At 41.0% G+C, this 71064-nt stretch overlaps 6 protein-coding genes across 8 annotated transcripts in view; 5 read left to right on the top strand and 1 right to left on the bottom strand.

Annotated features, from left to right (window-relative positions):
• Positions 1–4270: 4270 nt before the first annotated feature.
• Positions 4271–10176, top strand: LOC117457672 (transmembrane protein 25). The gene is made up of 9 exons (XM_034097868.2): positions 4271–4655; positions 5283–5418; positions 5987–6331; positions 6414–6704; positions 7353–7484; positions 7580–7613; positions 8211–8326; positions 9258–9359; positions 9500–10176. The coding sequence occupies exons 2-9, from the start codon at positions 5346–5348 to the stop codon at positions 9571–9573; spliced, it is 1167 nt and encodes a 388-aa protein (XP_033953759.1). The 5' UTR covers positions 4271–4655; positions 5283–5345; the 3' UTR covers positions 9574–10176.
• A 1569-nt stretch (positions 10177–11745) lies between these two features.
• Positions 11746–14157, top strand: LOC117457664 (T-cell surface glycoprotein CD3 gamma chain-like). 2 transcript variants are annotated; one of them, XM_034097858.2, is made up of 6 exons: positions 11746–11823; positions 12156–12228; positions 12405–12572; positions 12715–12858; positions 13593–13657; positions 13767–14157. In XM_034097858.2, the coding sequence occupies exons 2-6, from the start codon at positions 12174–12176 to the stop codon at positions 13818–13820; spliced, it is 486 nt and encodes a 161-aa protein (XP_033953749.1). In that variant the 5' UTR covers positions 11746–11823; positions 12156–12173; the 3' UTR covers positions 13821–14157. The 2 variants fall into 2 exon arrangements, with proteins under 2 accessions (XP_033953749.1, XP_033953750.1); XM_034097859.2 differs by having other exon boundaries at positions 11756–11823; positions 12153–12228.
• Positions 14158–18361: 4204 nt separating this feature from the next.
• On the bottom strand, positions 18362–21928 carry LOC117457385 (T-cell surface glycoprotein CD3 epsilon chain-like). The gene is made up of 5 exons (XM_034097448.1): positions 21663–21928; positions 20960–21148; positions 20731–20874; positions 20467–20519; positions 18362–19806 (listed from the first exon to the last, which is right to left on the bottom strand). Exons 1-5 carry the CDS (start codon positions 21733–21735, stop codon positions 19747–19749), a joined length of 519 nt encoding a protein of 172 aa, XP_033953339.1. The 5' UTR covers positions 21736–21928; the 3' UTR covers positions 18362–19746.
• Positions 21929–23343: 1415 nt separating this feature from the next.
• LOC117457540 (myelin protein zero-like protein 2) lies at positions 23344–38174 on the top strand. The gene is made up of 4 exons (XM_034097684.2): positions 23344–23621; positions 35790–35959; positions 36202–36412; positions 37739–38174. The coding sequence occupies exons 1-4, from the start codon at positions 23567–23569 to the stop codon at positions 37912–37914; spliced, it is 612 nt and encodes a 203-aa protein (XP_033953575.1). The 5' UTR covers positions 23344–23566; the 3' UTR covers positions 37915–38174.
• A 7581-nt stretch (positions 38175–45755) lies between these two features.
• Positions 45756–59817, top strand: LOC117456935 (myelin protein zero-like protein 3). The gene is made up of 6 exons (XM_034096801.2): positions 45756–46086; positions 48922–49088; positions 54996–55209; positions 56952–57108; positions 58875–58941; positions 59165–59817. Exons 1-6 carry the CDS (start codon positions 45987–45989, stop codon positions 59243–59245), a joined length of 786 nt encoding a protein of 261 aa, XP_033952692.1. The 5' UTR covers positions 45756–45986; the 3' UTR covers positions 59246–59817.
• Positions 59818–65999: 6182 nt separating this feature from the next.
• The window catches only part of gap43 (growth associated protein 43), a 12783-nt gene continuing 7718 nt past the window's right edge, over positions 66000–71064 (top strand). The window contains exon 1 of one of the 2 annotated variants that reach the window (XM_034096781.2): positions 66000–66282. In XM_034096781.2, coding sequence (XP_033952672.1) covers positions 66253–66282 — 30 coding nt within the window. In that variant the 5' untranslated portion in view covers positions 66000–66252. The remainder of the gene's footprint in view (positions 66283–71064) is intronic. The other variant, XM_034096780.2, reaches the window with a different exon arrangement.

Here is a 71064-nt window from a genome sequence, read left to right on the forward strand (position 1 = left end):
CATAGGAAGGAATAGCTTGACTTGGACACAGCAGAGAAACACAGATAGAGGCTACAGCACACTGGGGACCACAGCAGAAGATTGAACCTCTCCCTTTTTTTAAATTTATTTTTATTGTTTGACTTCTATTTATCCTCCTATATACTGAGTCTATATTGGGCCAGCAAGAGACTGTGGGGCAAAGAATAAAGCTCCACTTGTACGTATTCATACTGGCCAGGTTTCACAATAGCTGGCTGCACGGTTGACTTTTCATAATGCTATACATCTGAGAGCTGTAGATGGAGTCATGCAGCGCCTGTGCTCTTCATTTGCACTTCCTGTTTACCAACAATCGCTCCCCTTCAGAGCAGACTGAATTAGCTATAGCGGTAAACCAGAACCTCTATTAAGTGAGTGCATACAGAAGTTAACAGTGACATAAACTCTTTTTCTAACGTGGCTCATTGGACAGAAGAAGGCCGTTTCCTTTCCATCTGGGTTTTCCCTAGTTTCTCTTTAAGATCCATCCTCCTGTTTTCATTGTTTGAGCCAGAAGTGAGATCTGGAAGAGAGGGCTGGAGAGGAAATATCTGAAATGGAAGACTTCGCGTCTCTTGTCCCACGGCAGGATAGAAACTACATGTAAGACCAGAGGCTCTGCGATGTCTATTGTGAGCAGAGCTGTTGTTTCAGATCTGAGTAGGGAAGGGAAAGAGCAGAGGCACACAGGAAGGGACGGCGTGAATGGAAAGTACTGCAGACGACAGAGGGGTAATAATGCTCCACACACATCTATCTTCTGCCTGATGACCCAACTCCCCCACTTTTCTTCTGTCTTAACTCTTCCTCCCCTTCCCCTGCGTCTTTTCTCTCCACCCCAGCCTCAGCAAGCCAGCTCTGCTCTACTTCTGTTTCTTAGGTTCATTGTTTTTTTTTTTCTATCGGTTCATTTTGTCCCTTTTTTATTTTTGTCGTTTTAGTTTTTTATGTTGAGTACAAAAATACTAAAGTGCAACAACAATGATTAAAAAGAATATCAACCAAACTGAGATGGATGGATAAATAAATATATATAAATAAAGAAATAATTTAAAAATGTCATGACTTGTGTGTCTTTGTGTAACCGGCTACAGGCAAGGAGTCGGCACATTGTAATTTGTAAAAACGCTTATAGGGCGGTTTCAAAACTTACTACGACTGCCATGTTTTTATCGATTGTAACGCTTTTCTTCTGATTATACACCGTTGAAACAGCCATTGATTTGTGTGCTATGACTCGCAACTAACATAATCTGACATTTTCTTTTCAGGTTTATTGATTTATTGTTCGCTCTTTTAAATGTTGTAAAACTTTTGGCAGCTCCTAGTGGTGTCCTACTATTTTCCATCACCGCAACATTTGTATAGGCTACCGAACCAAATGGAAATTGCTAAAATATCGGTTCCCCTCAAGGCTGCGTTCTTTCCCCTCTGCTCTTCTCCCTGTACACCAACGGCTGCACCTCCAGTCACCAGTCTGTCAAGCTCCTGAAGTTCACAGACTACACCACCCCAGGCCCGGTTCTACGGGGGTGCATAAGGGTGCATTGCACCCTCAGTTGAGTTGTTATGCACCCTCATTTGAAAAATTAAAAGTGAAAAAAAATATTACATTATATAATAACAATAATAACAATAGTAGTAATAATAATAATAAGAATATAGTTGAAATAAAAGACATTTTAATTGTGGTTAAATAACACTGTCTGCTGCATTTATTTGGTCAATTTAAACGGTAAGTAACGTTATTATGTCAGGTGCGCGTGACCTGTGCCCCTGCACGTTCGTCATTTGCAAAGTGCTTACACAGCAGTCAGTGATGGACATCAGAAAATGGTTAAAACAACCAGCCCTTATCGCCAGCAGCAACACTGCATCTACTGCAGGTAATAACAGTTCAGATCATGGGGAAATTACGTTACCCGCGGCCACTGTCGTGGACACTAACGTCCTCCCGCCCGCCTCGCCGGCTTTGCCCGCCTCGCCCTCTTCGTTGCCCCAAACACTGCCACCCCTCGGCGGCCCGCAAGTGCCAGAGGACCTCGGCAAAACAGAGCCTGCCCAGGTATATTAAAAAAAGTACCCAACTCGCCTGTACAGTGGGGTAAGGTGCTCATTTTGAAGCTCATGGTTTCACAACAGAGATTGGCTGGAATATTCCTGAAAAAAATATGCCATCTTCTGCTATGCATGTAGACATTTCGGTCTTCAAAGGGGAGTGATTTGTAAAATATCCATAAAGAAATAGTAAATCTGCTTACAGTTCTGTTTTATATGGGTGTTGAGATGTATCCATAGATCTCTTCATTTTGCTCTCAAAGTGCACCAGATTGATGCTTTTAACGTCAATATTTAGCATGCCCCCGGACCCCCCTAGAGGAGGTGAGGACCCCCTAGAGGGTGTTAGGTCCACTCCCCACTTATAAAAATAGCACTTTACCACTGCACCCTCTCTAATCTCAGATGCACCATTAGGCATTTTGTTCTGGAACCGGGCCTGCACCACCCTCATCGGACTCATCTCTGGTGGGGACGAGTCTGCCTACATGTGGGAGATGGACCACCTGGTGTGGGGACAACCACCTGGAGCTCAACGCTCTCAAGGCAGTGGAGATGGTTGTGGACTTCAGGAAAAACGCAGCCCCACCCGCCCCCATCACTCTGTGTGACTCCCCACACTGCTGTGGAGTCTTTCCGCTTCCTGGGCACCATCATCGCCCAGGACCCCAACGGGAGCAGAACATCTGCTCCCTCGTCAAAAAAGCACAGCCGAGGATGTTCTTCCTCAGGCAGCTGAAGAAATGTAACCTGCCAAAGACGATGATGGTGAACTTCTACACCTCCATCATCGAGTCCATCCTCACCTCCTCCATCACCATATGGTACGCCACAGCCACAGCCAAGGATAAGGGCAGGCCGCAGCGGGTCATCCGCTCTGCAGAGAAGGTGATCGGCTGCAATCTGCCATCCCTCCACGACCTGCACGCCTCTGAGGGCAGGGAAGATAGTTGCCGACCCCTCCCACCCTGGACACAAACTGTTCACCCCCCTCCCCTCTGGCCGGAGGCTGTGCTCCATCAGGACCAACACCTCTCGCCATCTGAAGAGTTTCTTCCGCGACCGGAACAAGGCCCTGCCCCCCCACTGACACTTTACCTCCGCCACAACGTAGTCTCTATATGCATTACATTAATGCACACAATGTTCGTACTGCTTGCTGCACATATTTCTTGTTTCATATTTCATATCCTATAATTCATTCATAGCATTCTATTTCCATGTAAATTACTGCTTTATGTTATTGCTATTTATATTTTATTACGGTGTCCTTAAAGATTTTTTGTTTTATATTTGATGTCTGCACCATGACATCAAGTCAAATTCCTCATATGTGTGAACCTCCTGGCAATAATCCTCCAAAACCTTCTTGTGGAAACCTGATTTCAAACCACTTAAAGCAATGATTTACTCATAAAATCCTGTTTTTTTGTTGTTGCATAGAACACCTGCAGCACAAGTGTGAGTCTCTTTATGCAAATCATGCAAAAGTTGTATTGAAAATGCATGCGTTTGAAAGTAATGAATATACGACTGGAAACAAGACTTTAATGAATCTGCAGAGTATTGTGAGAGTTTACAAACTGATCTTTTCATATCGTTTTGCTGTTCATCAAGACTTTTTAGGATTCTCTTTCTTCCAGAATTCAAGGTCACACGGGGTGAGTAATTTAAAACAAATGGTTATATTGTGGGTAAAGTGCTCCTTTAAGAACAGAGTTTCTTCAGGGGAGTATAGCAGTTTTTTGTTGACGGCATTGGATAAAACTAAAATGAGTATTTTCTGAAGAGAAACGTATACCTGCATTTTGCTGTGGCACACGGGAAAAGCAGTAAATACACTTGTTTCTTTTGGCTGCAGTGCTCTGCATGCTGCTGCTCATGTCTGTGCAGCTGCACTGCAGAGGGCTTTCAGTCTGAAGTAATGGATCTCAGACACTGTGAGCTGTAAGTGTCTGCGTTTGGATATCAGGGGTTACTTTGCCATGCCTGATGACAGGGACTAATGTGTATCCCTTTAACCTGACACTTAACTGTCCTCAATCCACCATAATGTTGTGTTGTAAATGATTACAGATTGATGTTTTGGACAGAGCTTCTCCTCTTGTCTTCTAGCTTGTGCATCCTCTCCTCTCCCACATCGTCTCTTTTCCCCTCCCAACTCAGTGCCCACTCTCCTCTGTCCCTCTCTCTCTTCATCCTCTGCTTCTTTCCCTTTCTCCCTTCCTTCATTCCCTCCCTCCTTCTTTCCATCTCCTAAGTTCCTTGCTCCTTCTCTCTCCTCCCCTCCTCCCTTCCCACTTTCTCTTCCTGACTGCCTACGTCAGACAGCCTCTGCCAGCTAGTGAACGCTGCAACTGGAGCTGTTGTGCCCTGCATAGAGCCGTGTGTGTGTGTGTGTGTGTGTGTGTGTGTGTGTGTAAGAGTGTATGCAAATGGGAAAGCTACTGAGTCAGGAAAGACTGCCTCTCATCTCTTCGCTGTTATCACCATCCGTCTCTCTCCCTCCTCTCCTCCTCCGCTGACATGGAGCTCCAGCAGGCTGAATCACAACAGCGTCTGCACAAAGGGCTGAGGTAATACTGTGCTTGTTTTGTAAAGGGCATTCTTTCTGCATTGAAGTGTGCACATCTGCATGAAATGCCTGCATGCAGCCTTACAAGTGCAGTATGTAGAGATCTACTATGTAATGTTTAGCCGCATGCATTGATTAGCATTGCAATCTCAGCTCCCTTAACCTGAGGTTAAAGACCTCTAACACCTTTAATAATGAAAAAGGGTATTCTTGGTTGTCTCCATACCTGAAGGATTATTTATGTTTTTATTAATGGCTCAGTTCCTGCTATCGTCTGAGGTGCACATATCACATGACCCAGATTGCAAGCAAGCACATTACTCATTCCCTGCACTCACTGCAATCAATGTCGATCCAAGCAGGGCTGTGGATGTTTTGTTTTGTAGTGATGATGAGGCTAGCCTGCAAAACAGAGCTAACCAAAAGATATATAACCAACTTACTTGTCTTTAGGTATACACACAAATCACAAACCAGCACCTTTGTCCTCATGCACCCTCAGTGGAACTACGCCATGTAGATAGTTTTTATGTTTTGAGATATTCGTCTCGGAGTGGTCATTCAGGATAATCGATGGAGCCCCATTATGGACAAGTAATGGCCCTCATGTTCTTTCTCCTCCTTGCAGGTAGTTGTGTGTGTGTGTGTGTGTGTGTGTGTGTGTGTGTGTGTGCTGCTCCGTTGGGCCAGAATGAAGTGTGTGAGAAGGTGGGCATCAGGCTCTGCTGTTGTGTTCCTTCACACACTGGCCTTATCATGGACAGGTAAGGCTTTTACTGACATGATGGCATGTTTTGGAATTCAACCAAAAATTACTCAAGGATACTTATTTTAGTGGTGATCGTGTTTGGTCATTGAGATAAAAACAGTTAGTTTGGCTCTGTTCTGGATAACCCCCCTGTAAACGTGTTTCTCTTTTACTTTTTGTGTAGATGAAAAGTGAAATAGTATGTAATCTAGATGCAATATTCCATTCAGGCAAATCCATGTCAGCTGTTTACCCATACTTCAAGACTTTGAGCTAAGCCAAGCTAACACTGGTTGTAGCTTAATATTTAACCTTCAGATCTGGGTGTGGTATCAATATGTCCATGTAACACTTTTCCAGTAATAACTATATTTTACCAACATTTCAACCTATTCCTTTAACTTGTCCTATTTGTCAGAGCAATCTTTTGCTATAAGTACAGTATGAAGTCATACATGACTTTTTACACCCTTTTCAGTCAGGCCAGATAAAAGTTAAAATGTGTAAATGTGTCATGTTTTTCCAACAACTCTCTATTTTATCCACATAATCCAAAATATCCAACACTTATCTGGTTCTCGCAGGTAAAATTGAGCCTGCCCTCAAAATTGACGGGCAGCACCAGGCGGCTGTTACCCTGCATGAAAACATGACTCACTGGTTCAACTGCCAATCAGACGGCTGGGATCCCCGAGCCCCTCCTCTGCTCACCTGGTACCTGAACGGGAAGCAGCAGAAGGAGCGACCCCCCACCCGTAGGCGCCTGGTGATGAAGCTGCAGGAGGATTCTGAGGTCATGAGACGGAGGACCCATCTCAACAGCACCTTCTCTCTGCGGGCCAAGAAGTGGGACCGAGAGCTGGTGTGTGTCGCATCGAACCCCAGGACAGGAGAGAGCTACAACGCCACGGTCACACTCAATGTCCAGTGTGAGTCTGTGGGAAATATTGTTGTAAGATCTTTTCTGATGATGCACTGAATAAAGTTGTTACTGTTACCTTCGTCTCCCAGTTCAGCCAGAGATCCTCAGACTGAATGCCCACTACAGTGAGAACTCAGACCCCGGGCTCTCCCTGGTACTCTTCGCCTTGGTACGGTCCAACCCGCCTGCCACCATCACCTTCATGGACCAGTCAGGCCAGCTGGTGGCTAACACCTCCGACTTCCTCATCCTGGACTCCAGAAGCTACCCCTGGCTGACCAATCACACGCTGAAGGTCACACTCGGGAGCCTCTCAGGGAATATCTCGCTGAACGTCAGCAACAGTGTGGGAACCGTGCAGAGCAACCTCACTCTGGCAGGTCAGTGATGGTATCAAAGGAAAGGGAAAGGAAACCAAGGTCTTATGCTATGCTATGGTTAAAGTCCCCTATGTGTATTGGGGTTACAGGTGGGGTCCCAAACTAGCAAGCCACATGAATGTCTGGGAGCAAATTCATTTTATATACTACACAAATATGGCCAGGATCCATAGAATATTGGGTTGCAGATTAACATTTTCAAAAGGGGGGTTCGTTTTAGCATGAAATACTTGAATTGACTGAAGGATAAGTTAAAAAAGAAAGTAGAAAGAAAGTGAGGTCAAATAAAACTATTTCTGCTAAACGGTTAGCAACGATTGAGAGTCAGACCTAAACATTTCAGATGTGTGTATCTCACACTGCACTGTAACTTTAATTCATGTACCTTTTGTTATTCATGTTTTTAAATGCCATTTTATAATATTTCTTAATGCTCTTAATGTCTTTCATTTTGTAAAGCACTTTGAATTGCCTTGTGTTGAAAGGTGCTATATAAATAAACTTGCCTTGCCTTGCCTAAGCTAACTGTTTCCTTAGCTGCAGCTTCATCATATATATTATTTATATTCTTTGTAAGAGAACAAATAACCCCCCATAGTCCCCAAAATGTCAAACTATTCCAGTCACGCTCTTTCCTTTTCTCTCCAGAGTTCCTGCAGTCTCGTGTGGAGGTGCCCATGCTGGGAATAGTGACGGGGGGAGCCATGGCCTTCATGGCGCTCCTCATCCTCAGTCTGATTGTTCTCTGCCTTATGCAAAAAAACAAGAGCAAATCCTTTGGTAAGATTGCTTTTGTTTTTTTAGAGGTTGACAAATGTGTGTCTGGAGCATTGTCCGTTGCTCTTGATGATGCGTTTCCTTGTATTGTGTTACAGATGAGCCAGTGGAGATTTTGATGACAAAGAAAAGGTAAATAAAGTAATCTGTCATTGGCTATGTGTGTGAACCAACATCAAATTATAAGAATGGAGAGCAAAGCAACTAGATGGATGGAAAACCACTAAATAGATATGTAATTGTAGACACTGTCTCTTTTTGACCCCCATTTAAATCCAACTTAATTGTAATTAAAACAAAATATGGGGTCTGACATTTGGCTTTTCTTCCATAAAGAAAAAGATGAAATAAGTGGCTGAATGTTCCTCTAACATTTTTTATTTAGGGGGGTAGTGCCTTGACTTTTGATTTGACTTGCCTCAACTAATGACCTGCAAAAGAAGAACATGACTTGTGACTTGCTTAAGATCAACGGCTTGAGTCCCATGTCTAGTCTATGGTCTGTACACTAAATATGAAACTACAGCCAGTGAGGGGTTAGCATAGTTTACAATAAGTTACACACTTATCCTCCCATCTCATCTCATGATTCCTTTGTCAGCATTATCAGTGTATTTGGAAGGGAAACACACATGAAAGCACATTTGTGCTCTAATAAATATTTGATGTCCATCCTGTAGACCAATATCACGTCTAATCCAAGTTGTATATCTCTCCTTCATATTTCAGCCACAGTGACTCTGCCAATCTGAAGGTAGAGAAAGAAGTTAAGACCAACATCCCCAGAGAGAACATGTCTCTGCCTTCCAACATGCAGCTCAACGACCTCAACACTTTGAGAAAAGGTACATATTACAGCTTTGTAAGTTAAAACTTCATCTCAGGCAGGAACAACTAATATATTTAAGTATCTGTATATGTAGAATACAACATATATAATAACATAATACCTTTTTAGAAACATTAAAATTGTTTTACTGTTCAAATAATAACAATCAGTGAACTCATGAGATGGTATGCTACAGCAGTATGTTTTTTATCAATTTCTCACAAGTCTGAAAGTTAGGGTCAAAAGGCTGAAAGCTTGCTCAATTAAAACGTCAGTCAATCAATTGCTACTACTTAATACACATAATCCATGTGTCTTTACAATCATTGCTTTGTTCTTCATCCTCTTACAATGCATGCAAAAAAAAAAGTAGACAACAACACAAACATTTCTGACAAACCCATTTCGGTGTGAATTGCGACACAATTCTTGTTATGAGGTATGTGGCAAAATGGAGCTTTCTTCTAGGGAACATTTTTGTTATAGCTCATAGAGTTTCTTAGTAATTGTATAGGATTTCAGCTACACATGAACAATGTTTTTTTTTGACAGGCAAGCATTCAATTCAACATGTATTCAACCATTCTTATGTTGCCTGCTATGCATCTGATTGTGACCTGGAACAACAAATGAGATTCAATGTTCAAAGGATGCAATAAGTCCAAACAACATTGTCTTGTTTTTAAAATGACCGCATGAGGATTATAGGTGTGAGGAAGAATACATTTGGTTCCACTAGTGGCTGGATAAAAGCTGTCACTGCTAAATGGTTTGACATTTTGTAAATTATACTTACTTGCCCAGAGTTAGATTAAGATATCGATACTAATCCCAAGAAAAGTAGTAGCAAACCTCTTATTTATCTTGCAGTAAGTTTCCCTAAAACTATCCCTCCAAACTCAGCGATGTATCTCTCGTGCATTTTGATGTGTCCTCCATCCTTGCAGCACTTATGGAAGCCCGAGAGGCCGCCCAGCAGAACGGTGTGGAAGGGAAGAAGAAAGAGGAAGAGGAGGAGGAAGATCTGTCTTTAACCTACGCCGCCAGAGGTCAGGGAAATACAGCTCAACACTACTGTTGCATTTTTCATCATTAATACTCCACATTCTGCATGGAGACACGGCGGTGAGTGCTTTTATTTTGTTGTGCTCACTCTGAATGCTTCCCCCCTTCTCTCCATGATTTCCAGGTTTTGCAAGATATCCGATGGTGGGCTACATCTATAAGGTGAACAGCACAAGCAGTGAGGAGATCTGGCTCTGACTGACCTCACACACACACACAGACGCACACACAGACGCACACACAGACGCACACACAGACGCACAAATACTTTACATGCATGCATAACTATGTCTAACGATGCAGCTGTCCAAGAGGAAACCCATAGCAACTGCCAGTCATTCAACCAATCATCAGAAACTATCTTTGTGTATCACATACCGTACCAACACAGTTACTCAAGTTTATCAAATAACTTGAATTTAAGGTTCACAAAACTAAACTGGATGTTGTTGTAATCTCTCTGAACCGAGAGCTCTGGTCCATACACTTCTGATGTGTTGTCTTAACATTGCAAAGTTTAAAAACTACATAAAATTATACATGCCCTGTATGTTTCAACATGTTTCCTCCTGTAACCACATGTCTATGATGTCCTCCTCCCCTCTGAATGCATTAATTGTTCTATGCTAACACCAGAATGTCCTGAGATAATATAATGTAGTGAGATTTTACAAACTGACCAATAATCTCTAAATAAGATGGAACATATTTATGGAGAATGTATTTGTATATGGACATGTAACATGTCATGTACTGTACTGTATATTTGTATGCATATGTATATGTGTATAAAAGAGGACGTCTAATAAAGATATTGTATGAAGTAAATGCTAGGCTTGGGGTTTTGCTGAGACTCACCAGGGGGCGCTCTAAGTTGCGTTACAAGCGGGAAAACATGGAGGACTTGTGATGAGGGTGATGTGTGTTTTTGATATGGTGCTAGAAATGAGTGTGTGTTGCGTGATAATGAAAGCATGGTTGCATTCGGTTAAGAACGAAAATTACACATTGCTTTCTTTTTTCTTTACAATAGCAGGTGCAAGAGAAAGAATATGCATGTCTTTGTGTGTGTGTGTGTGTGTGTGTGTGTGTGTGTGTGTGTGTGTGTGTGTGTGTGTGTGCGCGCCAGGTGTTAGCTCTAGGTCAGGTTGTTGTGGCTTTGCTTCTGACAGGAAGCAGCGTTGTGTTGTGGGAGCATCTCTTGGCTCTCTCTGCTGCTTCTTCTTCTATGCTGAACAGGGAACGTAGTCTGTCTCACGCAGCGGGACAAACAGGGATTTCAAATATTTATCTCAACACACATGTTTGTGTTTGTGTCTTTGTTTTAGCAGATGCAGCTGCTCCACAAACCTTCAGAAGCCAGTAGCAAGCAGAGTTTACTGATCTGTCATTTCAGTTTATACATGGCTGGCAGTGACTTTATTCTCCTCACTCAGGACGTGTTGTCGAAGCCGCTTTGAGAAGATGCTTAAATGTTTTAATTAATCACAAGTTTCCATAATTGTGATAACTTTAAATTCCCCAAACATAGAAAATGGTTTAAATGAATGAATTGAAATGAATTCAATATTCAGATAATTATTTTGACTGAAAGTTGCTGTAAAAGTCGTGCACTACTTGAGTGACACAAGTGCAAGGTCGTAAGTGTAAGCAAATAACAAAAATACATGTCTCATGTCCGATCATTTTATATTATATCATACGATTATTGAGACTGGTGCAATAATATATAGGTGGCAGTTTTTTGTTGCAGTTAGTCAATTCTGAGCTTTTTTAAGCTTGCCATATATTGTTTTTTGAGTAGTTTATTCTTTTATATTGTGCATTTTATGATAAAAGCTCATCACATTTTTTATTGTAAAAATTGTAGTTTGTAAATTGACTAGAAACTGCAGATTTCAAACATTTTTAATTGTATAAGCACGACAATGTTCCCTCTGAATTCTGGTGGAGTAGAAGAAATACTAACTTTTTGTTTTTCTCCTGCTAAACAAAATAGATTATGTATATTTCTTAATTTCTTAAGCTGGTGGTTTAAGCATTACTTGTTTATTTCCAACCCTGGTGGAAGTACTTGAGTAAATGTGTGCTGTTGCATATGCTGGAACTCATAGAGACATGGAGTCCTACAGATGTAGAAGTCAACAAAGACTGAGACGGAAAATAAACCGATCAAACTCACTTCCTACACACACACACACACACACACACACACACACACACATACACACACACACACACACACACACACACACACACACACACACACACACACACACACACACACACACACACACACACACACACACACACACACACACACACACACACACACACACACACACACACACACACACACACACACACACACACACACACACACACACACTTCGACAGACAGAAACTGGATGCTTCAGCAGCAGGGACACGGCACAACTTTATTTCAAGGTCTGTACCTTTTCTTTTCAAATGTCCTGTATTTGCTTTCTAATATTTCTAATAATGTATGTTTCAACTCATTTCCGGCTATGTCTATGTTAAAGGGAACACATTTTACAATGTAGTTCGGTAATATTAATTTAAGCCAAGTCAGAATTTGTATTATAGATTAACAAAAATAATCTCTTGCGGTAGCACCCTATATGTTTTTTTATCATCAGTTATTTGTTACAATAATTCGAATAAAATGGATGACAGAGATCAGAAAATGGCGCAGTTCCTGTTTTCTGTTGCATGCTTTCTCTCACTCACATCTAACTATTTCCTTCTGTCATCAGCAGAACTCAGAGGAACACACAATGCAAAGTCATTTAGTTGTACCTGCATGTTTGCTGCTGCTTTGGACGCTGACAGGTAGGCAATTTTTCAGATTATTTTAGATTAAAAAAAGTACAATTTTATTATTTAGAGTTTTTCATTAAAGTTAATTACCTCATGTGTTTTTCCAAATGTCTCCCACAGCCCCTGTCAGTTGTAATGAAGATAATAAATAAATACAAATTATATTAAAATCAGTTTTTCCTAAACAGCCGGTGCGATAAAAGTCGAAAGTCTCTCTGATGGGATTAAGGTTTCCTGTGGTGCCGCCGTTGATCTAACAAAAAATGACCAGAAAGTAGGAAATTCTTTGAAATACAAGGATGAGCACACCGGAGAGTATGAATGTAACAAAACAAAAATCTATGTGAAATTTCGGAGTAAGTACTTCATCACATTTTGTATGTTTTCTGTCCCCTTTTCTACTTGTAAGGCTGCTTCAGCTGTGTTTTTGCAGTATTTCTTGACATTAATCACTCTTCAATTTATCTTATTTTTTTTTCTCTTTGTGTGTTTGTCCAGCCTGTGACAACTGCGTGGAGTTTGACATGGGCACAATAATGGGATTAGCTATTGGAGACGTGGTGGCTACGATCGTGATAGGAGTGGCAGTCTATATCATTGCATCTAAGACTCAGATTGGTCCAACTACCTCTGTCAAGAAAAGTAAACTATCTCTGTCTGTCTGTCTGTCTGTCTGTCTGTCTGTCTGTCTGTCTGTCTGTCTGTCTGTCTGTCTGTCTGTCTGTCTGTCTGTCTGTCTGCCTGCCTGCCTGCCTGCCTGCCTGCCTGCCTGCCTGCCTGCCTGCCTGCCTGCCTGCCTGCCTGTCTGTCTGTCTGTCTGTCTGTCTGTCTGCCTGTCTGTCTGTGTGTGTGTGTGTGTGTGTGTGTGTGTGTGTGTGTGTGTGTGTGTGTGTGTGTGTGTGTGTGTGTGTGTGTGTGTGTGTGTGTGTGTGTGTGTGTCTGTCTGTCTGTCTGTCTGTCTGTCTGTCTGTCTGTCTGTCTGTCTGTCTGTCTGTCTGTCTGTCTGTCTGTCTGTCTGTCTGTCTGTCTGTCTGTCTGTCTGTCTGTCTGTCTGTCTGTCTGTCTGTCTGTCTGTCTGTCTGTCTGTCTGTCTGTCTGTCTGTCTGTCTGTCTGTCTGTGTGTGTGGGTGTGTATGTCTGTCTGTCTGTCTGTCTGTCTGTCTGTCTGTCTGTCTGTCAAAGTAAATGTCCTGAATTTACAAATGAATAACTTCAGTAACGGTACAAACAGATAGCAGTATATTGACTTTATATCACAAACATATCAATGTGTTAAATGACACAAATACACCTTATAACAAAACTTGATTTAGATGAACATCTGTTTGTCACTTGTTAATTGTTTATATTAATAGTATCAATACATTCATCCCCAGGCTCTGACAGACAGCATCTTGTTCCAAATGCTGCCAGAGGGGGGGCATCCCATGATCTTTACCAGGTAATCTGAAATGTACAAGGATGTCAATTAACATGTTATTGAATGAAATGATGAAAGACACCTTTGTCTTTGTCCCTTCTCATTCTTTACTCTGCCGTTCCTTCCTCAGGATCTGAAACCTCGCCAGAGGGACACGTATGATGAGCTGAACCACAGAAGATAGAAGGGGCTCTGGTCAACCTCCCCCCCCCATTAAAAGCTTACATCTGCAGAAGGGAAAAGTATTACCCTCATGTAATTTGCTCTGAATGATGCTGTTATAGCTTTCCACTCAACATTTATATTAACTACGCCTGTAAGATATTGCTCTTTATAGACCTGAATGGCACTGTATGTCTTAGTCAGGTGTTTCTCAGACTCTCTTCTTATTTTGATAAGATTTTAATTGAAATAGTTTGTCATTTTTTTACGTTTTCCTCTCTCCATACTGTAAGTACGGCTTGAAAATGTTCATTGAAACAAAAGTGACATTGCAAAATAAAAAAAAATTAAGAACAAAAGTGTGGTCTTGTCATGTTGGTGTTAGAAAGTAACAAAGTAAAGAGGCCTTATTATGCTTTTTGGGGCATTCCCTTTCTTGTACTGTGTTATATAGGTTTTTGTGCATGTTCATGGTCTACAAAGGCTACAATCTCAAAGTTCCCTCCTGAGGGGGTTTCTCTCCCACATACTCCCCCCCCCTGCCTGTAACACCTCGATTGGACGCCTATGTTTACTTCTGTAAAAAAGTGACATCCCTAATCAATGTTAACCAATCGGAGCAGACTGGGCTCTGAGAAAGAGGGGGAAAAGAGCTGCTGCAGTACTGGCACTATGAGAAAAAGAAAGACCTTTTTGAACATTAAGCATGGAGACGTGACACAGTGGAGGCGCTAAGTACACAAATGAACCTGTAAATGAGCACAATAGGGCCCCTTTAACCCTTGTATGGTATTCAGGTCTGTGGGACCCGTTTTCATTAATTAGCTAAAGAACAATGATATGATAAATTGTTTTTTCAAACCCACACTCATGGCCTTGGCTCATTTTCTATGAAGAACATATATCAGAACACATTTTCAATGACCCCCCCCCCCCCCCCCTACACATTTACATTACATACAGGGTGTTCGGGTCACTCCAACAGTGTGGACATTTTAGGTCCTGTGCACCTGTCTGGGCCTTGTGTGTGTTTGTGTTTGTGTGTTTGTGTGTTTGTGTGTTTGTGTGTGTGTGAGACTTTTGTGTTTCTGCCCCTGCCATTCCCGCACAAGGTTGCAACATTGTTGATGAATTCAAGCACTGACACCTGTCTGCTCTCACATTCCCGCATTATGTCTTGCGGCGGGAACCAATCTTTATTTTTTTCACACTCTACCCCAGCTGCAAATTTGGGGCAAGACACAATAAATAAAGCTTCGCCAGTTTGAGTCCTTATCACAGCTGATCAAGATGGCCAAAAGATTCTCTGCTCAGAGGGCCTTGCAAATGATTCTGGAAGAGAGAGAATCATTTGATGATGATGATGCTGATGATGATGATGATGATGATGATGATGATGATGATGATGATGATGATGATGATGAAGAAGAAGAAGAAGAGGAAGAGGTTTCAGAATGTGAAGATCACATTTCTGAGACTTCTGAGTCTGACAGTGACTTTGAAGAAGAGGATGAGATTGAGCATCAGCTAGTTACAAAAAAAAGACGAGCCACAGGACCAGCCGGTCTGCGGGCAAAAAAACAAGTAGCACTTTAATTCATTAATGTAATGTTTATATGTAAGAAATGTAAAAAGCAAATATTAAGTAAACATCTGTTGAGTACTTTAACCAGACCCACGAACACTGAGTAACAAAAATATGAACACCACACAAGGGTTAACTCAGGTGAGCTCTTCTACCATTATACAGGTTCAGTTAGGTACAATATTTATTTCGCCAAAAATGTACAGACGTTATCACCAAGCTTTTGAATGCCCTATATTTATTTGTCAAGTGTGACTTGTCGCTTTTGAGATTTACATTTTACCACACATGTTTAAGTTTAACACCATTGCTCTCACCATGTTTGGTTTGTGGGCCTCTTATAAAAAAGTCTACTTACAAGTAACACCGTGTCACGTTTCTGGTGTCAAGAAAGCTGTTCACACCTCCACAAAAATAAGGTCCCCTCTAAAACCCGTAAGACGGTTTTTTAAAATATTTTACACAGCTCAAATATGTCTAATCATCCAATGTTTCACCAATTTGGATTTGGAGAAAAGTGTTTGAAAAATATTATACTGCAACACTGCCTATGACAGTATAGTTCAAACTCAGCCTTGATCAGCTACAGTAAAATGTACCAGTATTCATCTAATATTGTGATACATAATTTCCTCCAAATTATTTTCATTTTCGATACTTTAAAGTTAAAATCCTCAAGATTTCCAAGAAGTCCAACCCAGTTTTACAATTTTTCATTGCTGCTTTTTCAGTGGTGTTGCCAGCTGTAAGCACAGGTGTCCGCAAATCAAAAATCTTATGGATTATAACTTTAAGTACATTTTGACGATAATCTGTACTTGTAAATAAGAAGGAGCTTTCATTTGTGTCTTTCTTACTTTTAATGTCTGAATTTTTTGTTGGTTTATTTGGTACTTTTACTTAAAGATTGGAATACTTCATGCACCACTTGCTACTGATGTTTTGTTTCATAGTGTTGTAGTCAAAACCACCTGAACTGAGACCAAGTCATGACCAAGACCGGAGTTTACCAAGACCAAGACAAGACCAAAACTTTAAGAGGTCAAGACCAAGTCAAGACCAAGACATTGAGAGGTCAAGACCAAGTCAAGACCAAGTCAAGACCAAGTCATGACCAAGACCGGAGTTTACTAAGACCAAGACAAGACCAAGACTTTAAGAGGTCAAGACCAAGTCAAGACCAAGTCAAGACCAAGACCGTAATTTAGCAAGACCAAGACAAGACCAAGACTTTAAGAGGTCAAGACCAAATCAAGACCAAGTCAAGACCAAGTCAAGACCAAGTCAAGACCAAGTCAAGACAAAGTCCGTCATTTAGCAAGACCAAGACAAGACCAAGACTTTAAGAGGTCAAGACCAAGTCAAGACCAATACTTTGAGAGGTCAAGACCAAGTCAAGACCAATACTTTGAGAGGTCAAGACCAAGTCAAGACCAAGACCGTCATTTAGCAAGACCAAGACAAGACCAAGACTTTAAGAGGTCAAGACCAAGTCAAGACCAAGGCTGGGCAAGACCGAATCAAGACCGGAACCAGACTAGTGTGAATCCAACACTACACAATACACTTACAATAAAATGTGAAAGATACCATAGTCAATTTTATCTCAAATATCCCGACATCATCATAAAAAGACTGTTTGAGTGTGTGTGAACAGGGTGGGGAGAGGTGAGGGGGTAACAGCCGTTATAGACCAGTTCCATGTTTACAAACATTGCGGCACATGAGCGCAAAGATTTGGTGTCTCTTGAGTGCTTTAAAGTAAGTCAGTTTAGTCACGTTACTGGTGGCATTTGAAACAGGGCGTTTTACACCCAATCACATCCCCAGCCACAGCCGTGCTCTTGACCTGTCTTGACATAACATCTCCAGTCCTATAGGTCAGAGAACGAGACAAGACCGACTACAAATGCAGTCGATTCCGAGACAAGACCAAGACCTTTAAAAAGTGCTACAACACTAGTGTTTCATAACTATCCTGTAAGGTCGAGAGTCTTCAGGTCTATTTCTGTTGTGACATTGAGAGATGGAAACAATTACATAACAAGAGTAAAGAGAAGAGCGGGTATGGTGAAAGAGACAACAAGGTTATAGAGGAAGAGGAGCAGAGATATCTGATCAAGAGGAAGCTCCCCTCCATGTCAGATAATCTTATAGCTTAAATTCTTTGATCGCTGCTCAGAGTTTTCTGCCTTGTTCTTGACACTGCTGTAACGAAGCTACATACTGCAGTTTCTTTCTATCTGAGGAAGAGACGAGAGATCAAACAACAAAGCTTAGACAGCTCTGCTCAGAAACGCATTCCCCCCCCCCCCCCCCACACACAACTTCAGACTCAATGCAAGTGCACACACTTTCAAACACACGTGCACACTTGTGTATGTTCGTACGTGGCTGTGAAGCAGATGTAGGTCTGTGTGTGGGAGCGGTTTGACTGAACTAAAGCAGCAACATAGAGGTACACCGACAACCCCCATTTCTTTGTTTCTCTCTCACACAAACACACAGCTGATGTTAGATTGAAGATAACTGAGCAGTGAGTGTGGGAGTGTTTCCACTAAACACCATACCTCAGAGCTGCATGTTGTATAATAAGCGTACCAAATCATTAGTCGTCTGCATTAATAAGAAATCATACATCATATTTCCGACTTTCATTTGCTCAGTCACTGCCGGGAAAAAGGCCAAATCATGACACAACATTTCCATTATGGGCACTATTGGTATGAAAATCCTGTTTATGCATTGAGACAAGTTTCAGACATATTTAAGATGTTTCCGAAGACAGTCAGGTATGTCACTCACATGAGAGGGACATGAAAACATATCGATAGTGATGGTGTGCATGTGGGTGGGCTACGGATATGAGCTGCGGTTTTTAGACCGTTTCGTGAATCGGATGTAGTTATTTCTGAAGAAGCATCCGAGAAATAGTTTTTGAACATTTGCACAGAAGGAAATGAGAACATAGTTGGGTGTGAATTATTTATTAGTGACACAGTACAGTGTAATTACAGTAGCAGGGACATTACAAAAAAGCAAAATGAGTTTGTGCACCAACGTTTTACATGTGTGACCAACATTATTTGCTAGTCAGAACATTTAATTGCATAAACATAGATTATATACAAGAACAACGTATATTACTATCTCTATATTTGAAATGACAATTTTGTTGTTGTTGTATTTTACAGTATTGTAAATAATATGTTTATATTAAAAGATAAGTAGGCCTACAATATAAAGACATATATTTACACTCAGGGGCTTCTTTATGTGGTACACAGGTATCTAAATAATGCAACCCAGTACACACTTCTATGTTTATTTTTTTGTTTGATTTTGTTTGTATTCTTTGTCCTTCCTGTTAAAAATCAAGAGGGGTTGGAATATTTGAAACACATCTGAATACAAGGCAGTCCAGTGCAGTATTACCAACTACCTCAATGCTGTAACATATCATTTAATTAACATAAGCATACAAAAACTAGGTATATAATGTATATTTAAAAGTCAGACCTGTTTACACGCTAACCTCTGAAGCTGCCTAACCAAGCAAATAGTTTTGGTTTTATTTTCCCTTTAGATTTCTGCTTCCGCACATTAGACATGATTGGAATTGTTGTTGCTCGCTTTCTTAAAAAGATACATTTATAACCAAAATCCAAAACATTTACTCAAGTGACGCTTCATTCAATTGCTATAGACGAAGGGGATAGACGTGAAGACTTTTCAGTAGTATTACATTTGATTGATTTAGTAGTATTTACAAAGTGTACAAGGTTGATGCTTACGTTTTATGCCTTTTTTTGTTTAGTAGTCAGTCAAGTCTGCATTTAAACTCACGTTTTACTCATGCACTCTCAATAGTCACACTTGGTGACAACAAGACAGTTAGAAGAGTTCATGGATTATTATGACAATAAATACATGGAAGAGTAGCATCAAAAAACTTTTGTTAAACTCTTTTTGTGTTTACATTTCGGTAATATCCTATTATTTCATAAATTCATTTTTATTTTACATGTTTGGTTGGTAATTGATCATATGAGGCAACATATATAAAGAAAGACGTACCAGGACGTATTTTTCTGCCTACCTTTTTACAAACTGTGAACACAACAAGTTAAATTATTTTCACCTAATGTACCATGATGGGGCAGAACACCTGGACATATTACAGTGACTGGCTATGCAATACTGGGAGTAAGTGGGACTATATCTGGCTATGATTTGGGTTCAGCGACCCCTTGAATCCAGGAGAGCGATAACCAGCGTTTGCCGGCTTCCGTAGCATGACAGATGTTCATGCATGTCTTTTGTGAATGTCTGCCTCAACCTGCCGCAGTCAGGTGACCTGTCTCTATCCCATCCGGTTCACCATAGAGTAATGGTCATCGGAGCGAGTTTGAGGGTTCAGAGGCTGCAAAACACAACATAACCAGCGTTAGCTCGATCACAGGGTCATGATATTCATAATAATGTGTAAAACACTTTTGATTTAGGATGGTAGGATCACAATGCAGAATACAACTGATAACCAGTAACACATGGCTTCCAGGGACAATAGTAAACTAAAGATAAATACATTTTCAATTTTGTTCAGTATATTCACTTACGATGTTTCGTAGGGTTACCTGCCGGACAATTTCTTGGCCTGAATTGTGACTTCCTGGACTATTATAAAAGCCACATTGTTGCGTTTTTAGATTTCATTTTTGTACAGATTAAACAAAGGAAATATTCTGTTAGCTTTACAGGTGCTGGTAGGCTAGCTGATTTCCTGCTCTGACTCTTTATGCTAAGCTACGCTAACCACCCATAGCACCCTATTATCTATTCTTTAATATTTTTCAAAATGAAAGGATTAAAAATAATGCCCGGTAAAATAAGCTCTAATTTATTTTTCAATGTTTCTTTTGCAATGACACTGGACTGAACACTGTCTGACGTCATATTTGTATGTATTATTAAAACATTGAAGACTTTGGCTGTGATCATTTGTTGTCCCTCTAGAGAAGACGCAAATGTTAAATGCACAAGTAAAATGCGTCTCAAAATCGAGTGCAAATACAAAACGTACCTCATAGTCAGGAGATGGGACAGCTGGAGCCCGGCCTCCTGTACGAGCAGGTGCTATACGAGGAGGACAGAAATAAATATATTTAAAATCAGACCCAGTACACACCTAAAATGAATTCTCTATAGTCGATTGTACATGCTTACAGACAAAGTATGCTTTATGAGGAAGTGAGGGAAACCGACACCAGATTTGATACTATGCTTATAATAACTGAAATAAGATTTTGCATTGTTCCTATTTCTCAGTGCTTGGGTGGATTCTTACCTTTGGACGTTTGAGGGGGTCCAGCTGAGCTTTTCTTCTTGGTGCACCTGTAGATAATGATCATCACAATTAACGTCCCCACCACGTCCGCAGCAATGGCCAGCCCAAACAGAGTTGCGTCCACCTCAAAGCAGTTTGTACAAGCTAGAGGACAAAGAGCAGCATTAAAGACAACTAACACAGATGGCACATCATGAGACATTTTTACTTTTTATTTTGTTTCACTCACTCTTTCCCCTCACGTAGAAATAATATGTTCCACCTTTGCAGTGGTATAAGCCTTTGGATGTATCACTATACTTGAGTGTCTTAAGCTGTATGTCTACTTCCTTGGATGGATCCTTAACGTTTCCTTTGTAAATATCCTCTCCTTCCGGACAGGTCATTGTGAATTCTTCTCTCCAGAATGTTACTCCTCCTTAAAACACAGACACAGATATTAAGTTGACTTCAGTGCACTTGCTTTAGTTTTTTTCTCATTTCATCTGGACCCTTCTTCCTCATTTGTTTTCACTTCAGGGTGAAATAATTATTATCAGAGTGCTGAGGTTGGTTTCTACTCAACTCACATTATATAAATATGAAGAATTTGGTCTTTTAGTGTGCATTCAATCCTGCTAATGTTTTATAAAAAGCTTGAAATGTCCTAAATAACAGCCCACACGAAAAGGACACAAATAAGCAAAACAGGCAACGAAGGAGCATAACACATAGCAACAGAAGTCAATCAAATCATCAGAAAGAAAGAAGTAGGATGTAAAACAAAGAAAAGTAGCAGCAGTTAAGGAAATACAGGAAATTGCAGAAGTTGCTCTTAACCGTCCTATTTATTGTCAGAATGTCTGTTGTTCCGAAATGCAGACCAATATATTTAAACTTTATAACTTTGAAATATTAAATAAAATTAAATATAATTTACAACTGATATTTACCTTTACCAGCCTCAACGGTAGCTATGAACAGGAGGAGGACTGCAAGCGCGGCCCGAACACACATGCTGCTCATCTTCTTCACACAACCTCTGTTTTTTTGGATTGTTTCTAGAGTTTCTGCTCTATTGGTCACATTTGTCGACGTATCCGCTACAATATATAAGAAACATCAAGATTCTCATGCAGTAACACCAAAAAGATTATAAAAAAGTAGACTTGGTTGTTCACCCTCTGTCTTCTACTTGTTCTGTTGCTGTCTCTCTATCTCTCCCTCTCGCTCTTGCTCGCTCGCTCTCTCTCTCTCTCTCTCTCTCTCACACACACACACGCACGCACGCGCACGCACACACACACACACACACACACACACACACACACACACACACACACACACACACACACACACACACACACACACACACACACACACACACACACACACACACACACACACACACACACAGGAAGTGTTTTTTCAAGATGAATTGGGACTTCAAAATGAAGTCAAACTTAATGAGCATATTGTATGGAAATAAACTATATTTTTTATTTCTGATTGTCTCTTAATCATGAGCTTTACTGAGTATTGTATACAGTCAGACTTTTATTTTTGTAATGCCAATTACTAACTGTTAAATAATATACAATACTCTTGGTTTTATCTCAGATCTTAATTTGTATTTTATATCAAACTTCATGACCCTATTTGCAAATTATAAATTTGATATGTAGCAGTTAAAAAATGTCAAATATCTGCAGGTCACAATTGTGGTATTAAACATTTGAGACTTTTTTTGTTTGACTATCAAAAACGTGTGGAGTTTACTTAACAATAAATGTACTTTATTGCAATTGTATGCACTGTTATGCTCCAGTCACTTGCCGTTAAGAACTGAGTACCAGGGTTCTGATCTTCTTGACAGGCTTCAGGGTAAAATCACAGACATCAAAGTGCAGCTCTGCCACCATGTGGTTCAAAAACATAACAAGCCAGTTGGTATTAAAACTTCTGTCCAACTTTCTGCTAGTTTCCAGGAGGGAGAATAACTTCTGAAATGAAGTTATCACTGTTTGTTTCACAGTGAAGGCAGTCCAACCAGTCTTCTTTCTTTTGTTTTACACGTGAAAAACCCTCCACTGTGTTATTTTATCAAACTGCTTAAGTGGAATTTCCCTGTAACCATATTGTATCTCTGACAAATTCAATAGATTTATTTAACTGACTTTTTAATTGAATTTGACGATTAGATAATAATTGTAATGAGTTCAATGTGATCCAGGAGTTGAGGAGAGCTAACCTCCCAATCATCCCACACATTTAAGTTATAATATGTAATTATATTATATGACATTATTATTATCAAGAGGAATTCAATGCCTCATTCAATGCCTCAAATGTCTTACTTACAGAATATGAGATGATACATTGGATGTTTTAGATTCTCTATAATACGGATGTGTTAACGCAACAGATGTGGTATGGAACGTTAAGGCTTTTACGCAGCAGCAGAACAGGTTTGGTGACAGTCAAGAATGTGCGGGTCTTAAGTATAAGTTAACGTGTGCGTGTGTGTGTCAGAGTCAGAGAGAGAGAGAGAGAGAGAGAGAGAGAGAGAGAGAGAGATAAGATGGTAGAGAGGAAAGTGAATGACTTTGTTACTCCGCCCGAAAATGTGGTGGGAGGGTGCTGAAATGAGATGTATGAGCGCAGCGGCGAGTTGGGACGCGTCTTTGGAGAGAATAGGTGGAGGAGAGGACACTGGGTAACTACACGTTGTTATCCCTCTCTTAAGGGGATCCACAGACTTATCCACCGGGTTTCCAGGCATTGAGTCGGCGGAGGAGTCTCAGTGGGTTTGTTGACTTGCGGTCTCGTTGTCATCGGACAGCCTGCCGTCCATCCAATGTGCGTAAAAGGGCTCTGTTTGCTCACCGTCCTGTCTGGACTCGCAGCTTCAGGTGAGTCTGTTAACCGAGGAGTTGTTGTTCCACACTATATTTCTATTGATAATACAAAGTGTGTGTGAATCCAGGTGTATGTATATATAGTTTTTACCAATAACACATTGTTTCGATGCCTTGTCTTGCGTCTACACAAATATACCAACAGATTAGAAGAACTACATATTTTCTATAAAACGAACTATCTGTTTGGCTTGTGTTTTTTGGCATCAGGTTTTTCCAAAAGTTTGCTTGTGTTTTTTTCTTCACATTCCTGATCTTTAGACGTAACAGGATGGCCGTTTCGAGATTCACTGAACAATCAAGTTTCAAAGTAAAAGAGAAAACCCTGATTGTCTGTCCGCGGGGACCCTTTACCTCCATATCCGCGCGCCTGTTGTGCGTCATTGGGAAGTGGAGAGCTTGACACGGTGGCAGAGTGGAACCGTGTGGGTCTTTGAAGAATTCCTTAAGGCTATAAAGCAGCAATCAGCGGGGGTCGTTTCTGGCGACATAATGACTTTACAGTATTTACCGGCATCAAATCCTGGCTGCATTGTGTTTTGGTTTTCTGCTACCTCAATCCTTTCCTTCCTATTAATGTGCATCCGCTTACGTTCACAGATACTGTAAAGTGGCCCGCTGGACGCAGATAAGTCCACCTGCTTCCCGCACAAGGGGGTACAGGAAACGCCATTTAAATCACAATTTACAAGACACACCCCCGTGGAAAATACACACTCGATGCCCGATTGGTTTAGCTGCTCACATCTTAATGCTCCAATGGCACGGCTAATGGAAACAGTTTTAATATCACCAACTGGCTTATCAGTGGCAATTCATTCAGCAGATCCGGTTGTTTAACCTTGAAGTCATCTGCGTCCATCGAGGTTAAGTGGATTATATTGATTGATCCTATCCATCCACTGCCAAAGCACCATGTAGGGATTTACTATAGTAGCCAGCTGCTCATGTTTACAAGGAGCATGTGCCTGCAGATCAGTCAAAACAGTCCCAGGTTGACAGACAGAGCAGGAGGATGTCTGAATATACGGTGTGGATGTAGAGGAATAGCTAATCAAATACAGCATGTGGGGAAAGCATGTTGGAACTGATTACAGCTCGGCAGAATCTCACTTCTCATATCTGTTATGCTGCAATCACGTCTGCCTTTGGCTATTGTGTTGGTAAAACAGTAAGGCATGATAAAACAAGCCAGCAGTCTTACTCATCTTGTTTTCCTGAGAAATCTAAGGTGTACAATTGCAATCTCATCCTGCTGTGGTTAAAATCCTATTGCTCTAAAAGATAAACACACAACTCCTTTGTGTATTTTGTATTTTGGCAGGAGTTTAGAAAAATCCTGTCTATAATTTGTTTCAAGTTGCTTTTGCGAACAATGTTTTTGATTTTCACAACACCAGAATCAAAATTCTTTCTAGAGCAGACATGATAATTACTAGACTTTGATTAGGTGTCAAATCTGAATTGTGTGTGTCTTTTGAGTGTCATGGAGGCGGAGGGACATCACAGTCGACCACCACAATAGTTTGAATAAAAGCAGGACAGCTAATCCCACCAAAAAAGTACTGAAATCATTGCTGTTAGGGCCCCAAGAAAACACTGGTTTGTGCTTTGTGTGGTGTCGACTGACAGTTTAGCAGTGTGGTACAGTATGTGCCCTTTTTTAAACTTCACCTTGTTCTCTTGTTTGCCTTTAAAATGTTTATAATGAAATAGTGGTGTTTGACCTGTAAGCATAAGCCTTCCATACTTCCTTGGCAAAATCCCAGGAAAATGCCACTAGCAATAAACAGAATCTGCATGTTGTTATTTTTCAGCTCTATGTAAAAGACAAGGTCAGTACCTATGGCTAATTAGAAAACTTGGCAAAAACTCCAAAAAAAATGTTGAGGATAAATCTGTCCTTTTTGTTTGAGTGCTTTTCTTTAATTCCTTTTATTCTCCTCCAAGATTTCCTCCTTTCAATAAGAAGTCTGAAAAGCTCACTGGTTGGCGTGTGCAAACCTGTCCTAATTTACAGGTTCAGCAAACACACATGCGCATACACACCAGGTGCTAACACTGGTTATTTAGGCTTTGCTTCAGGTCTGTCAGGTTTACAGTAGATGAGCAGCCTCTTGTGTCTGTTTACCGGGATATAGCAGTTAGATCTCTGCCACAGTGTCTTTAATCTCGCCACCATTAAAGATCAGTACTACAAAGCATGCCTGAGGTTTTTGATGCGCTTTGCTGTATTGACACACCTTGGAGGACGTCTGGCCTTTGTGTCGGTTTGAAGGGATTGCCTTGGGGTGTGTAGAGTTGACAATGACACATTCGTAAGCACAAATGTGCAATCCCTGACACAGCAGGCTTAGGGTGCATCTGTGAAGTGTTTGACAGTGAAGGCAAAGCTCTCCCTGTGTAATGTTTAAACCATACAACTGTGCTCAGCTTCGAGTGCAAACAGGGATTGAAACACATTTCTCACTGAATGGCAAGTGTCTGCAGGTTCACTCAAGGTTTTAGTGGACACATCTTCATCTGAATTTGTGCAAATGGAAAAACTGCCCATTGGTGAACATGGTGTTCTGTTTAGTCACATTCTTACACACTCTGTTGGCTTGGCAATCGTTCTCAAGATTGTTTAAAGCTACCGTAAACAAGAAGATCTTCCAGCTGAAGGAACACCTCCATTAAGTTTATGCAATACGTAATAAATCAACAGTTTCCACGGAATATCAGCAGTTTTTCTGAGTAATCTGAACTGCAGAAAGGCGAGGGCTTCTTGAAACCTTTGCCATCAGTCAATTAACTTTTGATTAAATACAGAGATAGCATGACACAACCTTTTTTCACTCCCAGGGCGTGAACAATCAACCTTCCAGTCGTTGTCATCTTGATAAAGTCGCACAAGCACCCTTTAGTATCTGTATGAGATGAACCAGGGTTTTCAAGTAACTCCTATCTAAACACATCAGTGTCATTATTAGATCAAATCAATAGACATTATATTTTTTAAGTCTGTTAAAAAGGCAAGGGGTGAAGGTGGATGGATCAAACAAAACACAGGCCGTAAATGTCTAATTTAAAATCAAAAGCTAAATAATTATTACTAATGTCACTCTATCCATAGCTCATTTGAGCATTTTTTTCTTCTTCTCCTAACCAGTTGACTTAACAACTGTAAGGTGTTCTGCTTCAGGTTAAATTGTAAAAGACTGATTTTGCGTAACCCATCAGCTTCATAATAATAATGGCTGGGGCTTCTGCCAAAGCAGCAAAATGTAACAAGGGGAGATGTTGCATAATGATAGCATTTCCTTGAGTGGGAAGTTACTTTGTTATTAAATATCTTGTTTAGAATCTGACTTTCGCACTGACTTCAGGGTATCCAGCAATTGTTATTTTATAACCCTGACTTATACACAATGGTTCTGTATTGAAAGGATAGCAGAGGAAGCTACTTATCCGGGTTTGCTCACTAATTATCTGACTGAAGGAGAGTGTACGTAAAGAAGAGAAGAGGTAGGGCAGATGGAAAATAGGATGGAAGGGCTTGGTCACATTCGTACTCATATATTTCTATAAAAAGAATGTGAGACTAACACATACAAGAGTGCTTTATTGGTTTCGGTGGGAGTTAAGGCTAGCTTTTGTATATTTATAAAAATAGCAGGGATTGTCCAGTCAGTTTCTGTCTTTGCTTATTTACAGTAGCTATATGGGAAAGAAGCACAACGTTTACGACATGGCAGAGTAGTGTTATATGAGAAGTAGACTGATCGTTTTTGTAAAGTTAATGGTTTGCCCCTTTAAAGCCGAAAGCAAAGAGTACTCCTCCACGGTGTAGTTTCTGATGTACATATACTGTTGTCTTTTGCTAATTTATTCATGTACTCAGGAGCAGAGATGGAAGTCACACTGGGACTGGATTTAGTCTGACTCATTCCACTGCAGGATACTAAACACACGGCTAGACAAGCTTGGTAGTAAATATGTGAAATTAAAGTTGTCTTTTGAGGATTGGACTCGTCTTTCCAACAGAAGCCTGTGGGTGTGTTGAATTGAGAAGCGTACACTTTGGACCCCCCCCAGGAGTTTGTAATCCCAGTGAGAAGTTGTCTAGTCAGCTGTGAAGTGGGAGTGGAAGGGGTTTGATGGATTAAACTCTTATCCTCACTCATCCGTTACACATTTCCTCTGGACGCCACCGCCTGATGAATTACAATTGGCCTGGAGGCAGCAGGAGGGGGGGGAAAGGGAAAGGAAGAAACAGTTGGAAAAAGCGATTGATTTTCGGTCTACGTTTGGACTGACCTTTAGAGTGTATTCAGACACATTTTTGTAGTTTTATAAAGTTTGGTTCATTTTACAAGTCCATGCATGAACCGTGCACATTTTTGTAATTTTCATACAAAGAGATGCCGGTATTTTTGAATTTATGAGCAAAGAGTTATACCCCTTGAATTAATGAAAGCTTTGAGATGTGTTGGGTGTCATCTTTCTGGAACTGATACTTTTAATACTTCAGCTTCATTTGGATTTTGCAAGAATGGTCTCCATCTGTGAAATAAAGTATAGCGCCATATGCATAATTTCAAACTCCTTCATTAAAGGAGACCGATCATGCTATATTTGAATAATATATTGTAGGGCCATACCTATATAAGGTATATTTATACAGATCATGCATTTTAGCCATGCCTCATTTTGCTCTATTTTCCTCTCCTCCACCCGGGGGGGGTGGCGAGTTACGAGCCTCATGTTACCATGCTGTTACCATGCCACGGCAACCTCTCATTCCCCTGATTGGTGCAGAGTTGGCCATATAGGCGGAGCTCCTCGTCACTGACGTCACACTATTTTCAAATCTGTATCAGTCTGTATCAAATCCGTTCCAGCCCCGTTTTTAGAGATTTGGGTATAGAAGAAAAGAGAGAGGGTTGTGTTTTCTGACACTTGGTGAGTTCCCTGACACAGCGGGGACACATATTCATGTATAAAAGACATACAAAGGTGCATTTTGCATGATGGGTCCCCTTTAAGGAAAGTCTGTTCGGAGTGAACAAAAGAATATCATATATTGAAAAACTTGACCTTACAGATTAGGACTGAAACTAGTTTTAAAGGAAGAGAAAGAAAGGTCGTACACATGCTCTGGAATGTGCAGGTGTTTGCTCTCATCATACGCAACAAGATCTGGAATGTAGAAGCGTGAATATTACACCTGTATGTGATAGTTGCCAGTTTCAGTGTCATTCTGAAAAAAACATGTTCAGGCAGGTGTAGCATGTGGTTGAGGTCCAGTCCAGGCCAGTCAAGTTCTTGTGGGGGAAACCTTTACTGTATGAACCTGTCATTGTTCACATATGCATCGTCATTTTGAAACAGGAAAAGACCCTGCCCTAAACTGTTGACACAAGCACATTATTGTACAAATGCGTTTCCATGCTGTTGCAAAGATATTTCCTTTAAAACCATGAAAACAACCCCGGAGCAAAAGCGACAAAGTATACGATAACATACCGTGCCATACATTGTATTTTCTTTTGTTGGCATGACTGCACGTTTATGACTGAGTCAAATAAATGGAAAACTGCATGGAGAAAATGTACAGTATGTTATACACAGTGTTTATATCAGGGGTTCCCTCTTATTACACCACTCAACACTTGCACTGTACCTCAACTTTGTATCACTCTCCTCTGCGGACACACGGTTACCTGAACCCGCTATTCCCAGCCCTCAGATCAGCCCTGCATGAAAGACAGGCCTTGTGAATAAAAAAGAAACCTGGGCTTGTGAAACCTCTCACAAAGGAGAGAAGAGGTTCTTTGTAATCCACTGAGATCTTTGTGTGTTTGCTCCTGTCCTAAGTGTTTCCTCCAAAACCGGCGTAACAGGGAGTCAGGTTTCCTCCGGTGGTCCCTTTCTTTCTGAGCCATAATGAGGAGAGGAAAGGCACAAACACACACCGTCTGGATATAATGTAATGAAACCAATTTCCTGATTCAGAGAGTCGTGTCAACTGCTTAATGTTTCCAGTCATTCCTACCCTCTCTTAAAGTCCAAGAAGACTCAACATCCTCTATGCCAGGGGTGGGGAACCTTTTTCCTCTCAAGGGCCATTTCAATTTTTACAATATCCTCAGAGGGCCGTACAAATTATTGACCTCTCCTTAAAAAAACTAAAATCACAGCCCATTCATTTCATTCTGTGCAAAGAAAAAGCAACCTCTTACTCCAGATATCTCACCATGACTTGCGTATGCAGGCACGTGCACTGTGTGGCGTGACCACCAACACAGAAAGATATGGACACAAGATGTGTCCAAAATGTATTTAGTTTCCTATCCATGTGAACATGATTTAAGTGCACCATTAATCTGGTGCACTTTGAGAGCAAAATTAGGAGATCTATGGATACATCTCTCAACACCCATATGAAACAGAACTGGAAGCAGATTTAATTTTCTTTATGAATATTTGACAAATCACTCCCCTTTCAAACTTTATTCTTCTTTATTAATAACAACTTTTTTTTACTGTCATATAGTATTTTATACCTGTTTACTTTATTCTCTTATTTTTTATAACTATAATGATCATATAAAGATGTGCCTTTACCTCACTGGTTGTAGAAAAAAAATCTTCTTATATTCGTTAGCATAGCTAGCTAACCAGATGCTAATAACAACAACGTTATTGACTGTATGATCAGTATGACAGATGAACAGAAGGCCACTGGGCTTTCAACTAAAGACACATCCACGCAGAAACTGTGGCATGTGTACAGCTCCTTATGGGTACCGTCTGCAATTTCTGAAGTGCTCGAGTGGCGTTCTGGTGCTCTCCGTCAGAACTGCACCCCTGTCAGTCGAGACATATACCACGTGATGACACGTTAGGCTCGTGTTGTGTTCAAGGACCCTGACCTTCGCCAGGAAAAACAGGTACTCGCTTGTTTAATTTTTTTGCGGTCTAGATTTCTTACAATTTTTTCTTTTTTGCGTGTGTTTATAAATTACCTCGAGGGCCGTACCAAATTGTACAAGCTTTTGTCTACCTTTGTTTTGAATCAAGGAACCACTATTCAAACAAGATTCAAAGCCACCATTATCATAAACATAGGCATAGTGACAGAAAAGGGTGGGGCTTTTTTGACAGTTCATTCTGATTAACATTACATTCAATACTCATGCATTCACTAGAGTCTATAACCCACTGAAAGAGTCAGTCTAAAGACACCATAAAGCATGGTAGAGGTTATGCAGTTGTAAACCTGCCTTCACTCTTTGACATTGGATGAAATATTATATGGGCAGGTCAAACACTACTTGATATTTCTTTCTTTTGAAAGCTTTTTTACAATCTTGGGCTGATTGCCAAGCCAAGCAGACCTAATCTCACTCAAGTGGGTCCTGCTGATTATTATACAGTAGATGAAAGTATGTGCCCTCTTTGGCTTCAGACATCCACTGGACCCGTGCAGATTGTACCAAGTAGTGTTGACAGGCGGAATCACCTGCATTACAGGTTCGGCAAGTTCCTTGTACTGTGATATATTGGACATATTGACAGATATTATGGACTAATGCCAACACCGGTAAATCTAATGGAACATTTGTGTGTGGACTTGTGCCAACAGCAGAGAGATCCATGAGAAAAGCCAAACACCACACATACAAACAAACACCTACACACACGATACACACACGCATAACATTGAGAGGTAATACTTTATGACATTTTCCAGTTATACTGATGCCATATCTGTTCATAAATAACAACATCTGGAATTTATATCTAAACAAGCGCACAAACACACACACGAGGTGAAATCCCATGTGCAAAACTCTTTAATGCAGTATTACGTAAGGAAGGAGAGGGTTAGCACAAAGACTCTAATCTAGTCTTTTTAATTACAAATGAAGAGGGTAATTATAATATCCTTCACATGTTTCATTCATTGACATAACTCATGTCTCTTAAACATTTGAATGTCGTAGTTGTACATTGTTTGGAAGTATTCTTCACAAAATAACATGCCAGACAATGTCAGCATAGAAATTGAAACATTACATTACATTACATTACATTGCATTTAGCTGACGCTTTTATCCAAAGCGACTTACAATAAGTACATTCGACCAGGAAGACACAACCTTGAGGAAAACAGAATCATATAAGAACATCAGGTTTCAAAGAGCCAATCGTTTCAAGTGCTGCTCAACTGGCTAAGCCAGTCCTTTATTAGTATATAAGTGCTCTGTTAGCAGTTCTTTGTTAGTCATTCTATCGCTCGAAGTGGAGTCGAAAGAGATGAGTTTTCAGTCTGCGCCGGAAGGTGTATAAGCTTTCTGCGGTCCTGATTTCAATGGGGAGCTCATTCCACCATTTTGGAGCCAGGATAGCAAACCCACGTGTTTTTGCTGATGGGAACTTGGGTCCCCCTCGCAGCGAGGGTGCAGCGAGTCGTTTGGTTGATGCAGAGCGTAGTGCACGTGCTGGGGTGTACGGTTTAACCATGTCCTGGATGTAGGAAGGGCCAGATCCATTCGCAGCATGGTACGCAAGTACCAGTGTCTTGAAGTGGATTCTAGCAGTTACCGGAAGCCAGTGGAGGGAGCGGAGGAGCGGCGTGGTGTGGGAACATTTTGGAAGGTTGAAGACCAGACGAGCCGCTGCATTCTGGATGAGCTGCAGAGGTCGGATGGCACATGCAGGTAGACCAGCCAGGAGGGAGTTGCAGTAGTCTAGGCGTGAGGTGACGAGAGCCTGGACCAGAACCTGCGTCGATTTCTGGGTCAGCTGTGGGCGTATCTTCCTGATGTTGAAAAGCGTGTATCTGCAGCAGCGGGTTGTAGCAGCGATGTTTGCAGTAAACGACAAGTTGTTATCTAGGATAACACCCAGATTCCTTGCAGTCTGAGTCGGGGAAACAACAGAGGGGCCGATGTTGATAGTTAGGTCAAGAGAGGGACAATCTTTTCCCGGAAGGAAAACATAATCCCAAACATAATTGGGATAAATGTATATATTTGTCTGCACTTTGGCCCTTCCGTCCGACATAGCTCCATCTTAGGGACGCTTAAACGGGGCTACCCCGCTGCAGTGCAATGTGCCATTAGTAAGCCGTGAAGGCCCTCTCTCTGTGTCCCTGGATGCTGGGTGTGGTCAGCGCTGGCTGGGCAGGATGTTCAGACATAAACAAGTGAGCTACTTTGACTTTGTAGAGAGACATGTTGGATTAGAGGAATGGACAGACAAACAATAAACCACAACTGTTATCTTATCTCCTTCGGACAGACTGCAATTATGTAGAAAAATAAATGTTCCATCATCTTGTTATCCTCTATCTCCGTCCATAAAGCACTTACTCCTTCATCTACTAAATCACTCTGCTCTTGTTCATCACTTAGGCTCACTCTTTCATTTCTGCGTGTTTATCCCTCTTCTATACTTCCTTAACTGAGTAAAAGTGTGCACTTCACTCATGTAAAATGCATGCATCCTCCTCTGCAATTAGAGCTTGCTAATGAACAATGAAACAGTGATCATGTACTTTTAGCCTTAGGGACACATTAGTACTGTAATTGAGGCACTGTACATACCCCTAAGTGTTCTGTCATTCTGTTAATACGCATCCTGCCTTTAAATAAACCTAATTAATCTTAATTCTTAATCAGCTCAGCTCGCATCAAAGGACGTCGTAGTCGAGAGCGTTTTACTCCTTTGTTGTTGAAAGGAGATTAGCGACGCTTATTTAAATTCATGTACTGTAAATAGATTGCTTAAGAGAAGAAATTGGAAAATGAGGTGTTATGGCCTGGAGGACCTGCTTCCTCTCTGTGAAGAATGATGAATAATTTCAGCATCAGTTTTTTTATTGCTCAGATAATCTTCTGTGCACGATACCCTCTGAAATAAGGTGGTAGAAATAGATGGATTTGATCTTTTTGTACCTATTTGAAGACGAATAATGTTTTTTAAAGAGGTTTCCCGCCCTCTAATCTAACCCAGCTTCAGCTATAGCTTGTGGCTCTATGAGCGGTGCTATCGCCAAAATGCTAATGTCAACATGTAGTTGTTTTTGCAAGTACATTAAAAGTGCCCTGTCTTAATTCAGCATTTAAGATGCTATATATATCTAATAAGAGATAAAAGATGATGGGAATTTCATTGGTTTTTGGTCATTAAGTTCAGTATGTCAACCTCGTGGTACTAAATAAAAAGTCAGAAGATTACCAAAGTCAGTACGTTATCTGCGGTTATTACTGGCTGTATTAATGCAGACAGCATTGGTGTTATCTGCCTAATGATTATTCTAAACACAGGCAGTTTAATCCTCTGGCTGCAGTATTTCCATACACGATGCCATGTGGCTCAGGAAGAAAGAGAAAGGTTCAGAGAAAGCGTGCTCCCTTTAAAGTCTGTACGTCAAAGCATTATTATACATTTAGAACTGTTATTAATGTATGTGTGTGCTTTATTTTATAAATCCTTTCTACATTTGTATTTTTCTTTATATTTCAATAAAAACACAATTACATGTCTGGTGAACAAACACACCAGACCGTTTGCAAAGACGGACATCCCTTACTGTGTGTACGCTGAGTGTATTGTTCACTCCTCCTAGGTTTCATCGAGCTCATTTAAAACACATTAGGCTGTTGGAGTGCTGGCCTGGCGATGAGAGAGAAGCCTGTCGGCTTGTAATGCTGTGCGGGGGCCGCCTGGTAGCCACACTCTCTCATCCCAGCCATCAGGAAACCCTCTCCACCCTGATAAGGAACAGAACATGCTGTTCCATGTGCAAAGCTCCTGCTGACATTTTCCCAGCTAGCTACTGCATAAATGGTCCCTGTGATTCTAATGCAAGCTACATGTCTCAATTTACCGTCCTTCTTATTTCTATGCCTATAGACTTACAGTATTCTACCATTCATCAGGCAAACCTACCTAAAATCACATTTTAAGCCTGATCCACCCTTAAGTGTTAAAAATATAAAAAAATCCTAAAATGTAACTTAATCATATTAATCACTGTGAAACTGCTGCAAGTATGCTAGACAGCTGGAGGTCACATCTCCCCTATTGTACATCAGACTACAGCGTAACCCTTTATGATGTTGCTAATTGCATCCGCAATGGGATGATGTTTGCGCTCAGGTGATCCATCGGGCCACGTGCAGCTTTTCTATCAGATTGAAGAGTCTCTGATGGGGTTTGGCTCGTTCTGCAGGGTCCTTGAATGAGCTAATGACGTTAGGACAGGTCTCGGCTACCATGTGCTGTGCAGACGGATATTCTGCTGTGTGTGTGGGCATAGACTTTAATATGGCCAGACATGGCTCCTCATATTATTAAAGGTAGCCTATATGGAGCTCTCTCTATAAATAGACCAGGTGATTTTGGAACCAGACAGCCTGCACAGACGCTTCCACAGGTTAGACTTACCTCAAAATACAAGACCCTGCAATCTCCTGGAGATAGACGCACGAGAGGCTGGTTCCTGATGAGACTAGTTCCCAGACAGGAACTAAGCATTAAGCATGTCTCTTTCCTAGACAGTAGTGTATGCTGGTGCAGTGTATGTGTGTGTCAGCACTAACTCCATCCGGGGGAGCTCCATCCATCATTATGTGGAAGAGTCAAATCGTTGCCAATAGGCCTCTCCACTCTTCCAGTCCATTCATTTTCCATCTAATAGGTCCACTGTAAAGATTGATATAGTCCACATCCATATAACATACAGCAGACCTTCAATTTCAGCCCTGGCTCAGCTGCTGTAGTGTAGGTGAAGTGGCCATTATTCATTAAATGTCACAGATTTGGTCTACTGATATGAAATCATTTTGGATTTTTCAGGATGTAATGAAGCAGGTGTTTGAAAGGAGTTCACTTACTGACTCACCACAGGATCTAATTTTGCACTTTCAACATTCGGACCAATCTGTGAGATATCAGTGTCTGATTAAGTTGTAGTGACAGCAGCACTGCGTAGGCAGAGGTAGGGTCGCTGGGTTCATTGTATGCAGGAATTTTCTGATGAGAGTGAATTTATTCTATTGAGTTTTTTTGTTCCACAAACCATTTATCTATGTATTGATTTTCTCTGCGCTGCATTCTGCTTCTGAAGTAAACTTTGCTGCTGTGCCATATGTTTGTGTGTTGCAGGCATGCTGCAGGTCAGCGGGATGCATGTATACACATCTGGGGATGTGGAGGCAGTTAACGGGACGGATGTCCGTTTAAAATGCACATTTCAGAGTAGCGCCTCCATCAACCCCGATTCCATTGTCATCTCCTGGAGCTTCAGACCCCTGAAACCAGGCAGAGAACAGTCGGTGAGTGTATGTATGTTTGTGTTTGTGTGAAAAAGTCAGATTGAACTTTCGTCGTTGTGTCAGGGAACATCCACCCCCTCAGCTAACTGAAAGAGGAATCTGTGAGTCATCCGAGTCTCTAGCGTCCAAGCCAGCCTGTGTGTGCTATGTGTGTATGAATATTGAGAAAAGATAAGAAAGCTGCAGGTCTGGGATTACATCCTTCTCTCTCTGTCTCTCTACTAATCAATTTCCGTTTGTAGGTGTTCCACTACCAGCAGAAACCATATCCTCCGTTAGAAGGCATTTTCAGGAAGCGTGTCAGCTGGGCCGGTGATGTCATGGGCCGAGACGCCTCCATCATTCTTCAACAGGTCAAGTTCACCTACAATGGTACTTACATCTGCCAGGTTAAGAATCCGCCGGATGTCCACGGCACGGTTGGAGAGATTCGATTTCGTGTCGTCACCACAGGTCAGCACTTTTTTCAGAAACATTTTTTTTTACATGAAAAACATAAATATAATGGTGTGTCTGAAAACATAATTTCAGCTCTCACGGATTTAAGCCAACAAAGAGACGACAGCACAATACCCAGAGATTTATAACTATTGACCAGATAACAATATTATACATTGTCCTTTCTTATGTATCAATATTGATGCAGACAACAACATGTGAACAAGACAAAGTCTACGGTCTAACAACTGTGTGAAGCTAGTGTGTAGGCCAAGTGATGCTGTGAGCTAAATGAAAATGCTAAAATTGACATTGTAATATGCTCAACATGTCAATGATATCATGCTGATGTTTAGCAGTTATATCATGTTCACCATTGTTCAGAGTTTTAGAATGCTATGTTTCCAAATTAGGGCTAAGCCCAACGTGCAGCTGAGGCTAAAGGAATGTAATTATCTCGCTAATAGTGAGTCATGAACCAAATAATTCAAGGAACTTTTGTTATTTTGACCTTATGATGGCACTATAGGAAAAGACAGCAGAGTTGTTGCAAATAATCCTCTGGGGGGGACATGACTCTTTTTACCGTTTGGTTACAAGTCATCCAATAGTCGATGAGTCATTTTGTTCACAACCCCTGTCCTCATACGGTAGGATAGATACTTGGAGAAACAAGTATATTTAGTACCAAAAATCAACTTTGACCTGTTGCCGGCCCTGAAGGGATAATCAAGTTCTATTTATATAGCACATTTTTAAAACGATTTTTGGTCGAGCCAAAGTGCTGTACATACAATAAAAATACTTTACAATAAAGACACTTTACAACAAATACAACAGCACAGTTTGTACAGAATATCAGTATGAGAAAATGACACCCTCTGTCCTTAGACCCTCACATCGTACAAGGAAAAACGTCTAGAGAAAAACCCACAGTTTAAAGGGGAAAATGGCAGAAACCTCAGGGAGAGCAACATGGCTAAGGGCTCAACTCATGGCTAGGATTCATCCTCTGGGGACCCTCAATGTTTGTGCAAAATTGATTGGCAATCCCTTCAATTATGTTTTTATATTTTACCATCATGTATCCCATGGTGGAACTAAAGTTAAGGTCAGGTGGTCACCAAAGTCACAATTCTTGAATGTCTGCCCACTGAAAGACAGAGTGACTCACCATCCTAAGAGCCACAACATTAAGTCTGACATGAAAATACACTTTTGGGTTAGCAACAGCTTACACACCGTTACAATGCACAATACCTCTATGCAGTGTTGTTCCTTTCTGCCTTATCAAACAAGAATGACTCAGTTTTTACTCCTGTTATTCCTTCTCACCCCCAGCTTCTTTTTCCGAGCTTCTCCTTCTGGCGTTAGCCATCGGGGGCGGTATCGCGGCTGTGGTCATCCTCCTCATCATCTTTGTGTCCTGCAGGCGGTGCAAGACGAAAACACTGAGACAGCTGGAAGGGAACGAGGAGGCTCCTCGCAAAGAGAGAAAAGACCCCACTGTGTGGTAAGACCATGAGAAAGACAGAGGGAGAGGATGAGGGGATAGAGAGAGGAACAGAAGAATCATCCACTTCCTCTCTCACTCTCCATCTAAATCTAGGGATCAGGTTGTGTGGTGCTCCTTCTTAGGGCCTGGGGCTCTTTTCCCACTGGACGTTTCACTTCCTTCTTCCTCTGCAACCCCAGTCTTTGGATCCTAAACCTGGACTAGGTTATGAACAGTTTTAAAAAACCAGAGATATATTGAGAATGTGCCTTTGTGTAGGAAGCACTAGCTTTAGCCAGACCTGTGTAGCTTTTATGATATCACCATGATTTCATTTCTGAAAAGAAACACATTCTTTATCATGTTTTTCCACTCAGCTAAATGGGCTTCCTAACACATTTCCTGTTTAGAGTAAATGTTTTGATGATGTAGAGGTCGAACAATGGTCTATTCCTGCTGTTAACTTCCCTACTAATACATTTCAAACCCCAACATATTATGCCTTACAAGCTGCATGTTTGATATATTGTTTCAAGAAACAATAGAAACTGTGCAACAATGAATGAGCAGCTTTCTTACCTCAAGTGACATTTAGTTTTTATTACAAGATTTTGAGAAACCTTTTGAAACGTCATACATTTCTAAGATTTGTATCAGTTAATCCGATCCACTTGACTGCGGTTTTCTGAATCAACAGAAGGATGCAGGTCTACATTGTGTTTCACTGTAGTTACATTGCTCTGTTTTCTGTGATCTGTTGTGTTTTTGCCCTGATGAATGATCATGGTGTTATCAAATAACCAAAGCCTAATGAAAAGCCCTTGTTGGAAACAGACATTTCACAAAGTGCCTTTATAACAAATTGTACCAGAACATAGTCAAATCCAATATCAATTTTTTATTTTGTCAAGTGGCAAATGTTTTTTATTGGGCAGAAACCTCTCTTGTGGCCAATTGTCTGTTTTAAACATGAGCTGATATGAGTCTTTTTGTCAAACCTTTTTTTGTTCTGGGCATGTGGGACTTCTTTGTTTCTCTTGGGTTTTCAGATCTCTCTGTAATAGGCATCCCAACTATCACTATCAAAACTGTGTTACTCTTTTGAAACTCACTGGATTCAACCAGACTTTAAATGCCAAGCTCCTCAAAGAAAAATGTTCAACTTTGCTCTCATCTTGGTCGATCAGATTTATTCAGACTTCAAACCGAGTCCTCCATTGAAAAACTTGGCAAAGGAAGGAAATAGTTTTACTCCAATCAGATGCAGATGGGTAAACAAAGATTTCGATCCAGACTTTTCTTCGAAATGAGAACAACCTAACCCTGTGTGACCCCTAACCCATCGTCCCTGGTGCTGTGTTTGTGTTGTCTTTGTCCTGTCCCCGTTCTGTGACTTATGCACATGCATTGCCATAAATCATTCATATGTCATGCATGAATTAATATCTTGCTCTGTGTATGTGTGTGCGTCTGCTCTGTTGCTCCCCCTGGTGCATGTCTCCCTCTTTCCGCTGTATCTGCGTTTATGCACCAGCCATCCAGGTAGGGCCCTCCACCTCTACCTATCAGAGACGTCCATGGAGATTGACAGTTCAGATGGCATGATTTCAGACGCCAGCACCAAAGACCCCAGCTCCTCAGAGAGTGAGGGCCCAAGCTCAGACGAAGAGGAAGATGATGACGACTCCGACTGAGGATGTGGGGAAAACAGTGCGACAGAAACACTTCAACTATCCAGGAGGCTCGCTGGTTGGATGCCCAGATTGCACCCGTGGATTACGTACCATGGTTCTGCTGATTGGAGAATAGATGGAGAGAGCGCTTCTGCTCAGTCAAAAATGAGCCAGTTGTTCAAGAATGGAAGGAAAATGGAGAGAAAGTTATGTTTGAAAGTTTCTGAATAAAAATAAAGAAATTAGAGCGATAAAGATCAAAGCTTTGAAAGAGGATCAAAAGTAGAGTAGCTTCACTTTTAAGAGAGCCCAGAAATCATGAAGCTGGCTTGGCAACTGTCCTGAAGGGAAAACAGGCCAACGACTCCCTGTTGTTTCAGACATGGCTGGTGCTAAGTTTAGGTAGTCACTAGCAAAATAATCTGCAGCATGCAACTGGAGGAAGTAAGAATGACGTTTTTCTGCCACGATGAGTCACATAAAGACCTTTACATTTTTGAAGGTGCCATTTTGCACACTATTTTTGGATATGACTTTTAAGTCTTTGGAGACCAGTGTGAATAATTTAGTGCCATCTAGTGGTGAGGTTGTCGATTGCATCCAATTGATACCCCTCTGCTCACAAATCCGTTTCCAAGCGTTTCAGAAAAACTACGTTCTTGTAAGGGAAAGTAAAAATGCAAAAGGCCCTCTCTAGAGTCAGTGTTTAGTTTGTTGAAAACTGGCAGTGCAACATATGAAGCACTCATTCTCATTCTTCACCATCAAAATCATGGTTATAAATATTTAATAAATCCCTCCATATCCTACACAATGGCCCCTTTAAAAGACAATATAAAATAGTCACAAAACACAATAGGTCTTGCATTAAAGTCTGTTAACCACACCCATCCTGCCAGTTCCAGATAACTTGTTAAAAGTAGTTTTATCTGCCAACAGTAGGCCTATTAGACTACTTGGATAAAAGAGCATAACTGTGATGTTGCTTTCAGGTCTGAAGGCCAAATACTTGATCAGATAACATAGCACCTGTTCTTGGTGTTTATGCGAGTGCACAGTCAGATCTGAAAACCCTTTGATTGTAAAGTGTCCTTGAGAGCCTGTTTTTTCTCCTTACATCTGTGAATGCATCACATCTACTAACAAATTAAAGTAACGTCTTGTATTTCTTTCTTTTTATGACAAAATGTTATGTTGTTATACTGAGCAATGTTTTTAATTTTTTTAGATAATGCCATAAGTATTTTATAATGTTTAAATGTCACTGTATGTGTGTTATAGAGCTTTATATATAAAAACGATTTTCTAATTAAAATGCCTTTACATTTTTTATTGGGTCAAGTAAAATGTTACCACTCAAAGGTGATCCTGGCTGACTCTAGCTGGCTCATGGGACAAATAATAGCACATAACGTAGATAGATTTGATATAACTCATCCATTATGTAAGAGAGGAATCTTATGATCCATCATTTATTATGCAGCATTATCTTTGATGCACTGCATTCAGTTGTGAGTGTTTTATAGTCGGTCTTTCTGCAGAGCCCTTCCCTTGTTTACCTGTAAGCACTAATGCAGTGAATCATTTAATTAGTTTCAGGTCCAAAATGCTTCTGTGACTGCAGTCTGGGTTTGCTCGTGTGTTGGTTGGGATTGTTCATGACTATGAATATGTTAGCCTATGTCTTTGTGTGAGTGTGAGTGTTTGTGTGCATTGATCAAAGTCTATTCCTGTGGGTGCAGCTTTAGTTAATGACTGACAGACCTAAAGTGTGTGTGTGTGTGTGTGTGTGTGTGTGTGTGTGTGTGTGTGTGTGTGTGTGTGTGTGTGTGTGTGTGTGTGTGTGTGTGTGTGAGAGAGAGTAGGAGCAGCGCATGGTTGACTAACGTTTGAAAAAAGAGAGACAGGGTGGGCGGAAAACCAAGTCTGTTTACCCAAGCTAAATAATTACATTTTGTCGTAGAGAAAGGCCACTAATATTGAACAGATAAAACAACAGTCGGGTCTCGAGATAATCTTGTTTGTATCAACAAAGTGGCTGTTAATTACTCTGGCAGAGCCTAGACATTGGCCTCTAATTAATGTGGCACCCTAGTAATCAATTGTGGTGTGAGGACATAAATATGTGAAGGGCTTATTTTGTGAGGGATTATTCAAGTCTCTTAAGTTTAAAAACATTATGACACAGTAACATACAGTATATGGAAAACTGATACTTATGTGACAAATAAATGTGAAGCACTGCCTAGAAATAGAATAATCTAATCGTCAGATCTTTGCATGATGAATGCAGTACAACACACAGAACACTGGGGGTTTCCAAAATGAAAAGGTGGCAAAGTAGAAAATAAAGAGAAAATAAACATTTAACACAGTTTAGCAATCATCTGGAACACCAGGCAGATATTACCTCTTGTTCCCAACACATCACATTCCTTCTGCTTATACAATGGCCTGAAAACTTTTAATTTGGACATACTTTTTAGCATCAATATCCATCTATCTTGCTGTTAAATCTAATGATAATACTAGGCTTTGCGAACCATGCTCTGGGCAAGGTGTTCTCAACCATTCCTTGCGCATGACTCACTTAATAAGCCATTCTCTACCACAAACAAGTTTATTACTGCAACTCACATTAATCATTTTTTTGAAGAATAGACTATGCTGGGTTTGTTTTATAAAGGAAGTAAAGCTTGTGAGCAGTCTTCACTAATGAGGAAATGAAGTCTGTCTTACTCCCTCTCGGACTCAGTTGCTGTCTTGCTTCATCTCTCTCTCTTTTCAGTCTGCATTCCACACCTTAGGATGGGTTGTACCTGGCACAGTGTTGTGGAGATAAATACCATGACACATACTAACACACACTCACTTGTTTGCTCACACACAGGCTTGGCATGACAGGTTGCTACCAAACTAATTACTTTACACACATGTACAGTAAGTAAAGGATGGAATGTCACACTGTGACTTGTCAGATGTCCTCCCATCCACCCACCCACACACACACACACACACACACACACACACACACACACACACACACACACACACACACACACACACACACACACACACACACACACACACACACACACACACACACACACACACACACACACACACACACACACACACACACACACACACACACACACACACACACACACACACACACACACACACACACACACACACACACACACACACACACACACACACACACACACACACACACACACACACACACACACACACACACACACACACACACACACACACACACACACACACACACCTATACGCATGATCCATAACATCTAAAGGTATTTGCCCTAGTGTATTGAATAGATTAGGGCCTCCTATAGACAGTGGCTCAAGTGTTAGGCTGTCATACTTGTCTGTGACAGCCATGAGAAAAGTGTATTTGTATGTGAAACCTTTAAAATACCCCCTGTGTATTGGAGAGTTGAAGATACAACTGTTCATCAACTATTCAGTGCAAAGTGTGCATTTAAATTATTAAAAAGACTCTTATACTCTATTTTTTGGCTGAAGGATAATGGTTACATTCACCTTCTGGCCCCAACAATTTAAACAACCTGTATTAGTCCCCTCCAGTGTTGACAACAGAAGAACAGGGCTGTTGTTGACCAGATAAAGTGGGGTGAGCCTTCATTGTGACTGAGATGATTTCAGCTGAAACTGAGACCTCTCTACTGTAACCAGACAGAGAGCCCCTGTATTCACACACACAATACATAACACAATGTATGTGGGTGTGTGAAAGTCCCCAGGTAAGAGGCATTAGATGTTGTCTTCCAATATGGGATGGGTAGTCTCTATCAAACTCCAGCAGATTATATAGTTACACACAATACAACACTGCTAAATGCAGAATTTGTGAACACTCCCGTGTAAGATAAGTCCTTTGACTCAGCATGTTTTCAAAAAAGGAAGTGGTATCCCTTCCTGAGTGTGGGAAATGTTGAATAATATTGTGAACAGATACATTACACACACTGTGCTGTGTGAATGGATGCAGGGAGGAGCAAGCCTGTGCCAACTCCCTTTAAATTCCCAGTATCCAAAGAGATTTGCAATAAATGTTGCCGAACATAAACACAAAGTACAGCCAGGTAAGAGCATGAAGCAACAAAGCTTTGCACATTGCTTCACCCTTCTATTAAACAATTGCTGAATGTCTGTAAGAGGTAATAAAACATGGATTTGACCATCATTTCCTCTTTATTATGCCTGTTTCCATCTGTTCGTGCCCTTTCTCACAGTAATGATGTACATGGTCTGCAGTAAATTAGAAGTTAGTCAGGCAGTTATTCACATAAAGTTATTAATATCCATTTTGTGGGAACCCATTTTTCTTTCACATTCCCTTATTGCAGAGCCTTTGGAAATGTGTTGGTAATCAAGTTAGGGTGCAATGTTTACCATGAACATTATGCATTTTTCTAATACTCATCAACTATACGTGAAACTATGTTGCTATCCAATTAGATTTTTTTCAGAGAATACAGTATTATTTGCTGAGAAAAAGTGTTTTCTTATGGTGCCATGCTTTTGTGAATCAAACTCGCCATATGGTTTTTCATTCTGGTGGACACTGAATCAGATTGTCACACATAGCCTACACCAGGACTATTGGAATGGGGGCCGGTTGATGAAAATTATCCAAAGCAAGGGGCCGGGAAAAAGATGGCTTGAAATTATGAGCAATCATATTAAGAGCTTCAGATACAGTAAATACTACAAGTGCATATATTGTGTTTAATTCAATCAAACAACATAGCCCCAAGGCCTTTATAGATCTAAATGGCCAGTTCAGAACTCAGTAGGCCTACATGTGAAGCTAATTTAACCATCAACATCATTTAATTTGATTTAATTTAGGTGAAATGATCTAATAATTCACGCAGACATGCAATAAATGACAGGAGTTGTCACTACAGAAGCTAGTAGGTGGGTTCGAAACCCGAGCCCACCGAAGTTTTCAGGCAATGTCTTCCCCTCTATCTCTCAATTTAACACCCTCTCTGGAATAAAGGCACTCTGGCCCAAAAAAATAAAATCTTGAAAAAAATAAAATCAAAATGTGATTACTTTTTAACATTATACTCAAAGGGCCAGTAACTATCACCCCGGGGCCGGATTTGGCCCGCGGACCGCCAATTGAATAGCCCTGGCCTACACAGTGCATTTGAGGGCGCAGGGTAGCTGATGATTCTCAGCCTATATTCTCTGATGTGCCCTGCAATTAAATTAGGTTACACAAGACAACTACAGCTTCTCTGTTGTCAGGATGGAGGAAACACTCCTGGCAGACCATATGGAAGTAAAGATGTAAGTACAAATCCAGACCAAAAAAAGGCAAATTCAACTTCAAAAGGACTCTATAAACATGAATTGGAGAGAAAAAGCATTACACCAGAGTAAAACTGAACCGGCAAAGGCTAGAAAAACAAATAACTTCTCCCATTAGAGATAATCACAACAGTAAAGACAGGAGATTGGACTGGGATAGAGGAGTAATATGCCTAAAAATAGCAGGAGGGTCCCACAAGAGCATCAGTGGTTTTACGGAATAGCTGGCCTGGGAGATAAGACTGAAGACTGGGCCTCAACTCAAAGGGTTATAAGAGAGAATTGAGCAGAGAATATGGTTCAGGTTTCACTATAATTACATTTTTGGTTTGACAGCATATACATTTCAAAGATTGTGTTTAATCTACAGTCCCATGCTATGCTCTCATTCTCATGATCATCATCATTTTGTTAGGCAAACTAACCAACTCACAAATATTATTTTCAGAATTTGTTTAATTTCTTCATTCAAAAATCAAACACAACTTTAATTAACCCCACCCCCAATACCCAATTTAAATCAAACATACAGTTCCTCGAAAATCCAATTGCATGTAGGGACTTTACATTTCCTGAAGGGCTTAGTTAGTACTTTTTTGTTGTTCTTTTTTATTATTACCCCCCCCCCCCCACTGGCTCCTTTGGGATTTATCATATTCACTATATATTTGTCAGGTGACATAGGTTAAGATAAGAACTTTTTTTTCAAAAAGGAAACGTGTTTCTACACACATTGATTTGACACATTTATGGCTGTTCCCTTTAAGCGTATTAAGTAGTCGAAAGATTATTCACCAACACATTGGTCAGTCACTTCGAAAATTGTATTACGACATGTCAACTGTTATCCTCCCTCAGATTAAGCATACAAATAGGCTTGGTGTTGTTTCACTCCCGATTATTCACTTCCTGATACACCTGTTTGTCAGGTACGTGAGCTCGTAGTGTGCAGCCGCGACGGAGACACTGACTCATGTCAAGATAGATAATGGACGGAATTTGTCCGAGGGTTTGACGCAACTTGGACTTTCTTTTCATCGTCATGCAAGTGAACCCGTTTTCACATATTAAAATGCGTCGACCTCGCCACGGGAATTCCGCTCTGAACGTTATTTTGTTGCTGTATTTGGTCGTTTTTTACGGTGAGTAAACAGGCCAGGGCTCCGCTTTCATGTCGCTGTGTTTCAACACTAGTTACAACACAGAGAAGCTCTTGTCTTTTTGTCTACGTTTGGCTTAGTGTTTGTTCTGCTAGTGGCTGTTTTATTTGTCGAAATAAGGCATTTGTACTGTTTGACTACCCTGTAACCTTAACACACTTAATAGTTGCTTACACGTTTAATTTGAAGGCCTAAGTTAACACAACTTGTCAGCTCCGTAAACACTATCAAACAACACACAGCCTGACAACGCTTTATTTGTAGGTGGTTATGGCCATTCCGCTGCTTGAGTCATGAATACATCAGACACACCCAAAAGCTAAACAATGTTAATTTTAAATGGACACAGAGCAGATTGATTTACCAGGAACTTGTCGTTTATATTAGCTTATCATGAAGTTGCAATATTGATCTCTTCCTCAAATTTCAAGTCATAAACGTTTGTCTGTTTTTCTGGGGGAAGTGGATCCAAATTGCCCATTTAAATCTTAATTCTAAATGTTAGGATAGCTGCCACTATAAATACAGAAACAGGCCATTGTAAAAACCAGGCTCAGAGGGATCCTGACAACTAAATGCAGTAAATTAAGAGCATTGTCTTTGTGCCATTTATATTACAAACATGGTTCTAAACTTTGGGTATAGTTGTTAGGTCACTCCTAACTTATCTCATGTTTTTCAGGGAATACAAATGGAAGAAATACTGCTAAAGCTGCGGTGTAACTTTATCAGAATATAGGCTACACACATGTCGCAGCAGTTTGGTGTCATTATGGTTTCTTCTGATATCTGCATTGCTTGTACGTTTGGCTACATTTGTGCCCAGAGCACAGTGTCTGCCAGCTCAGGAAATACTCATGTTGCCAGTTCTTCCTGCCAAGGCCACAACTACTGTAGGGATGTATCACAACATTATCTCTTCCTTTTGACTTTTTACATTTGTTCTCTTTTAAATGTCCAGGCGTCTTGCAGAAACTAGGTGCCATCATCATCATCATCACAAATACTGATGAGCTACCACCTTTCTATCCCATCACTGATTTTGAGATGAATTCTATCTCCTCTTTGATTCCATAGTGGTTCAGCTTTCAAGGATAATCTGCTGGATTTTCACTTTTATGAAGAGATAGCTATGTTCCTGTGGCCAACCCTTTGTAGGGTTTGATATCTTGCAGATTATTTAGTATAAGATGAATTTTGTCCCTATCAAGGCGTTTGCAGCATCAGATGTAAACAGTGGTGTCAGTCTAAGATCAGACACGTCAGCTGATGGATGCTCCTTGGAGAAAAGGCAAAATGATTTAAAATATAGCCCCGTTTTATTTATTATGCCCCCAAAACAACTGTGTATTAATGTTACAAAAGGAGTGTTGCCATGCAAATATAAAGCCAGGTTTTCCATGATATATTCTTGATAAAGGCCAAAGGAACAGTGATGGTTTTTTAATGGTTATTTGTTTTCATTCAGCTAGCAGTGTGGCTATAGAGATGGCATCATGAGTTGGCCCAGACTGAAATGTCTCAACAAATGTTGGATGGATTGCTGTAGAAATTGCTACATAATATTAGAAGAGAGAATACATTTGAATTACTTTGTTGATTCACCAAATGTTTCTCCAGCTACAACGGCAGGTCAGTTTTCATTGATTCAGTGAAAAGCGTAATACCTACTAGGAAGATTGGCATTCTATTTAGTACACACACATTCATCGATTTCAGAGGGGAACCAAATGATGTGCTCCACTGGCTTTGCCTTTAATGCCGTTATATGGGTGACCAGTTCTGGGTTTGAGTGTGGTTTTGGATGAATTGCAATTACCTTTGCTACACATTGTGAAGTTTCCATGATGATACATTTAAGTGATGATCTCCTGATTATGTATAGTGCTGCCATTGGTGTGACACACATTATCTGCTAAAAATCAGCATGTCAATATGCTGACATTTAGCTCTAAGCACAGCAGATACGAACATATCCGCTTGCATGGCTGTTAACCACGGTGTTTCCAAATGTTAAACTGGACTAATGGGTCATGGCATAAATAACTGATATATATTCATCAACATGTGCACTTCGGCCATCAATACTGCCATTTATGAGGTAGAGGAGGAGGATTTAATTTGTACTAGAAAAGCTATCCTGGCATGTTCAGATTCAACATTAGAGTTTTTATGCAATATACAAATGAACCCAACACTTAACCATGACAACAACTGATTAATGACTCAACATTGCAAAACATTTCAAGGTTTCCCTGAAAAGAAGCTGTCAGTGTTTAGCTTTGTGTTCATGGAGAAAGTTGAGAGTATAATTTGTTGCAGACATTGCTTTGGCTGCAGGTAATTGCAACTGCTTTTTGTTATATTTCTTTAATGTTGGCATTTGACCTTTGGAACTGTTGCATGGTTATTTTCAACCTTTGCATGATGTGATGACAATGAAACGCATACAGCCACAGGGTATAGCTTTATTTAAACGATGTAGACGGATGTGTAGCAAATCTGACAACAAGAGAGGCTGGTGAGAATCTGTTTCAGTTTCAGTTCAGTGTCCACCACAATTTCTGTATAGTTGTAGATGCTGTCAGGATTTGTATTTGCTATTTAGACTATGGTACAGCAAGTGAGTAAATGTCACACACAATGTTTCCTCCTTTCTCTGTCTTTTGCGCTTCCAATCCCCTTCTTCTCATTTTTTTTGGAATCCTCAGAATCGGCCATTTTAAAGTATATTCTCTTTTAATGTTGTCATGTTTGTCCACTGTGTCACTCTAACATCATATGTGTCTTCTCCTTTTTCTGACATTCCACCTCCAGCCCCTTCTCTAGTCTCCTCCATCTCAGTGAGTACACCAGCAGAGCTCCATGCATCTAAAGGGGATACCGTCACGTTGTCCTGCACTTTCACCTCCACCAGTAGGCCCACCAGTAAGATGACTGTGGACTGGTCTTATAGGCCCCAGAGTGGAGGGCCGCCACTGACAGTGAGCATATTTTAATTTTATAAATCTATATATTTTTCTTCCTTTCTGTGGCTATACTGGATACAATACTGTCTTAAAAAGAGCTGAAACGATTAGTCCATTTTTTTTTTAAGGAAATCGATAATATGATTATAGTCAATCTATTGTTTTGTTCATTTTAAGCAAAACAATTAAAACTGGTTCCATTCTGTTAAATTGCATAACAGCAAAGAAAAGGCAGCAAATTACACTAGATGAATTAAACACATAAAGAGAAACTGATCGTGTACAGTTTTTAAAAACCTTAACTTGAGGCACAAAGGGAAATTGTGTTAAAAAGAAAACCAATTATACCACTTTCTTCCACCTTGATAAATGGAATTTCCGTTTTAAATACTTTCATCATGTCCCATTTTGTAATCTCTACATGTAATGCAACAGACTGTCATGTAACTTAAAAGCTTCATGAAGTAATGCACAGTAAGAGATTAACCATATTGTTGGTATTGATTGTTTAAACTTGTCACAGTGAACAAAAATGTTCTGACAATTTATTTGACTATATAATGAAACAATTCATCAAGATAAGAGACACATTGGAGACTGTTCAACAATGAAAACAATTGTTAGTTTCAGCCCATGTATACTGTATACTATTTGATCACAGACAGTGTTCATTGTACTTGTATGTGTCTTCAAAATGCGCTTTCTGTACAAACATGACTTGTTTGGATATCTGACTGCTTAATTTGCATTCTTGACCAGCTGTATTTGAGTGAACATTGATTTGCGACCTTCATGTACACCTGCATCCTGCAGAAAACTCTGGTTAGGCTCTGTTTCTATGTAAATACCGTATGTACCAATTTTTGTTTGATTTATCAAGATCACTGTCGAGGTCCAAGTCTTATCTTTCCACACATATTCTGTCTCTTTTAACTGCCTCTCAGCTGGTCAGCTACCATAATACCTCCAACTTCCTATGTGTTGGTCTCGTGGTCTTGTTCGAAATGCTTTCAGATGTATCCATCACAACCCATAATTGCACTCAGTCCTCTAACCCTGCACCCTGTGACCAATCCACTACAAATCCACCACATCATTTAAGGAGTTCCATTGTAACTTGAAGATTGCCATCTAGTGTGGTTCTATGTAATTGCATTTGGACCATGGGAATCCATAGTGTGGTAGCTGCAACCCTATATGCCATCATTTCCTATAGGAGCACTCAGAATTAAGTGGAGGCTAATGTTTTGTGGCTCAGCTGATATGGAGTGCTGTTGGTTTAGTCATTAAGATGCTGTTGGCTGGCCTAAAAGTGTGTAGGAGGGGGAGAAGAAGAAAAAAGTACATAGTACACATTGAGAGGTTGTTGTAGTGTGTTTGTGTTTGGCAGTCAGCACGATGCACAGGTAGTGGTTAAAAGCTGTTCCAACTGCTACGTAATACAAACCCATATTTTCTTGGACCAAGCCCAACAAGTTTGTTCACTTTATCACAGATACATATTGTGTGGCATTATTCTGACATGGCCCATAGAAGGAACCAAGTCTGGAAGTTTTTCATTTATATTCCTTGGCCTTCATTTACTTTCCATCCAATTTCATTAGGCTTTTTGGCTGCTTGATTGGCCTGTGTGTCCCCAGTCGTATATCACACTGGGAAAGACCATGAATAAGCATGTTAAAGGCGCCATCAGAAAATATAATTTTGCTGCCAAAGCTTTAGTGTCAATCTGAACTGCAGTGCTTCAGTGACTTGCATAATTACCTCAGACCTGATGAGAATTAATTTAGTAGATTGGAGAAGAGAGGTTGAATGTTCAGTCAAATAATTGTGAAAGCTTATGGTAATTAGAGGAGTTGAATTCTGCTGAATAATGCTACAAATAGATCAGTTAAGATGATCTGTAACTTCACTTAGGAACTGTTTCTATATCTGTCAAGTCAGTGGAGTCGTCTGTCCAAATCATCATATAGATTTGTAGAATAATTGGGCTCAGTTTAATAGTCCAATATCCTTGGCTGTGTTGCCGCATCTGTCATGGGCTTAAAAGGACCTTTGTTTCCAGACTGCGCTCACTGTTGAGAAATAGGTGACTTCAATCTGCTTTTGTGTAGGCTGAGCTCTGCCAAGTCATCAAATGATCAGCCAGGCCAGTCAGTCAGTCAGAGAAATGCAGCTCACAGACACGCTGTCGTAAAACAATAAAGTGATTCAGTGTTTGCTTTTTTGCCTCAGTTTATTAAAAGGCCATACACACTTATCCATGTTGACATTGTTCCTAGATAGTAGGCTGTAAAATACCCTCTTCAAACTAGGCATGCATTTGTTGGATGATCTTGATTTAGGGCTGCACCGTTACATGGTAAACAGTTGTAAAGGATTTTAACACTAAGATCCTTTACACACTGTGTTCCTATGTGGAGACCTGATGATACAAACACAGATTCTACAGGATTAAATAAGAATTATTTCCATCCTCCTTCCATATTTTAATGTACAGATAGTTTACTAATAATAATACATGTCATTTATATAGCACACTTTAAAAACAACTTCATCTCAAGGTGCTTAGCAAGGCTAATACCCAGTATATAACATACAAAACCTAGATGTCTATATTTACTAGGGCTGTCAGTCGATTAAAATATTTAATCGCGATTAATCGCATGATTGTCCATAGTTAATCGCGATTAATTGCAAATTAATCGCACATTTTTTATCTGTTCTAAATGTACCTTAGAGGAATATTTTTCAAGTTTTTAATACTCTTATCAACATATGAGTGGACAAATATGCTTTATGCTAATGTTTATTATCATTTGAACAATGACAAATATTCTCATGAATATTAAACACAACAACCTGGAACCTCTCATACAATACAAGTGTGTGTGTGTGTGTGTGTGTGTGTGTGTGTGTGTGTGTGTGTGTGTGTGTGTGTGTGTGTGTGTGTGTGTGTGTGTGTGTGTGTGTGTGTGTGTGTGTGTGTGTGTGTGTGTGTGTGTGTGTGTGTGTGTGTGTGTGTGTGTGTGTGTGTGTGTGTGTGTGTGTGTGTGTGTGTGTGTGTGTGTGTGTGTGTGTGTGTGTGTGTGTGTGTGTGTGTGTGTGTGGGAGAGCTATGTGCAACTCAAGGTATATGCTCGAACGGGAGCTGCCTGGACGCTGCAATCATGTTGCTGCAATCATGAGTGTGCTGACTTCTCGTACAATGTCCCGCTGTCTGCTTCCTGCATCAAGTCAAGTGCTCGGCGCAGTTGTGTGGATAGGGCGCTCCTCTGTTTTCATTAAAACAGCTCCTTATATCCGTTAGCGCAGCTAGCTAGCACCAGATGCTAACAACAACAATAGCCGCGTTCACACTGCGGTACGGTAATGCACGTAAGGTCTCTCTCTTGCTCGCTCGGGCCACACAGATACACACCCTCCCGGTCCTCCCGATGGCCAGTCGGTGCCTGCCGGTGAGCGTGGAAGTGTGGTCTGCCACAAGCGGGCGACAGGAGAGGGGCTGTCAGCAGTATCAGCTTGTAGATGGTATTTTAAAGTCGATGCGCTCTGAAACTACGGGGCGGCCGAGGACAAAAAATACACATGCGTTAATCGCGTTACAATAATTAGTGGCGTTAATTTTTTTTTGCGTTAACGCGTTAACTTGACAGCCCTAATATTTACATTATCTTTAATTGTCTATTTGTTTGTCTCAGTATGCTCCGCTTAGGTTTAAGGTACACTATGTATAATGCATAATTATATATAGACTTGCAGTATTCCAGCAACCTATATAAAAGGGAACTTTCTTGTCAATTGGTGATTTTATGGACATTTGTTACGTTTGTATCGTTGATCTTATTCTTGATATTTATAAATACTTGCCAATATTGAGCAGATTTTGGCATTTGATATTGGCTGCAGTTAATTGCACGAGACTTGGAACGCTTTTTATAGGGAGTAGAAAAATGTGATTAACTTGGCAGTTGTTGAGGAGTCGATCACTCGGAATGGTGTTGATATAGATATTCATCCTGAGTGCCATGTAATATTAATTACGAAAATACTAAATAACATGCAACATGTCAGACTTTTTTTTTTAAAGTTTGGCCGAGATTTCTTTTCAAATTTAGAATAAAAGGCTCAGCGCACAAAGTACTTTATATTACTGTTTATTTAGATATAACATAAATATCCTCATGTGGCATGTCTTGAAATGTTGAAACATAGCAAGTTTAGCAAAAACCTGTTGATTCTGTTGGTAGAACGTGAAGATAGTCACAGTGTGGCGTACTTAATGGCATTAGCTTTCTCACTGCTGCCCACAATTGAATATCCAGGAACTACCATGTATAGATGTAGACATTGAAGCAGTTGGGAAGAGGGTAAAGGCCAATCATGTGACCTTCATTGTGCATTTAAAGAAGAATTTGGGTCCTTTTATTTACCAGAAAGATGCCCAACCGAATGTTTTTTTTGTGTCTGCATCCCCTAATTTGAAAGGAGCTGCATGAAATAGCTGGATGCAAAAACATCTGCAGTGTTCGTAGAGGAAATCAATAGCTCACCCTCTGCTGGGCTTTGAGAACACAGATGAAGGCCATGTAGCTCTGATCTTATCCTGCACATAATCTGAAAGCCTCTTAAAGTCTTCATGTTCCTTATCAGAGTCAACAGCTCACTACAAAGCAAGGCAATGTGATCCACTTTCTTAGTGTTAGTGAGGACTCGAGCAGCAGCGTTCTGAATCAGCTGCAGCTTTCTAATATATTTTTTAGTGAGACCTGTGAAGACACCATTACAGTAGTCCAGTCTACTGAAGATAAAAGCATGGACAAGACAAAGTGGGTAGAGTAATGACTGGCCACTCACATTACATTACTTCCCTTCAACTTAATGTGAGTCTATTTTATTGTCCATATGGTACATTGACTGCATTTTAGATGGCACTTTTCCTGTCTTTAGACCCCTCAAGGCACTTTTTAAATAAACAAATTACCATCCATAAAGGTGGGACCTGCTTGAGGTAACTAACTTATCTTTCTAAAGGATCAACATAACATGTTCACTGCAACGGCATGGTTCGAAATGCAAATGATGAATGTATTCCCCATCAACCCCTCTGTCTCTTGCACCTACCCCAAATCACTTGTCAATTTCCTGTTTGAGCCAATAGTTTTCGCTTTGAGATTTGTTCTGTCCAAGTTTCTGGTTACTGGTGACTAACGTTGTATATTAACGTATTGCACACAAGCTCTTCTCTCTTAGTTTACTTTGTGACAAACACAAACTGTAGCATTTCCACATGTTCATCATCCCCCCTTCTCCACACACTCACTCACTCTCCGGATGTCATGTTGTGGAGAGGTCTGGGTCAGCTTCACGTGGGCGTAACCACAAGATGGAGTTTCTGTTGTAAACAGAATATGTTGTTAATGTTAAGCTAAAAGCTAAATCAGTTTTGGAGACGCCACACACAAGTTCAGATTTGTATCGCTCAACAAGACACGTGCACATACATTATTGTCCCGGCCTTATGCTTGATGGGATTATTATTTTCATTTCTAAGACTGAACAGGCAGCCCTCTTCACTCTGCTATCAACAATATTGCGGGAAGAAAATGTCCCCCCACCATCTGTCCAACCACCTGTTGCTGCAGATAATTTCCCTTAGGAGGGGAAATGAAGTTAGATTGATGAGTGATGATCCTTATTATGTGCTGGAGAAAACAAGTGATCTTTGAGTAACGGTTTATGAGCCATTCAGGTGAGGCTGCTATGAGAGGAGACTGTGGATACGATATGAATAATTAATGGTACTTATCCAAACAACTCTCCTCTTTCTTTTTCCTCCTGGCAAATTATAGACTTGGATTACATTTTTAACACACTCTATTTGACCTCACAATAAAACGTTTTTTCTTTGACCCCCCCTAGTTTTTCCACTTCTCCTCACGGGCGTTTCTTCCGCCTGATGGTCAGTTTGCCGGTCGCATCCGGTGGGAGGGAACCCCAGCGCGTGGGCAAGCCTCCATCTCTCTGATCAACGCTACGTTAAATGATAATGGGACGTACACGTGCTCCGTTAGAAACCCTCCTGATGTCCACGGGTCTCCTACTTCATACACTGTACTCACTGTAACACCAAAAGGTAAGAGTGTGCATTCACACAAACAAATAACAGGCCCATGTCTTCACACAATGTCAGCATTCTTTAACTGCATATTTAGCTTTGCACTGTTAGACTTCCTCCAATAGAGTTTGCGTTGCATATTTAAACACAGAGAGGAGAAAGGGGGAGTTAAGCTTAGCGATAATGACGTGAGCATTCTGGAAGTTAGGGAGGCAGTATCAGGAAGTTCTCAGTTCATCATCAAAGTTCGAAGATGAAGGTCTTACTGGTGGTGCACAGATTGTAACTAACAACATCGCTACACATCTTCTTAATAAGGACTTTCCCCAAGATTATCAAAGACATGAAAGCCAGTTAATAGAGATAAACATTAGAAAGTAAGAATCAAACGAGGTTAATATTAAAATAAGTAAAATACTTTTTGTGGGAGAAACTTCTGTGTAGCAATGCAGTGGGAGTCACCAACTCAGGAAGGAGACAGGGGGAGAGCTGGAGCTTTGATGTCAAACACTGATGGTTTATTTAGGATTTTAGGATTCACAAAACAAGTCCAAGAGTCAGAGGTTCTGACTTCACGGTAGAGTCGCCACGTCAATTCAGAAGAGCCTCTCTCTCTCTCTCGCTATACCTTTTTAACTGGTTCACAGAGAGTAATCAACATATTTGAGGGGATAGACTAAACAGTTGGGAACACTGAATTACTTGCGTCTGACACTTATGGCCTCGAAGATTTCACACCTTGGAGTCCACAAGCACCAAGAAGGAAGTGTCCCAGCGTACCCACAACAATAAACCATTTGTGACCGAGAGTTGCCCGATCATAAACTGGTAACAACAACAACAACATATGGCTGAAGCAGCCCCTTCCTTAAGGGAGATAACAGACGTCAGGGTTGGTCAATAAACGTCAAAGGGCAGATGGATATCTCGGAGAATTATTCCCTAACACTTTTCTATTACATTGATTAAATCCATGTAACATATCCTTAAGAAAATATGGACTCTTAGCTTAGTGGCTGAGGAGAGGATGCTTAATTTTCCACTTCCCAGCACATATTTTTTAGACAGCAGCCTCATCCAAACATCTCGTTGGCGTTTGTGTTAGCTGTCATGATGTTAGCTATATTGGCTCACTCATGTTAGCCTCTGCTGTCAACAGACTGGAGATTGTTAGAGTCAGGGATGTTATAGTGGAGGGACTGAATTCAACAGATCTAAGTTCCTGACTATTAAAGACTGATCTTGCTGTTTTCCACCTAAAATGGTAGCTATAATTACACTCGGAACCATTAAACTATTCAAAGATACATGACCACATGGATTGTTTGAAGCAATCGTTTGTTTTTGTACAACTTAACATTCAGGATAAAGCCCAATATCTAATGGGCTTTAGAGGTGCCCTCTGGTTTCACTGTTTATGCTAAGCTATGCTAATCAGATGCTGGCTTCGGCTACAATTCACCGACGTGAGAGTGGCATCAACATTCTCATCAAACTCCCTCCAAAAAAGGGAAAACTCATTTCCCCCCAAATGCTAACCTATTCATATCAGGAGAATTTTAAACTGATAGTTTTAGTTTTGTACTACTTATAAGTGCTAGGGACACATGTAGAACTACTTCATTCTATGTGCTATATATGGTGTGCATGTCTTTACTATACTGCTTTTCTAAGTGGGTTTTGCATGACGTCACGTGTATGTGTGGTCATGCAAACAACTTGTTAATGCGTTTCTGAAGACCTCCCCTCTTCCTCCACAGCGGCCAGCATTCACTTCTCTGATGTTGCGGTCCTCCTCGCTTTTGTCCTCCTCCCCTCCACCATCGTCACCCTCATTCTGATTGCTCGGATATTGTGTCCCAAGAAAAAGCACAACCAATCGAAGGCCTACAGATCGCCCATAGAGGTCACAGAGGGGTGAGTGGGTTTATTTAACCAATCACTGCTGTGGGTCCCCTGGGGGTAATGATGGTTATTGCAGGCTTTGATGGTTAGAAATATGCTGCTGAATTGCTAATTTAATGAAGGTTAAACAATAAGTTCCTTTTAAGTTAACGGTTGGATTTTGGTTGTAGAAAACAGGGTTAGGTTTAGGTTAGGGTTCTACAGTTTTTGTTTTGTAGAAGTGTTGCTCCCCCGAACGGTTTGCAGTCAGTTTAAATAGAATATAGCAGCTTTAATCAGAGGCAATACAGGAAGATAAATGCCTGTGCTACTCTGTCCATACATGTTTAACAGATTGCATAAAATGACATGGACATTATGTAAACACTCGTGGACAACTCCAGTTTCTTTGTTTTTGATAATAAAAAAAAAAAGGCTATATCATTTTTCTCTGTACATTAATTATTAATTGTGTATTGATTATGGAGCAGAGAGAAAAAAATGCCAGAAACCAATTTGTGCGGAGGATATGTAATTTCTTTCCTCAACTGAATTAAATAATTTCCATGTTTTTTATTAATATGTGCATCCAAGATAGTGATTTGAGGCATCGCAATAATTAAATCGTTCCAATGTTTTAGTTAATTTGTGCGCACACTCGGTGCAGTCTGATGTTGTGCGCTCTCGGGTCCCAATTACACACGGCAGATATTAGCTATAGAGAAACCAGCGTCAGAGTATTGTAAAAACAATACAGAACCCCATATGCTTATAAAAGTGCCGTGTTGATTAATTATTTGAAATACATCAACAGGTGTATACTTACTTTAAACCCCTCACTCTTGTTATGACCGTCTATTCCTGCCAGGCTGTCTCCATCCTAAATAACGGTTCGTCAGGACACACTCGCACCTTTGGAAACCTGTATACACTTTTCCTGAGAGGAATACGATCATTTCTACCCGGTCCTCCGGCTCGCTACAGCCACACATCTACCTGTATTAAAATGCGAAATGTGGAGCTCCGGGGTACATTTTTGCCAGCATTGTTTAAAAAAAGATGAGTCATGGGCATCTGTTACCTCGTGTTTAAGGTGGAGGCAACCAGTAAAAGAATAGCAGGCATATATGGTCCCGAGAGAGTAGTAGATAGACCGAGACGTGTTACTGATGTCACGCCTGTTGATGTGCAGAAGGCATAAAGACATGTTTGTGCAAGCCCAGGGTGATTCTAGAGTTATTTTACACTGTGGTGGTTACACAATATTTAACCAGCAGATCTGCCATGGGTAATTGCCTTGACAGCGCACTCCTGGATCACTGCAGCAGGGTGAGCTCTCTGCATACACTCACCTTGAGCAAACAAAATAACTAAACCGTGGGAAGTTATTTTATTAAATAAGGATAGTAGTTAAATCTAGTGTGTACAAATGAGTACATTGTGGCCTTGCTTTATGTCTTGTCTGCAGAACCACCAACATTATTTTTCCTTACCATTGTTGTTTTTATTTGGGAGTTCCGAAATGTATAATAAGAAGACCCTCTTTACAGTGAAATGTCCTTAAATGAAGCAGTATCATTGTACTGTCTGTCCTGTCAAGAGTTAGATGACACTATTCCGAAAAGATCTAAAATGTCGGAGTAAAAAAACATTTAAATCCTTGTTTTTGTCCTTTTTGGGTTAATCTGTAATAAACGAGCTGTAATCTGATACGTTTGATCATATGTAGAGTACAATCTTAAAAAGGTGTTATAATTGTAACGACTTACCATCTTTGCTGTCCATTCTGCATTCATCAGAGAGGAGAATGGCGTCCACCCGCCACCCAAAGAAAAGAAGGCCTCATGCTGTGACCTATATATGATGGTACAGTCGAGAACATTTCACTATAAGACACTGTCTTGCAACCCATAAATAACTAAATGAGACATGTCTGCCAGATCCATTTCATGTTTAATTTTACATGCCCTCCATGTTCTGTCTACGGGACTTGAGGGTTTATGAAATATTGATCTTTCCAATGGAGTTGTTTTCTGTCTGGGTCTGTGTGAAGCTTCATCTGACTGTCTGTTTTTTCTGGTCTGTCCAGGACTCGGAGGATGAAGAAGGCTATTACGAGCTAAAAAAGAGGCCTCCTACGGATGAAGGCTATGCTGAGTCTCAGTGCTAGAGAACCCTGCAGGCTGGGCGATGTTACTGTAATATCTAAACCTTCTGGTGCCTTACATATGGGAAACACTGAAGAGAAATACATGCTGGATTTCCTTTGCCACAGTTAAATCCGTACCCAGTCGTTTGGTGACTGTTTGTGGTGACCCCTTTGGAATAATACTTGTATTTTTGTCTTAATGATGAATCACATTAAGACTAGACATGATGCCATTCATTTCATTGACCTGTTGCCTACACGTTTCTACATTTTCAAGGCTATGCAAGAGGTCTTACTTTCTAATTTTAGGGCTTGTAGTCTTGATGACAAATTATTTGTTTCTTATGGTATTAGCTATACCAACCGACCCTGTCTATGCAAACACAAACACACAGGGGAGCACTATATGTATTTTAATATCTTAATATGAGTCACTTTCTTACTATGAAGGAGCGAGATGCATTTATTTTGTAATTTATTGTCTGTCAGAGCAGCTATATGACGTCTGTCAATGTCTTTGTTGAGATGTAGTGGAACATTTCTGTTATATCTTTAATATTTGGACAGAAAATAAATGATTTGATTTGTGTAAACTGCGACCACCTAATCATATTTATGCAGTATATTTCCTATATTATCTGTGTCTGTACATTACTGTCCAACATTCTTATTTCAACACCAGCAGTTAATGTTTGTCACTGTACTCAGGAGCTGACTGGGGGAAAAAGTGGCCCGGGGATTAATTGACAGACAGGCCCATGTATCTGCCGGCCGGCCGGCGATGAAAGTATGTTACTTTACAACAAACCCTATGCATTTAATGTTATGTTGGACCATTATTCATATAGTAATCACATTACCTGAGAGCTTGAGTTGCCAAGAGCAAAAATAGTTACAGCATATGTACATATGTGATTTTAATGTTAACCGATCATTGATGCAATAACATTTGGACCCAATTTGCCTGACTTGACACATCCTCAATGTGGGTGGGACAATTTAACTGGGGGTGTGGGCAGGACCTCACCACCTGAAGATTTTTGTTTAAATGTTGAAGTTAAATGCATCAATCTGGTGCACTTTGAGAGCAAAAGTAGGGACTACATCTATGGATACATCTCTCAACATCCATATGAAACGGAACTGTAAACAGATTGACTTTTTCTTTCAACATTTATTTGAACAGCAAGTGGAGGCAAAAGTGACTGCACCCAAAACAATAAACCTGCTAGCTAACTAGCCTAAACTCAGTAACAGAATGTGGGCAACACGTTCTTCTCCATAGCCGCGCGACTTCTGAGTCAGACATCACTTCCCCCTTTTCTATCCTACGGGTGCAGCCACTCCCCCTGAACCCTGTTTCCCTCTCTCTCTGGAATAAAGGCACTCTGGCCCAAAAAAAATGTTGATTACTTTTTAACATTAAAGGGCCAGTAAATATCACCCCGGGGCCGGATTTGGCCCGCCAATTGAATAGCCCTGCTGTATACTGTTAGGATTTAGGGAAGCAAAACAATAACAACAAAAAAGTTAGTGGCTGCCGGAATACTTACAAATGTGGGCCGGTAGGATTTTTTTTTTTGTATTTTTTTGTTTTCTTTTGTTGGCCCTCCGGCCCACGCACTGCATCGGCCCACCGGGAAAACTCCCGGTATTCCCAATGGCCAGTCCGCCCCTGTACTGCTCAGTTTATTTTACGGGACGTCTGAATTTGGATGTGGTCATTATGATGTAACAGTCTCTGTTTTAGATACACCGCTTTGCTTTGTCAATTATTATTTTTGAAACAATATTTGCCTAAATAAGTATTTTAGGAACTGGCTTTGTGAGGGGATGAACATGATTTAAAAATGTTCTAGCAAATTAATAATCTGTTTATTGGAGTATATGTATCACCGTTTGCTAACATACTTTGTTAGTAAAGCTTAGAGCATAAGGCATCGTGTTTTCCTCTTCTGTCTTTGTTTTGTCTGTTGCAGTATGCATGAATGTTTCTTGAATATTCCTTCAAAAACTCTAAGGACAGGATTGAGTGTCAGAGCTTCACTCACAAATTGCGGCAGCATCTGTTTCATCCACAAAGTCGTGGGATTCGAGGGTTATACAAATACCTAATAAAAACAAGCCAATGAAAAATACAGAAAACGATAACTCCTCATTCTGTCTCTTATTTTCTCTATTTCTCATTCAGCTCCATTCATGCCCTCTAGGTTTCAATAATTCACAGACTGCTATGGCGAAACAATTATCATTCCTGCTTCATCTGAACTACCATGGCAACAGCTTACTCATGTCAGCCAAGGAAAAATTAGGATAGCCTAATATCATCACTGCCGATTAGCAAGAGTCACATTTATAGATTTACTATTCCAACTGAAATCTACTTCATTTATTTTAGCCTTTTATAAAACCATCATTTTGTGAAACATTTTTCTTTATCAACCTAGTATACAGTATCTCTCTGTTAAGCAGAGAGGATGATCAAATGCTACAGTTGGTGAATTGCTGTAGAGTTGCCATATTTATCCACATTTATTTCAGTTGTCTGGATTTGTTATGGTGGAAGTCTTGGTTTGCAGGACATATTGGTGCACTCTCGTCTCAAACTCTATTACACAGCAGCAGAAGGAGGCCAGCAATAATGACCTCCTCTGCCATTAAAGGTCTGCTCATAAAGGATGTCAACGTGTGCATAATACCTATAGGTAAGTATATATTTCGATTAAAGGACATCAAGTTTCATAAGTAGATTTTTCTGGTCCTTGAGTTTGCTTGTTTTTAAGGCAACACGTTAGCCCACTAGTTCCCAATCATTCTTACTTACTCCACAGTTACTCTTACTCATCTGTTACAGGAATACTATTTTTTTTCTTAAGGGACCACTGCCCTAACCAAACAAAATCCCTAGTTCTAAAAACATAGTGGAGACAATTGCAATTTAAATCACACGTTTGAGATTATTTATTTATGTATTACTGTAGTTGATTATAAATAGACAACACAACCTATTATGAAACCAACTTACCTTACACTGTTTGTGATTCAAATTATTTTCTGTTTATGCCATAATGTTTCAAAAAAGAAAGAGAAAACAAGATATAAGAAGAAAGTTCTTAGTCAGCATACTTTACTCCGAGTCAGTGTATTGTGTCTTCAAGAACACCTGTGTGACATTTTGTGAGTGCTGCTGTGTCAGATGCAGGAGTCACGTCCCAGCGAAGGATTGGACACCTGGTGCACTTTTGTTTCATGACAGCAGATGGGAAAACCTTTGATTTTCATCCCCTGGGTCATTGTCCTCTGCTGTATCAGATCATACGGGGGGGCGAGAGGAAGGTGGAGTAACTAAAGTGATTTTAAAAGTTGTTTATGGCTATACAAAAAGCAGTGAGCATTCGGGAGCTGACAGTTCTTATTAAATAAATAACAACTTGCTGTTGTTTTCAACATTATTTTAGGCAGGGGTATTCATTTATGAATATTTTATACAATTTTGTAGGGAAGTCTTTTTAAGGGGGAGATATTATTGACAGATGCATGCAACGCCACTATGTTTGATTTTGAATGTAGATTTAAGCTATTCAATATTTCACAGATCTAAAGCATGTTGTTTTTTCTATCATATAATGGTGACAGATAGCACACTTTGTATTTAGCTTTCCCATCATTTTTCAAGATCATTTGCTTTGTTTGTAGATTGCATGTTAATCTCATTGTTTTTCATACAGTGACCTTTCACGCTGCAAATGAGGAGCTTAATCACTGTCATCTGAAAGGACACACTGCATGGTTGATGTTCAATGCAGTGATACAAAGGTGCACAAGGAGAGACTTGATACAAGATAGAATTGTCTTATATACTTTAGCACTTAAACTAATGGCGAACAAAATGAGCAATGTGAGCGTTAGTGTATTAATCCTACAGGCTGCTCTTTTGCCAACTGTGAGGAGGCATAGTTGTGTTGCTGGTGCAGCTATGCAACACCAACACTATGCCTTATGCTTTTTAAATAGTTTACACAAAGTAGGACAACCAACACTTCTCCAAAGGGATTAACAGATCCTCAGAAACAAAAAACCTGGCCTTACCCGATGATGTGACAATGACTTGTGGGTATAATTGAAATGGAAAATACACAACACCTTGTAAACTGGGTGTCCCATTCTTCAGAATTAACGTTTATTAATAAACTACACTTTAATCACATACACACATTTGTATTGCTAGAACATACCTCTTGACTTCTTCTCGATAATGACAAGACAGTGTGACATTATTGATCCCTGTGGTCAGTGCAGCAGCAGATTCAGCTGCACAGCATATTAGCATACTGTATTAAGACGGTGAGATGAGGAGCAGCTCTTTTAGCCTGGGTCAGGTTGCTGGCCAACCTGCTGCATTTGCAGATGGATTGTTTTCAAAGACCATCCCACGCACTCTCGCTCTGTTTCTTTAGCTACCACCGCCCAGGCATCAGCTTGATTTTGCTCTGGGGGATTTAAGTGTTTGCTTTATTTTTCCTTTGGACAACCCCAATCATTTGTTATACACACGTTGCTGTATTTCTCTCGTAAAGGACTTTTTGTTTCCAGTGTGGGGATTTGATTTGAAGTGATTCCCCCCTTGATGTTTAAATGTTAATGACAAAAACCTTTTTTATCAGAAACATAATTTGTTGAAACAAAATAAATAATCAAATGAAGATGGGTCACAAACAGTAAAGGAACGTTTTGGGGGAAACATGACTCAGAAGAAGCTAATGCTCCTCTAGTATGGATTCTACGTCAATGGACCAGAATACAGTGACTCACTATCTACGTCACTTATTTCTCTGAATAAAATGATACATAAAAAAGAGCAAAAGGTAAATTGTTGGCTTTTTTTTAGAACAAGACAATCTATCAGATTATTAAAACTCTTGTCATTGTCTCTTATTCTGCTAATCAGCAATTGAATTAACTTATAATTACCGCTCTTTGATTTTGATTTGATATATTTTATTAATCTCCGTGGGGAAATTGTTTCTCTGCATTTGACCCATCCTAGCGTTAGGAGCAGTGGGCTGCCATTTTGAACGGCGCCCGGGGAGCAGTGTAGGGAACGGTGCCTTGCCCAGGGACACCTCGGTAGAACTTGGTCTTGCCGGGACTTGAACTGGTGACCTTCCAGTTGCCAAGTCCCAATCGACTTCGCCACCACCGCCCCTACTCTTATCTGGTGACATACCATATGTTTCACAACTCATTTATTCAGCCTTTACCTTTAATTCTTCACCTATCTGTAATTCGGAGCTAAGAGAAATCTTGGGAATAAATCAGTCGGTCCACTTGAGCCAGACACTTATCTCTGCAGTGATTCCAGTAAAGTGATCTGGTGCAGGGGACAGTGCGCTGGCAGCTGTATGAATGTGCATAGCTGGAGTAAAGCGGGGCAGTGGCGAGAAAGACTATGCATACTCAGCAGAACCCTTTATGATTACTGCCTCTGTGTCATACAGTCTGCTATTGAACATGTGATGATGAAGCACAGCCAAGGAACGCGGCTAGATGTTCCTGTGTGGCAGCAGCGGTGCAGGTTAATGATTTCCCCCTCAGTGAACCTGGTGTGGAATCATCCTGTACGAGAGAAGAATAGCAGAGCACAACCCCTCAGGACGCTGCCCCCTTCCTCTCCCCTCCACCCATCCCTCTCTCTGTCTATGCTCCTGCTCTCCATCCCTCCCTCCATCCTCATTGTGTCTGTAGCTCGCCGGTGTCAGAGCGGGGGTGGGGGGACTTTTCTGTCACCACAATGAGTGTGTGAGTGTGTATTATGAAAGACAAATACAGCGTGTGGGTGTTTGCATGAGCATGCACCTCCAAGCCTCACTGTACAGTAATGGTTTTAAATGTAGCGGTGGGGATTATGTATGCCCTCTCATTAAATGACACTGTGGGCATAAAGGGAGAAAAAGGGGAAGACAGAAAGAGAGGCAGTTTGCTTTGCCTGCCACACCCGACCCTCTTGCTTCTCCTCCTACCTTCATCCCTTCCTCTCCCCTCTATATCTCTCTCTCGCATACTCCTCCTCTGCTCTTATAGTCTATCTGCTGGTGTTTCCATGAGAACAGAGCGAGCTGGGTATGCGGGGGGTTGCGGGTGACGTGTCCTAAGAGCACAGAGTGAGTGTTCGCGTGCGTGCGTGCATGCATTCGCCTTGCAATCATCACTGCTCTCTTTCACACGTACTTCCTGGCTAGAGATGCTGCCGGCTGAGCCAGAAAACATGCTTCTGGCATGTTGGTGGCAATCTGGGCCCAGAGCACACAGACTCATATGAGATCCAGAGAGTGTATAACACAGTAGCCTGGAGAGCCTCAGCAATAAGAGGAGGCGACTTATTGTTCTTTTTTTTACAGAAAAAGACACCTCTTTCATGTGTGAGAAATGGGAGGGGATGAAACAAAGGCATAGTGCTGGGAGAAACAAAAATAAAGACATTAAAAAAAGGATGCATCAGAGCAGAAATTGGAGGTATCCAGTCAGTCAGTGAGCGAGAGCCTTTTTAGGGTGGGGCCGCAGCTTTTGCTAGAGCTAGGCTGAAAGAGAGGAGGAGGAGGAGGAGGAGGAGGAGGAGGAGGAGGAGGAGGAGGAGGGTGAGAAGATGTAGAAGAGAGGAGTGCTGATCTAAAAGAGGTGGGGGGGTTCATCACTGTGCAAGAAGAGGAGGAGGAGGAGGAAAAGGAAGAGGAGGGGGGATAGTGGGGAGGAGAGGGGAAGGGAGGGGTTTAAAGGGTGGGCTTGTAGTCATTGTCAGGCTGCGAGTAAGAGAGAGAGAGAGAGAGAGGTGCGCCCAGGCAGACCGACTGAAGAGCGTGTGTGTGCAAACTGGGATGTGTAAATGCACTCGGCGACTTAGCTGTTAATACAGCCAGAAAGAGAGAGAGAGTGTGTGTGTGCACGAAAGCGAGAGAGAGGGCGAGAGAGAAGAAGTGAAAAGGGAAGAAAGAAGCAGAGAAGAAAAAAGGGAGGATACAACAACTACAACTATGCTGTGCTGCATAAGAAGAACCAAACCGGTAAAACTGCTACGAATTGCTTTTATCAAATATTTTCCTTCTGTTTCTTAATGACAAAATGATGAATCTCAACTCTGAACTTTGTGACTGTTTGGCTTGGAGTCCGGTCAGTGTGCTTGAGGAGGGATTAGAGGAAATGTTGGTGTAATTTGCTTTGGCCTAGCTTGTCTTCAGAGAAGTCTATCCACAGAGCCCAGACACGCCTAGTTAATGTGATTATCCCGCATGAATGGATGTTGCTACAATGCCTCCCAGACCTCACACCGTACTTGAAGAGCGAGGCACAAGACTGTAACTCGATCTTGGGCAACCCGGCATTCCCTTGTATTGATCATGCACTTGACAAAAGTGAAAGATAATTGAAAAGCACTTGATAGATCCTGTATCGTCTCTGAAATGCTCCCTTATATCTCCAGGAGCTTTACAGGAACTCTAACTAATCTACCTTTCTTAATGATGATTCATATTAATTAGAGCAGCCTGTACTCTTAATTGATGCCTAGAATGTATCGTTTGTACTTCTGTTATTTTGAGCAGAAATGGGTGACACTGGAAAGTACATTTCCACAGAGAGGAAAAAAAGGGTGGGGTACGGATTGAGTGAGCAGCACCATCATGTCAGTGGCCTCAGGGGGATACAATGGGAATAAATGAGTTTAAATGGATTATCACAGCCCTCCAGCTGTATAAGTGGATGTTGTCAATTGAGGGTACTATGAAGTGTGCTCTCATTTAAAGGGTGTGAAAGGCTGCTGTTTGGGAGTTTATAATAACCCATGGCTATTCTCAGTGGAAGAGGAGAATATTAAAAAAAGAAGGTGTTGCATGGAAGCAGGTGAGTGGAGAAGAAGGTACTCTCCTGTGTTTCACTCTGTAATTCAGTAGCAGTAATTATTATTTGTTCAGCGCCGGTTTCCTGCTATTATCTCAGACTGATTTTGATTTTATCGGACTCATATCACGCTGGATGCTGATGCCACTTGATTGCTTCTTAAATGTTATCTGGGATGAGTCATATACGCTCTGGCAAGGAGGGAAGAGAGAGAGAAAAGGAAGCAAGGCTTGCCAGTTGAAAGACATGCAGGAGGAGCAGGCTGCAGTGAGGGAGGCGGGCGGGCGGGCGGGGAGAGAACGAGCGGCAGGGTGGAGTGTAGCTGGTGCACATGGAGGTATGGGATGGAAGAGAGGTGGTGAGCGAAGGAAACCTGGTGGGTAAAGAAGCCGAGGTGGAAAAAAAAAAGATCAGAATCAGGGAGGGAGGTTGCCCGGTATGGGGGAAGGTAGGGAGAGGCAGGCATGCAGCAAAGCAGAAAGGCAACGAGGGAGCTGGATGGTAGCTACAACCGTCAAGAAATGCGGTGGTGACAGAGCGGGGGATGATGTTAGAGAAGGGTAGCGAGCGCAAAGGTGAGAAAGATCAAAAGACAGGAAGCCGGCGTGCTGCAGCCATGTGGGTGAGGCACCGGCTTTCCCACAGAGCAATGTCACTGCATCGAGCGTGCGCCTCAAAGGAGAAAATATCCTCCCGACCTACGAGCACTTATCCCCCTGCCTTCTGCTTTTGAGGAGCAGAGGCATACATTAATCGAGACACACTCCGATATCTTCATGGATGGATGAGCAAAGAGCAGTCTTTTTTTAATGAAAATGCTGTAGGTGCTGCCATTGTGGAGTGTTAAGTGCTGTTGTAACATCTCCACCATGGGAGTGGCTCCTAGCGCTTGATTTAGTAGCCCTTGCTGCTAGCTTTGTCTAGTGTTATGCCGTTTTAGAGCAGAATTCAACACCCCAGAAGAGGCTACCTCTCCTCTCCCCAGGGAAGATCAAGGATCAAGTTCTTCGAGGCCCATCTTGTCTCAGATCTTACTACCTCCCCAAAATTGTCATTCCTAATGTAAACCACTGCTTCAAATCCCACCCAGATCTGCTTTTCTCCAACTCCGCCCCAAATCCATCCCTAGTCCTCTTTCTAGCACTAAGACCGAACCCTCGTGACCCCTCTTTTGACTTACGCTTAAATTATTCGAGACCATAATATAGCCCAAGTCTGTTATCTCAAATATGATTGGCTGCTCATTCTCTCTCTCCCCATGCACTCCAATCCCTTTCTCCCAGAGCCAAGCTTCAGCCGTGGTAGCAGCCACAGCCCATATTTGAATATTCCCCCTGCGCTATGTCCAACCCTTACTCCCACTTGCCCACTAGCTGTCCTCAGCCCAACTGCCCCATCCCCTATGAGATCAGTGGCAATTGTAGAGCCTTTGTTCAGGCAGAGTCATTGTAATTGAATTAAAGGCTGCTCCAGAGGACATAATGGAGCCGGCATATGGCCGCTTATTAGTTGCCATGGAGCATCTTTTGCAGGTCCATCGTAAAAGATCGTAACAACGCTCATCAAGTCACCGTCAAAGAAGAGAGAGAGGGAGAGAGAGATGGTGAGCGGGGGTTCTGGCAGTCACCACCTGAGCCCCCCTCTCCTCATCTGCAGGAGATAGCCGGCTAAAAGGGTGTGGTGCTACGCTGAGTCTCTGTGTGTGTGTGTGTGTGTGTGTGTGTGTGTGTGTGTGTGTGTGTGTGTGTGTGTGTGTGTCGATGTGTGAAAGAATGCGTGGGTAGCAGTTTGCTCAGTGAGAGAGAGAGAGAGAGAGTGAAAGACGGCAGCGAGAGAAAGAAGGAGAGGGAGATATTCAGCATTTGCAGACAGCAGCTCGTCTTAGCTCCTTGGTGTCTGGAGTGTGTTCCTGCAGAAAAGCAGACATCCATTGAAATCATGCTGGGATTTTCAGGAGAGAGTTGTCATTGCAGGAACTCGAGTGCCACCCGCTCGGTAGCTAATATCTCACTGACTGCTGAAAACTCTGGTTTTATGACAAAGGTTTCGGGTGTTTTACATTTGTATTAAAATCAGATGATTACAATTACTTAAAATATCAGGATTAATTTACATCTTAAAAAATAACCATTTATAGTGATATGATTCAGAAGCTGCACCTGTTGGGTTTGTGATAAAAGGGCCTTTGCAAAGCTTCCCCATTATGAATACAAATATTACCTTTTAATATTTCTCTCCCCTCTTGCTGCCAACATTCAGTACATGGCAGGCAGAGCTGCGAGGTGAAAAGCGTGTCTCCTGCTTGAATGGATAATAGAAAAAACAAGAAAACATGAATATATATATATACGCCTGGTGTGTGCATTAGCGTGTGATGTGGTTCCGAGGTAATTCAACCAGCATAAACCACACCACTCCATCGTGTCTTCCCCAGTTTCCCCTCCCTTCACCTCCTCCCCCCTCGTGAAAATAAGTCCCTAATGACACCGGCAATGAGGCATTGGGAAGGTGGCGGAATTTTACTGTGTGTCACCAATGGGGGATGGTGTGTGTGAGTGTGTGTGTGGTTATGGATTTGTCGGTAAGGCCATCGACTCGGGTGTGGTTCTCACGACAGCCGGTGCCCACCCAAGGACAGAGACAGACAGAGCGAGCGCACACACTGCAGCTGATACACAAAGCTAAAATTAACACACTCAGCTGTCAGATTGTATTAAACATATTTTTCGCAACTGAATGTTTTACCTTTTAAAGACGGGAAAGACAGAAGAGTTTTGTTAGGCCTATGTACATTTAAATTCCGAACATGAAGATGCAACTCATTATTTGTCACCTACACACTGTCCTATAGCAGGTTATTAATTTTGCTACATCATACTGTAGCTCTTATAATTGCTGTATTGCATAATCATGCAACAAAAAAGCACTTTTGTTCTGCAGACATTCCTCTTTTAGCTGTGTAATAAAACGGTTTTGAGTGGTTAATGAAGTGTATCTATGGTTACCAGAAAGACCATATTCCAAGAGAAAAACTCTGCAGGCTAATTGTAATAATTTATTTGATTAACCTGATAATGCAGATGTGTTGCCTCACTGCTAAATGTTCAAGGTAGAGTTGAAACAGTCATGCTGTGAAGACTTAAATGAGTGTACCTTGTGGTGTGCAGTACCTTTGGGAGGTGCCGCTGTATTTATGAATGAAAATGTGTGCCGCACAGACACAGAGTGGAAAAGGGCCTGCAGGAGGGTACGTGACCAGGGTTCAGTGAACAGTTAATGAGGAATTCTGAAAAGATTTTCAATAATGTTCTATTAAGATAATACACGATTTGAATTTAGCAACTAACTCAATCATTAACCACTTTACATTATATATCACAGCATAATAAGTGTGATATGACCGGTCAAATACTGAATCTTATGCTTAACGAAGAAAGACTAGCAGTCAGAAAATCATGGCGCATTCAAATTCAAATGACCATGCTATGATTTTGGCCAATCCAGGATGAGAATCTTTTCCCCCGTGATCTTACACTGATATGAGATCACCTGGCACTCTGCTGGTATTTTATTACATTTACACTCGTACACACCCAGATCTCTAAAGTGGATGACATACCCTCTGTTCCAAAAGTGATGTCATTTCCCATATTCCCAAACACCCTCATCCATCACTTTCTTTCTGTCTGACTCACTGTATGAAGCCAGTAAGTAATTATATTTCAAATGAAGTGCCTGGGTCAATCTTTCGGCAATTGTAAGCACCCATTACATCACACATGGTCAAAGCCCACTCAGTTACCAGAGACCTGCATGCATCAAGAGCAGAGGGTGTGCCGCTAGTGATTTGTCTCCACATTGTCTATCTGTTCCAATAGCAGGACACTTGCAAACATTTATTTCAACACATAGTAGGTGATTGTAACGTAAACAGCTTCAGTTCATCTTTT

Source organism: Pseudochaenichthys georgianus, chromosome 13 (genome assembly GCF_902827115.2).
Source record: "Pseudochaenichthys georgianus chromosome 13, fPseGeo1.2, whole genome shotgun sequence".
In the NCBI taxonomy this organism is placed as follows: domain Eukaryota; kingdom Metazoa; phylum Chordata; class Actinopteri; order Perciformes; family Channichthyidae; genus Pseudochaenichthys; species Pseudochaenichthys georgianus.

Bases quoted from the DNA above. Each gene is read 5' to 3' on its own strand.
- LOC117457672 (XM_034097868.2), top strand. From the start codon at position 5,346: ATGAAGTGTGTGAGAAGGTGGGCATCAGGCTCTGCTGTTGTGTTCCTT. The intron at 6,332-6,413 runs GTGAGTCTGTGG...TTCGTCTCCCAG, and splicing joins GGTCACACTCAATGTCCAGT to TTCAGCCAGAGATCCTCAGA. The intron at 8,327-9,257 runs GTACATATTACA...CCATCCTTGCAG, and splicing joins CCTCAACACTTTGAGAAAAG to CACTTATGGAAGCCCGAGAG.
- LOC117457664 (XM_034097858.2), top strand. From the start codon at position 12,174: ATGCAAAGTCATTTAGTTGTACCTGCATGTTTGCTGCTGCTTTGGACG. The intron at 12,229-12,404 runs GTAGGCAATTTT...TTTCCTAAACAG, and splicing joins GCTGCTTTGGACGCTGACAG to CCGGTGCGATAAAAGTCGAA. The intron at 12,859-13,592 runs GTAAACTATCTC...ATTCATCCCCAG, and splicing joins AACTACCTCTGTCAAGAAAA to GCTCTGACAGACAGCATCTT.
- LOC117457385 (XM_034097448.1), bottom strand. From the start codon at position 21,735: ATGAGCAGCATGTGTGTTCGGGCCGCGCTTGCAGTCCTCCTCCTGTTC. The intron at 20,875-20,959 runs GTGAGTGAAACA...TTTGTCCTCTAG, and splicing joins TTTCTACGTGAGGGGAAAGA to CTTGTACAAACTGCTTTGAG. The intron at 20,520-20,730 runs GTAAGAATCCAC...CTCCTCGTATAG, and splicing joins ACCCCCTCAAACGTCCAAAG to CACCTGCTCGTACAGGAGGC.
- LOC117457540 (XM_034097684.2), top strand. From the start codon at position 23,567: ATGTGCGTAAAAGGGCTCTGTTTGCTCACCGTCCTGTCTGGACTCGCA. The intron at 35,960-36,201 runs GTGAGTGTATGT...TTCCGTTTGTAG, and splicing joins AACCAGGCAGAGAACAGTCG to GTGTTCCACTACCAGCAGAA. The intron at 36,413-37,738 runs GTCAGCACTTTT...TCTCACCCCCAG, and splicing joins ATTTCGTGTCGTCACCACAG to CTTCTTTTTCCGAGCTTCTC.
- LOC117456935 (XM_034096801.2), top strand. From the start codon at position 45,987: ATGCAAGTGAACCCGTTTTCACATATTAAAATGCGTCGACCTCGCCAC. The intron at 46,087-48,921 runs GTGAGTAAACAG...TTCCACCTCCAG, and splicing joins GTATTTGGTCGTTTTTTACG to CCCCTTCTCTAGTCTCCTCC. The intron at 55,210-56,951 runs GTAAGAGTGTGC...CTTCCTCCACAG, and splicing joins ACTCACTGTAACACCAAAAG to CGGCCAGCATTCACTTCTCT.